The sequence below is a fragment of the Haliotis rufescens genome, unplaced genomic scaffold, assembly GCF_023055435.1.
Source record: "Haliotis rufescens isolate VD_foot unplaced genomic scaffold, xgHalRufe1.0.p SCAF_5, whole genome shotgun sequence".
In the NCBI taxonomy this organism is placed as follows: Eukaryota; Metazoa; Mollusca; class Gastropoda; order Lepetellida; family Haliotidae; genus Haliotis; species Haliotis rufescens.
The window spans coordinates 17665544-17729247 of NW_025964223.1; the positions used below are offsets into that span (position 1 = coordinate 17665544).

Consider the following 63704-nt stretch of genomic DNA (forward strand, 5'->3'; position numbering starts at 1 on the left):
TAGTGGTTAAAGCGTTCGCTCGTCACGCCGAAGACCCGGGTTCGATTCCCGACATGGGTACAATGTGTGAAGCCAATTTCTGGTGTCCCCCGCAGTGATATTGCTGGAATATTGCTAAAAGCGGCGTAAAACCATACTCACTCACTCACTCCTAGAACCTTAAGTCAATGTGGACCAAAAGTGGAGATAGAACAAGCTCGTGTGTTATATGCACCCCTAATTATGGGCAATTAAATTCTTGAAAAATATATCTGTCATATATAAACATTTCATGTATAAATAAAGAGACTAATATGGCTCATGCGTTTCATTAATATAACAACCCTGCTTCAGGGGAGTGTGTGCTGTACGTAAATGAACTAATTTGTATGAATGTTAAATGTGATTCTGAAAGGGACCACTAGCCCCATTGATCCACGTATGTGGTAGGTCACACAATTGATATGATTGTCCCATAGAAGTATTTTTCTCAAATAAATCGATGTAACTAGTGAACTTGGAAAGAAAACATCGTAACAATTCAATGGTGGGTTATTCATTCAGCTAACTGACTCGCGTACAGCCCCGCATATCTCTTTTTTCACATCACAAAGCCACCAGGAAGTATTTCTCTCCATGCTGAACGATTTGCGCAGCGACACACTGAGGTAACGGCGGTACCCTACGAGAAACTACCCATCCCGATACCCTCGCCAACCCAGGTCAGTAAAGCGCTTAGTAGATATTTTATATATGTCCTATAAGCGCTTCATGAAACACACTCCTCATCATATGTGTAACAGGACGATACTATGATGTCGTGTGCGTTTCAAATAAACGTTTTGCAGTGATAATATTTGATGTCGTCACAATAGAGACACAGCGCACCTGCCCTGCCTTAACTCACTATGGTGTTAGCCCTACATACATACGTGTTAGTGACGTCTATACCTTAACATAAAGTTGCGGGTTTGACCCCAATGACTGTGTTGTTAATTTGGCTGTTGTGATCATGGACACTGTGTTGTGGTATTGACTGTTGCCGTCCAAGAGACTGTGTAGTGGTATTGACTGTTGTAGTCCAAGAGACTGTGTTGTGGTCCAAGAGACTGTGTAGTGGTATTGACTGTTGTGGTCCAAGAGACTGTGTAGTGGTATTGACTGTTGTAGTCCAAGAGACTGTGTTGTGGTCCAAGAGACTGTGTAGTGGTATTGACTGTTGTGGTCCAAGAGACTGTGTAGTGGTATTGACTGTTGTAGTCCAAGAGACTGTGTTGTGGTCCAAGAGACTGTGTTGTGGTCCAAGAGACTCTGTTGTGGTCCAAGAGACTGTGTTGTGGTCCAAGAGACTGTGTAGTGGTATTGACTGTTGTGGTCCAAGAGACTGTGTTGTGGTATTGACTGTTGTAGTCCAAGAGACTGTGTTGTGGTCCAAGAGACTGTGTAGTGGTATTGATCGTTGTAACGTGATCATAGAGATTGTGTTGATACAATGACTGTCTTAATCCTAGAGAATGTGTTGTTATATTGACTGTTGTGATCATAGAGATTGTGTTGTTATATTGACTGTTGTGATCATAGAGATTGTGTTGTTATATTGACTGTTGTGATCATAGAGATTGTGTTGTTATATTGACTGTTGTGATCATAGAGATTGTGTTGTTATATTGACTGTTGTGATCATAGAGATTGTGTTGTTATATTGACTGTTGTGATCATAGAGATTGTGTTGTTATATTGACTGTTGTGATCATAGAGATTGTGTTGTTATATTGACTGTTGTGATCATAGAGATTGTGTTGTTATATTGACTGTTGTGATCATAGAGATTGTGTTGTTATATTGACTGTTGTGATCATAGAGATTGTGTTGTAAAATTGACTGTTGAGGTCCTAGAGATTATCTTGTTATATTGACTGTTGTGGTCTAAGAGGCTGTGTTGTGGTATTGTTGCTGCGGTCCTAGGGAGTGTGTTGTTATATTGACTGTTGTAACGTGATCCTGGAAATTGTGTTGTTATATTGACTGTTGTGGTCCTAGAGACTGTGTTGTTATATTGACTATTGTAACGTGATCCTGGAGATTGTGTTGTTATATTGACTGTTGTGGTCCTAGAGATTATCTTTTTATATTGACTGTTGTAACGTGATCCTAGTGATTGTGTTGTTATATCGACTGTTGTAACGTGATCCTGGAGATTGTGTTGTTATATTGACTGTTGTGGTCCTAGAGACTGTGGTGTTATATTGACTATTGTAACGTGATGTTAGAGATTGTGTTGTTAGATTGTTGTGGTCATAGCAACGGTGTAGATTTTTCTTATCATTTTGATCCAATATATTGTATGGTGATATTAAATATTTTGACTCAAGAGATTTTCCACGTTGTTATGGTTTATAGTGTTATGCTATGTTTTTTGTTTGTTTCAGCAGTACAAAAGAAGATATGTCGGTAAGTCTGCTGCGCTCTTCTACAAGTTGTAAGTACAACTCACAACACATATTTATGCTGCGGTATTAGTGGATTAACTACCACACGAAAACGTTATGAAGAGCAACACACAAGACGAACCTGGAATTCGAAATCACGATCATTGGTTTCTGGCGAGCCAAAGGAGGCAACTCCGACCGCGAATTCCAGTACCTTAGGCGACTTGGGCACCAGAGTTCAAACTGGAATGCGTGAAACGTGATAGAATGGCTAGATAGTAGGTTGAACAGGATGCTGATCAACGTCTCGGATGTGTGTTAGAAAACAGTAGATTGCTGGTGTAGAGTAAGAAACGTGACAATGTTCTGGTACGGTGTTGAGTCGTCCCACTTCACATGGTAGAAAGGAGCTCGGTTTCGGTTCCTCTCATACTCACGGTGACTTAACACTGCCCCAAAAAGTGGTCACTTGCTCCCTCAGCTGTTGTGGTACCATACTATTTACCATCACTTCAGAAAAAAACTCTCTTTAGCCCCTTTAGTCTTTATGTCACTGCTACATGGACAATCGGGTGATGCTGAAATTATACTTAGCTGTGTACATTGAACAAGACCATACATACTGCACACTTGTGCCATCTCCTTCAGAGTGACGGAGCTGGGGTCTCTGGAGATACTGGCAGTCACAGTCAGGAACAGGAGGAGGCATGTTTTCCGGGTAGGTATAGATATAGACACTGTACAAAAACGAGGAGATATCACTTGCGGGTAGGTGCTGATATAGACATTGGAACGACTTTCAAATGGAGGCTTCAAACCAGGCAGGTGGAGATGTAGACATGGTTCCGAAACGAGGAGACATTACTTGCGGGTAGGCGCAGATATAGACACTGGAACGACATTCAAATGGAGGCTTCAAACCAGGTAGGTGTAGATAAACAGGGTTCCGAAACGAGGAGACATTACTTGCGGGTAGGCGCAGATATAGATACTGGAACGACATTCAAATGGAGGCTTCAAACCAGGTAGGTGTAGATAAACAGGGTTCCGAAACGAGGAGACATTACTTGCGGGTAGGTGCAGATACAGACAGGGTACGAAAACGAGGAGGCATTATTTCCGGATGGGTGTAGATATAGACAGGATACCAAAATGAGGAGACATTACATGCGGGTAGGTGCAGATATAGAGATTGGAACGACATTCAAATGGAGGCTTCAAAACAGGTAGGTGTAGATAAACAGGGTTTCGAAACGAGGAGACATCACTTACGGGTAGGTGCAGATATAGACAAACCAGTGAAACAACGGTATTACTGTTTCCAGATCGTGATGATACATGATGCACATCGTATCCCAATTGCGTGGATCGATGCTCATGATGTCAATCACTGGATTGTCTTGTCCAGGCTCGATTATTTACAGACCGCCGTCATATAGCTGGAATATTGCTGACTACGGCGTTAAACAACAAACAAAAGAACATGGTGCACATGATGTAGACATCCGTGTAATATACATATATATGTTTAATTTAACCAGGTTATAAAAATGGATGTAATGAGAGGCAAATCTAATCTTATCTCAATGCTACCACCCAGAACAAATCCATGAATTATTTTGTGATAATTTTATTGCATATGAAGCTTGGTTCCGGAAGTCTGTTCCGGAAAACCGACAACGACAAAAGTTGACCCAGAAGTCACTGATGATGCTCGTCCGTTTTATTGGCGGAAACTGGGAGTTTGTGGCAATGGAACTCGACATAACTCCTGCCCAGATAGAGAAGTTTAAGAAGGCAAATCCGGGATCCCCTGACTCGCAAATGATGAATGTATTCCTGAAATGGCTGCAGGCGAGAGGATCCGAAGCTACTCTAGAAGCGTTTGTCCGAGTTCTGTGGAAGTGCAATAACCTCTGTACAGTGGACTGGGATGGTATAGAGAAGATCCTCATCAACGGAAACAATATGGACTAGACACGCTTTAGGAACCGTGAACAAATGAAACAGTCAATGTTTTGTTGTTCACAGGCGTAACTTGTATGCGAAAGAGGTATAATAAGATATGAAAACAGTTCTGTTTCAAGTGGTGTTTGATAATAAATTGTCGTCATTTTTATACGCCTGCTTCTTATGGTTGTTTTATTTTAAGTTTCATAGTACAATACATGAGTTCCTGGAAGGGTTTCCCAAACAAAATGAGAGAGGTGGTAGGTTATGTAGGGCCAATGGTGGAACTCAGATCATTTGTGTGTGTGTGTGTGTGTGTGTGTGTGTGTGTGTGTGTGTGTGTGTGTGTGTGTGTGTGTGTGTGAGAGAGAGAGAGAGAGAGAGAGAGAGAGAGAGAGAGAGAGAGAGAGAGAGAGAGAGAGAGAGAGAGAGAGAGAGAGAGAGAGAGAGAGAGAGAGACTTGGTTTAACTCCGCATTTTAGCCCGGGAAAATGGCCCGGGCTGTCAAAATCAACTTAAACCTCACATATGTATCATCAAATGGATTCACATCTATAGATTAGTATTATATCCACCTAAATACCACTTTATAGTGTCTCAGATCGCTGTAATTAAAGAAAACAAGGTGCTCAAAGTAAATCCCTTTTTCCTCTACATTCTCAACATAGTCTCTATCAACAGTGTTTGTCTTGTGTTGGGTCCGGCTTGGCCCGGGCTGTCAAAATCAACTTTAAACACACAGACGTATCTTCAAATGTGTTTACACCAATAGATTAGTGTTATATCTACCTATATACCACTTTATAATGTCACAGTTTATCGTATTTAAAGAAAACAAGGGGCTCAAAGTGAAGCATTTCTACTGTATTTTCTTAAGAAAATCTATGTCAGAAGTGTTCGGTCCGACTTGGCCCGGGCTTTCAAAATCAACTTTAACCTCACAGATATATCATCAAATGGATTCACATCTATAGATTAGTATTATATCCACCTAAATACCACTTTACAGTGTCTCAGATCGCTGTAATTAAAGAAAACAAGGTGCTCAAAGTAAAGCCCTTTTTCCTCTACATTCTCAACATAGTCTCTATCAGAAGTGTTTGGCTTGTGTTGGGTCCGACTTGGCCCGGGCTGTCAAAATCAACTTTAAACACACAGACGTATCTTCAAGTGTGTTTACATCTATAGATGAGTGTTATATCTTCCTATATACCACTTTATAATGTCACAGTTTATCGCATTTAAAGAAAACAAGGGGCTCAAAGTGAAACCCTTTCCCCTCTACATTCTCAACATAGTCTCTATCAGAAGTGTTTGGCTTGTGTTGGGTCCGACATGGCCCGGGCGGTCAAAATCAACTTTAAACACACAGACGTATCTTCAAATGTGTTTACATCTATAGATGAGTGTTATATCTTCCTATATACCACTTTATAATGTCACGGTACATCGTATTTAAAGAAAACAAGGGGCTCAAAGTGAAGCATTTCTACTGTATTTTCTTGTCAGAAATGTCAGAAATGTTGGGTCCGACTTGGCCCGGGCTGTCAAAATCAACTTTAAACACACAGATCTATCTTCAAATGTGTTTACATCCATAGATTAGTGTTATATCTACCTATGTACCACTTTATAAAGGCACAGTTTATCGCATTTAAAGAAAACCATGAGTTCAAAGTGAAGCCCTTTTTCCTCTACATTCTCAACATGACTACTATTATGTCTACCTATATAACACTTAATAATGTTGCACGATAACTTAAAGAAAACTGGTCTGTTAAAGTCGAGCACTTTCACTGTATCTTCTCAAGAAAATTTCACCAAATGTGTTGGAGTGAAGTATACTCTTTAAAGTGAAGCCCCTTTTTCATGCTATGTGTCTGGTCGGAAAATCCCTTGCTTTTACCTAATCCGTCGTGGGTTTTTTCAAGGATCATACTCACAGGGTATGGAGAAGGTAAGGTGAGACTTTGCATTTCAGGATAAACCTCTCCCTCGACCCTGCTTAATGCTTCTATTATCTATGAGTGTGTTTAGGAAAACAGGATTATCTGAGAGGGTTGTAATCTGCCATACCGCATGCATGCTGCATCTCCGAGCAGCTCGTTCTGTGAAAACACACTTCTCCTGAACCTGACTTGGACCACTCAGTATTATTGTCGTGATGGTTAATAGACGCCATAAATTAAAGTTCTCTATATATCTAGCAACCTTTTTTTATATAAGCAACCCCTAAAGCCCACACACACCACTTTCGCACCTTTCGGAAACACATGAAATGGCCGGGCCGGGCCCGTGTGCGAAATACGCATCAGTCGGAAAGCGCACGTTAAATCTCCAAAGTAAGTAAGTAAGTAAGTAAGTAAGTAAGTAAGTAAGCAAATATGAATATATACAATTTAATATATATGTTTCTGTTATGTCATGGTATGTTGATTCTGAATCTAAAATATTGCTTGATATTGTTTGCCAAACAGTTGTATGCACTGTCCACCGTGATACTTCTACGTAAGTATATAAAAAAGGATGTTTGTTTAGACATGCGTTCATTGTAAACAACGCCGTGTTTTCATTTGCTGGTTAGCTTTTACAGGTCAAAAGCAAAGTTAATCGCATTACTTTCGTGACGCATTTTAGGCCTGTCATACAGTTCCTGAAACAAATATATCCAATACAGCCGATGCAAGTCAATCATATTTGGCAAGACTAGACTACTGCAGTTATATATTTTATCAATATAATCAAACAATTGTTTTTATTTTTGTAAAATATGTTCATTTCAAAAATAGATGTTAGTCTAGCAAGCGGTGTAAACTCGCATTAATTTGGTTACACGTTTCATGATTTACAGTATTCGTGAAGAATATGTAACAATTAGCCACACTTAGAGCCTTTGGTAGGAGTAGAGGGAATGATAAGCATAGACTTGCTAAGTATTTTATGATATTCATGATAGCTCAAAAGAAACTTTGATTTATGTTTGTAGTACACCCCAAAAATAGGGATAACACAAGTGATATATTAAGATGACATACAACTTATACATACTTACGTGTATAAACTACTATCAAACAGTGAGGATAACAGGTGTTTGCATAGAGGTGAGCGTAACCTGCACCACTGGTGGAACAAACACACGCAAAGGCAAGTTAGTTGTTAAACCCGATTAGCACAAGTCAAAACAGAGACTTTCATCGGACATAACTCCATTTGCTACTTCTGTGGTAGTCACCAATCAACCCATTTATACTTCCAAAAATAGCTTTAACCCTTTTAAAGCTTTTGAGAAATTCAACAGTATGGGTTTGGTCTGACAAAGCAAGAAGCACAAATGGGGCATGTTTCGGCCAATGATTAGAGTATTCTTGCAAGTCTAAGGGTCCAACAGGAGTTATTTCTGCGACATGCTATTTCAAAACCCAAAATTCAGAGGGATATATATGAAAAGAAAAATTGAAATAATACAAATATATATTCCTTCCAGGTGAAGGCTATCACTTGAAATCAAATTAACAAAGCAGATTTTAGTCAATGACACATCTTTTGGAATAGAAGTTCATCTCTGTCACCATGTTATGGTATTTCTGGAAAGGAAAGTTAACTTACAAAGTTGTAATATACGTGAAAGGCTTAATGTTGCTGATTAAGCGCAAAGATATAAACTCTAACTGAATGCTCAGTAACATTCATGTAATATTAGTAATATTCAAATAAGTGTACTTGTTCTAGGTGTGTGTGACGTGGATACATATATCTAAGCGTATAGAAGAAACGTCAACAAACTTGTAACTATGTATAAAATAATAAATAAGCCATGTCCTTCATATGTAACTGATCTTATACCACCAGCTGTGTCACAGAAGGTCAGTTATAACCTCAGAAACTGCCATGATTTTGTAGTTCCATTTGCACGGACATCTACGTTTAAAAGGTCTTATATTATAGATACATTAGGCCAATGGAATAATCTATCAACAGGAATCAGGGATAGTCCGTCAATATCTTATTTTAAAGCTGTCGCATCTGAGCAGCCTACATCACCACCTATGCACTATAATTGCGGTGAGAGATCTACAAACATATTGCACACTAGATTGAGACACATTTGTAGCACACTAAATTCCAACCTGTTTCCTGTTAATTATCTGATACTATTTCCTATAAACGCGGAGCTCCTTGTGAAAATTCATTCCATTTCTTCTTCCAATGTACCTTATATGATGACATTAGGGAGACATTACTGACAGCTATCGATAATCTTGGAGGACAAAAAACTCTAAATAGTATTCTTTTTTGTGATCCAAACTTAGATGTTTTCCTGAATACAAAAATATTCTTGTCTGTACACAAATTTATAGAAACGACTAACAGATTCAGTAGCTAGCATATTATTGTTTCCAAACTGTTAATCATTAATATTGTTAAATCTATATACAACACTAACATGTATAATGTTAGCATATGTATGAGATGCACGCTGTCTTCACTTTCCAGCACATTGTACATATCCTTCATATGAGCACTGTATATAAATTTATATTGCGCACTATGTTTCCACAATGTGATGCTTCAACTGTAAATTGTTAATTTTCATTATGCAATATTATGTATAACTGTATATAGGGAGAAGGTGGTAATAAGTGCTGCACTTGTGCCCAATCCCTTTGTCTTTTTTGACAATACAATATGTTTAATAATAATAATAATAATAATAATAATAATAATAATAAACCAATGTATTATGATCAGGGTCCATTGGTATCCCTTCAGCAAGTGCGAATCAGGTCCTAACACATTTTTTGTTTTGTCATGTATCACGCGCTATACAATCGAACCTCGCTTATCCGGACAATTGCTTTTTCTAAAATTTTGTCAGGATAAACGAGTTTCTGGATATCTGAATACCTTGTTATCTGACCAGAAGTCCTTTCCCTACCTCAATTCTACCGAGGCATATGTGAAATGAATGGCAAAAATATGATTTATGAAGGATCGACCAATTACTAATAAAATACATAGTGCTGTACAGACCTACGCAGCATGCTGTGACAGCGCACTGCATTATTGAAACGGCTGAAGAAATGCAAATGTAGCCTAGTTTAGACTATGCACTTATTTTGTATACAGATACGACGGCGAGGTTGGGGCAACCTGACACACATGAGCATTAATAGCCATGTTTACCTGTACTAGTTGAGAGCCAAGGTTGAAGTCATTCATGTGTGAAAAATGTTGTCGAGGCATCTGTAAACGGCTAAAGAAATGCAAATGTAGCCTAATTTAGACTATGCACTTGCTTTGTGTACAGATGTGACGGCGAGGTAAGGGCAACCTAACACACATGAGCATTAATAGCCATGTTTACCTGTACTTGTACTTGACTGCCAAAAATGCTGTCGAGGCATCTGTACATCTTCTTTGTCGAATTGCATTATTAAAGTACATCAAGATGAGACATCATATACATTCATATATATTTGCTGAGCACGAAACCTTGAAGTGTAGCCAGGACATTTCCAAGAAACTATGGGCGGCCATGTAGCTTCAATATCTTATAAATTATATCACTGAACATAGGTCATAGATGTATTCAGTAAACAAAGATCTGAAGCGCTGTATTTCCTTCATCGAACACACTATGCGTTCATCACAGTTTGTGGCAGATTACGGATACGAACGAACTAGCACTTGTTTGGCAGGTGGGTTTTGCTAAGATTTGTTATCTTGTTCTCTCTCTACCCTCTACTTCCTTAATCACAATTTAAATCCTAAATAGACTTTCGGGCCTAACACTGTGGCAATTTTAGACCCTCTGTTTCTGTATTTACTTGAGCTCATTTCCCCTAAGGTTTACACATCTCATAAGACTAAGTCATCAATGATGTCAAAGCTGTCTGACATGTTTCTTATGAACAGTTTATGAAGCTAAACAATGTCCAAGTGACTTAAGCACAAAAATACGCGAACACTTCTGACATAGAATTTCTTAAGAAAATACAGTAAAAATGCTTCACTTTGAGCGCTTTGTTTTCTTTAAATACGATGTACCGTGTCATAATAAAGTGGTATTTAGGTAGATATAATACTAATCTAAACATATGAATCCATTTGATGATACATCCGTGAGGTTTAACTTGATTTTGACAGTCCGGGCCAAGTCGGACCCAACACAAGACAAACACTTCTGATAGAGACTATGTTGAGGATGTAGATGGAAAAGGGCTTCACTTTGAGCCCCTTGTTTTCATTAAGTACAGCGATCTGAGACACTAAAAAGTGGTATTTAGGCGGATATAATACTAATCTATAGATGTGAATCCATTTGAAGATACGTCTGTGTGTTTAAAGTTGATTTTGACAGCCCGGGCCAAGTCGGACCCAACACAAGACAAACACTTCTGATAGAGACTATGTTGAGAATGTAAAGGGAAAAGGGCTTCACTTTGATCCCCTTGTTTTCTTTAAGTACAACGATCTGAGACACTATAAAGTGGTATTTAGGTAGATATAATACTAATCTAAAGATGTGAATCCATTTGATGATACATCTGTGAGGTTTAAAGTTGATTTTGACAGCCCGGGCCAAGTCGGACCGAACACTTCTGACATAGAATTTCTTAAGAAAATACAGTGAAAATGCTCCTTGAGCCCCTTGTTTTCTTTAAATACGATGTACCGTGACATAATGAAGTGGTATTTATGTAGATATAATACTAATCTAAAGATGTGAATCCATTTGATGATATATCTGTGAGGTTGAGGTTGATTTTGACAGGCCTGGCCAAATCGGACCGAACACTTCTGACATAGATCTTCTTAAGAAAATACAGTGAAAATGCTTCACTTTGAGCCCCTTGTTTTCTTTAAGCACAGCGTTCTGAGACACTATAAAGTGGTATTTAGGTAGATATAACACTAGTCTATAGGTGTAAACACATTTAAAGATAGATCGGTGAGGTTTAAGTTGATTTTGACAGCCCGGGCCAAGTCGGACCGAACACTTCTGACCGAGATTTTCTTAAGAAAATACAGTAAAAATGCTTCACTTTGAGCACCTTGTTTTCTTTAAATACGATGTACCGTGACATAAAAACGTAGTATTTAGGTAGATATTATACTAGTTTATAGATGTGAATCCATTTGATGATACATATGTGAGTTTAAAGTTGATTTTGACAGCCCGGGCCAAGTCGGACCGAACACTGTGTGACTGTTGAGAGTATAGGGAGAAGAGGTCTACTTTAACCAACTTGTCTGCTTTAAACACGACGATCAGTGACATTATAAAGTGGTATTTACTTATATATAGAACGTTCCTATAAATATAAACACTATGCTCACAGATGGAAATTTGTATCACGATAGCTAGAAGTATTTGATACTTTTCAAATCTTACTTCATTTAACGATTGCTCTTTTACATGTTACCAAGATCAGCGACGCTTACACACTGCTCCACTTTCTGGTTTTCAAGCGATTTACTCCGAATTACTTATTTATGGTGCACTTTTTTGTTTGGTGATTGTTCATTAATGTCATGTGTGTATGTTGCATCAATTATATGTAGGTATGATCGCCGATAATGAAGTAAATAGCCAGTGACACTTTCGCCCGTCTTGGCCCGGCCCGGCCCGACTTTTAGGCAATGCCGAAATGAACTGCGCATTAACTAAATCGTTGCTGAGTATAACCAAACAAGGATACTTTTGACATTTGATTCTCTGTTCGGGAGAGTTCGGGACATTCAGTTGGTGCGTATCTGCATATTATACATTCGGTTGAATTGTGAGCTAGTTTGGTTTAACGTCGCTGCGAACAGTGATTCAGTAATATAACAACGTGTCAGATTGATGTGGGAGGAAAGCAGCGATATGGTGCTGAAAAACCAAGAAACATAATCAGGACGAATATGGGACTGAACCCACGGTCATAGTTTTCCAACACAGCTATTTATTACAACACTGTACAGCGAATTGTGACGCCATTGATGACTGGTCACTCTGTACAAAGCTGACCCGTATGGCTGAATGGTGACATAGTATCGCCGAGTATCTACCACTAGACTAGGAGGCGGTTGTTATTGCATGACCTAGGTACTGTGTAACTGTGTGCCACAGAGTCCGGTGTTTCACACACTAGTAGGTATGTCTTTATCTCCACTTCAACTTCAGACCTTCGTTTCTATACTCCTCGCTTACCTTACTTCCTCAATATGATAGGATGTAAGTGTAACACCATATATACCATGATATAAAGTGCATCACGTCGTGGTATATGTAATTTGGGCAAACTGCCGGCGAAGACGATGCATCTGCATGGCTCGGTGCAGAATGAGCCGGTGACGAGGTGTGATACAGACTACAGTTACTGGCGTAGTGGTGGGTTCATGGTTAGTTTAGGACATATACGTGAAGAGCGGATGTTGTTTGTGGTCACTGGATGGGCGAGTGAGTATGGCGGGGGACACCAGAAATGGGCTTCACCAATTGGATCCACCTTAGGGATCCACATTGGGAATCGAACCCGAGCCTTCGGCGTGACGAGCGAACGCTTTACCCATTGGGCCACCATCGCCCCTGATGATACTGACGTATCATATGAAGAGGGGTTGATGTAACGAATGGCATAAAGTCAAGCGACTATCGGGTTTTCCATGAAAAGTAATGGGATGTGAAAACAGGAATTGAACAGTTACACACTTACTGAAGTAGTCTTCAAGTGGACCTTCGATAATTGCAATGCATGCGTTGGTTTGTTCTGATACTAATGTTTTATCTGTTTGTCAATTACATTCTGCCGGAAACAAAATACGTATGTCTTTTCTTAGAAATGTACCTTACACTAGAAATTATTGAAAAATGTATCTGTGGGAAGAATAGTTTTCTTAACGGTTTTCATTATAATGAGGTATGGATTTCGATGCAACATGTTTTATTTTCCCGAGACTTAATATTTTTTTTGGTCTCACAACAGTAACGAACATGAGTGTTTTGTTCTTACTGATTGTTGGGGCACAAAAATCAACTTTGTCACCTCTTTGTTTTTAGGAACTGGACAGCATGCTGCGCAAAGAGCTACTGTGCATCAACTGTGCAACATAATGGAAAACATTCAAAAGGTAGAACATGGCAGAGCTTTGATTGACTAGACCCTTATGGATACCATTGACAGTAAGTGCAGTGTCAATGTCCGCACGACTCGGGGGCACATAAGCTCACCCAGGTTTATCCAGGAAACAGGTAGACTTTCACAATGCTATAAACCATAAACGATAATTCCCTGAATAGTGCTGAGAGCATCACACCAGGCGACATAGAGCGCCGGGAGCTGCTAAGTGAGATGCAGACTATGAGACATGATCAGGAGTAGTTTAGGGAGGAACTCAACCTGTACCTCGTCAAGGTGAAGGTAGCCAAGATGAGGATGTTCACGGTGGAGCTGATCAAGGTGAATGTGGCCAAGAAGTGACTGGCCTGCAGGACTCTTCAACGCTGACTAGACTTTCAACTATCATACTGTAGCACACTACACGCTCAATATCTGACCAACTACATGCGAAATCAACATATGACAATCCAATAGCATTAACCGATAGCACTGATCGAGGTCCTTCGTTCTGATAGCGTAACAAGAATGTAAGCTCACAAGGCGATAACATGTACATTATTTTTAATATAAGTATCAAGAATAACGTGTTTGGAAACGACTGGTAAAGTGATTGTCTTGATCAAAATGCCACTGGATAATGTTTTGGTAATGAGAATACTTGTTCTGTCACTGCCAATTGCAAACTGCTATACATGCACACATTTTGGGGTTCAACAACTTATACAGGCTCATCCATCACCGGCCCACCAACCAATGGCCCACCACGGGCCACTGTTGTGTTCTATTGAGTGTATCAAGGGGTGATCTTAATGTCGCTCATTTGCTGTAGAACTGGTGGCGGTATGTCAGATGCGCTCGGAAGTCTCACATATCTAACTATTTCTACCCTTCTACCCACATATTCGCTACTTTATAAACTGGGATACGTGGATAGTGACTTGTGATGTTATTGCTCAAATAAGACCGCCTCCGTGGTAGAGCGTCCGCCCGGAGAGCGGAAGGTCCGGGGTTCGATCCCCGGCCGCGTCATAACAAACGACTTTTTAAAATGGTACTTGTTGTTACCCTGTCTGGCGCTCGGCATTAAGGGGCCAAAACAAGGACTGGTCGGCTCGGAGTCAGTATACTGTGTCTGAGTGGGGTATTCGTGTTAAACTGCGATAGGGTATCACAGTGGGCTAGCACTATAAATCGGCATCAGTCCAGACAAGCAGACCTCACCTCACCCTTTTCCTTTTCCATTCATGTAGTTTGCATCACTATTTTCCTTTTTACGCCCATCGGTTTCAGCAGATATTCTTGACTCATTATTTTCTGGCGTTACGGTTTTGAAATTGTGACAAAGACTCCTAAAAAAACTCCCTATTTAAATAAGATAAAACAAGGTATCTATGTTCGACCTTTATGTTCAGTACACATATACTGTATTCGACAGCAATAAGACAGTCGATCATCATCAACTAAAATGTATAAATACAGTAAACTACGTTTATAACGAACACGCTTATAACGAACTGTCGCATATATGGAACTGTTTCTTGGTGCCGTCCATTTTCTGTATAGATGTAGTACATATGCTTAGAACGAACTACAGTTATAACGAATTAAAATTAGTGGTCCCTTTGAGCTCGTTATAACCGTAGTTTACTGTATAAAGATTAGTTAACACATTTATGGAAAGTTATAGTGCCTAATGCTTAACGTTTTAATCATGATGATATATAAATTCAAACTCGACAATGAAATATTATCTATCATACATGTATGCATTACACGCATTTACAGAATGAATGAAATGGAAACCAAGGTTTATTTCTGTAGGCAATACAATTGATATAAGTAATTAAAAATAACCGAAGCAATCAATTTATGACTATATAAGATTTTACTAGAAAATAACTAAATTTAGAACATCAAATTTGCACCAAAACTATTGTTTTGAGAAATGATCCCGCGAAAGACACTTCTGACCCTGAATGACATGGCCTTCCATCCGCTTATAGCAAGCACTATTATAATAAACAAGCAATTCTCTACTGAAAATATGTTGATCCTGAGGCAAATTCGATTCATTAGTTATATATATTTTTAAAAAGAAAGAATGCTTTCTTTTTTTTACCTCGTAAATTTACGTCAGTGTTGAAAATATCAGAACTCTGCCTCCAAAAGCAAAAAATCATAAAAATAAGAACGTGTTTTCCCAAATATAACAGTTGTTACATTAAAATTTTATTTAAAAAACACAACTATGCTTCCTTTTTCACCTTTACGGCAGTGTTGTAGACATGTTAATGTCAGAACTTTGTCTCCAGGCTTTCAGAGCTAGCTTCCTCGAAAGGAGCCAGCTATTACGACTGCGCATGTGCAATCAAGGAATCTCCTTGCTATAAATAACGCAAAAGAGACATTGGCTGTGACGTAAAACGCGTCATTATCGCTGCTCATTTGCATATTTCATGCATGGACAAAAATGCGTAGTGGTATCACACACAGGTAGTTGTATAATATATATATGTATATACTAGTTTCACTCAGTTCTGTCTCTGATGCTTCTCCCTAACCTTACTTGATGAACATTCAAATGTCAATATCTACTCATACGACCTCATTTCAGTACAACCCGCGTGAACTCTCCTATGTATCACGTTGCGGTAAATGGCGACCACTGGCCCACAATGGCGGTAAATACATGCAACCGCATACCTCGGCACGCAGTTAACTGGTGACTAGGTGTGATACAGATTGCTGTTGCCGATGTTTGGGATACATAGGTGTGTTTAGGATATACACGTTGGGTTGCTATCACTGATCGTATCATATGTAGAACGCTTGATGTGACGCGTGCCATATAGAGACCGGTGACTTCCGGGTTTGTTGTTTGCTATCTCCCCCGCAAGGTGGCTGGATAATGTCAACTGAAGAAAACGGGGATATTTGCACACCCTGGCACAACGTTTAGAGTGAGTGAGTGAGTATGGTTTTACGCCGCTTTTAGCAATATTCCAGCAATATCACGGCTTCAAACATTGTAGTCATGTCGGGATTCGAACCCTTGTTCTCGGCGTGACGAGCGGTTATACCACTAGGCTACCCGACCGCCCCCACCACGTCTAGAACTCAGACAATAGTCTGTACGTTTATCGTTGTTAATAAGTGTTTGGTAGAAACAATTGTGCTGATAAATATAACTACACACAAAGCCATGAGACACATATGATGTTTTTTGGAGAATGAAGCCAAAAGAAATAAACCAATAACATAGCAATCAGGTAGCACAGGCCTGTTGTGTAGAGAAACTCAGCCACTCTCAGCTAAAATGTTTCATTGTTCTCTGGTTTTCATTTCTAGTGCCTGGACATGGATCAGCAGGACCCTCCAATTCCTGGTATGTTGACTGGGCTTTCATGGTTCACAGCACAATCTCAGTATCTTGCAAACTACATGTCATTTTAACCATAGACAATGTAGATTAAGATGTCACAATATCAATATCAATACCGGACAATTTAGGCCAACACTTGTTATAGAAACATGAGAGATGCTTAATGGAGACACTTCATATAAGAGTATACGAACTCACATAGCAAAATGTAATGTACTTCTGTTTCATGTACACTTTGTCCTACGTGTTTGGGACATAAGTTTCCCACTCTTGCTATTTCATTGTACTCACCTGAACTTCTTCTGTGCAGATGTTATTAAAAACAGTACGAGAGAAGAAAACACATTACTCTTTTTCACATTTATTAAAGGATGAAGTCTGTCCTTAGACGGGAAAGTGTTTCTGAGGCATCCATTTCCCATCCAACTATATAGTTCAAACTTAAGAAAAATATATGGGAGAATGATTTACACATAGTTCTTTTTACTGTGTTCTTTTTTGCATATGAAGAATGGTTCCGAGCAATGGCTCATGACCAACAACAACGGATCGTGACTGACAAGTTCATTGGGAGGATTGCAAAACATATCGGGGCAGATTGGGAACTGATAGCAGCAGAAATGGACATCTCTAGGCCCAAGCGAGAAGCTATTGTAGCCAAACACCCAAGATCCATCCAGCTACAAGTTGCTGGAGCATTCACCACATGGAAACAGAAGAACTCACGTCAAGCTACAATTGCAACATTAATTCAAATCTTGTGGCAGTGCAATGAGCGGTGCACCATCGACTGGGACGATATCGAGGAGGTGGTGATGGGGGATTGGTGATGGTGATTGGTGATGGGGGATTGATGACTGTCTCTATGACAATGAAGACTGTAAGGACATAAAACATTTTATGGATAACAAGTTAAGGATACCACAGGGCTACTTCTTGTCTCTTTACATTCAACTGATGTAGGTGCAAAATATAGTCGTTATGAAGAAGTTGTCATAAATGTTATAAAGAGGTTGTCGTAAAAGTGTTTTCTTACTTCTTCTTGTAACCAACCAAAAGACTATGAAGCCAATGTTTAATAATAATTTGTGCACTATATGTGCAATTGATCTGTAAATGACGAGCGTATATATCGAGCTATCCGTTGTTGGGGTATGAATGGTACCTTCATATTAAACAATTTTATATCTGTGTTTAGGATTTCTTTTCTTGCATTTGTCTACTTTTGCTCACCAATATTACATATTCCGACGGCAATGGTTTTCTATCTATGTCGTGTTAATTGTTGTCAGTAATAGTTTGTCTACTGATAATTTGAAGCAAGTGTCAATCTGTGTAGAACTTAAACATCCTATTCTCGAATACTGAACTGGAAGCTATCACAGTTTGTGATTTTGATGTACTCACAAGACCAGCCATGTATATATGTACACGACATGTCAGTTTAATGTGTGATTAAACTATAACACAACTGGAGAAGTCTAATGGGAAAACTAAACATTTGGTTCTGGTTAACGGGCAAGACAAACGAGACGAACACTTTTGTAGGGTTGTCTCCCTTTAGTTGTCACGGCGCATGACACTCTGCTTGATCGCCGTGTAGCAGGGCATGTATTACTGCCACCCTCTCTCTAACCCTATTATTATCATATCGCTGTGTGTCGCTGCACACGCACTGAACGGGAACCCTCGTTTCATGACACGTGACTGCCGTGTTATGATTCAGGGAATAATTCAGGCGGAGTTACTACACGAGCTCTTAACTAGGGCGGACCAAGCTCCAGCATTAATCTGACACTCGTATAAACTTATATGCTGTTCAAAGCCACGTTAAATCTAACACGCTCTCTCACTCAGCCTATGAAAGGTATGGGGTAATTTCTTTGCGAATATGTGATTACGGGGGTATATATACACTTTGGTAGACTCATACTGGCACACACGTGTGCGCGCTGGAATGCACGCACTCACATACACAGATACACACGTGGGCACGCGTACTGCCCTTTCTCTATTCTGTCTGCTTGTCACCGAGTTATTTCGTCAGTTGCGTTGATCGATGCACATGATATCAACCACTGGATTGTTCGGTCCAGACACGATTATTTACAGACCGCCGTCATATAGCTGGAATATTGCTGATTGTGGCGTTAAATAACAAACATTACAATGGTATCAGACACATTTAATCATTAAGGAAGCAGGAGCATTGATCATGTGACGTTTGCAACGTGCTGAACGTTTACGTGTCATAGGCATGGTACAGTTGGACACACGTCAGACGTTTGTTGCCGGAATGTTGCAATTTTTCAATCTGTCGTCAGCAGATTGTGGACCCAAAACCAACAAACACATAACGTCGATGATCGACGCCGCTTTGGACGCCTAAGGGCAACCACTACAGCTAAGGCCAGATTGGTCTGAACAAGGACATTAAGAAACCGTTTGCAAACTGTCACCCAGTACAGGAACCGGCTGCAACCGGCAACTGGTGTAAAAGTTCATGCCCAGACTGTGAGAAATCCCACAACTTAGTGCACGTCGGTTGAATCTGATGCGTCATTGGTTTAGGGAACGTCAGCACTGGGATAATCTACGTCGGGCTAATGTGATGTTTTCTGACGAATCGAGGTTCACTCGGGTTGCTCAAGTAGGTTAAACTGAACTTCAGTACTAACATGCAATACTATTGCATGATATACAAATATGTCCCTTTCAGGAAAGTGATATCGAAAATCACCGAGAATCCTACTACTAAAATACGGAATTTGCCCATTCTTCTTATTGAGTAATAGTTATTTAAATGGAAGCCCTGGGCTTAAACGTAAAACATGCAAGGATCTAAAAAATACACATGGCACCGAATTTGACATCAACAGTTTAATACAGCAGCCGGAAAAAAACGCTACACAGCTAGATCTGTTGGATGGGAATGACCTACCATGCCGTTATTATTCACATTCTTTACACAGTGTCTCTAGTCTTAAATTACCACACCGCGTTTTCTTTGCATACCCGAGTGTGGCTTGTAAATTTGAAAGCCTTCAACAACACTCATTGCGAGTTTGTGGCTGGTTAGATGAGCCACGCATTTGTATGGTTTTACAAGGTTTCATGCATACACTGTATCTGTCGTGTTTTTTGAGCATTTTAAGCCCATAATACAAAGCATCGAAGGCTTAAATGAATGATTTCACGTAATGGGATTTAACAAGTTGTTAACACTAACTGGGTCTGAAGTCGCTTTCCAGGGTTAAGATCTAGAGAAGTGTGCTGATATCAAGTCACATATAGGAACTGGCAGGGGCAAATCAAGATCGGGATCATAGGATCTTTTCACAATTTGGGGACAAGTAACTTAATTATCAGAAGTAATGAAGAAGCAAGGTGTATAGTCATAAGAGATAAACAAGCTGCAAACATGTAAACGTTTAATTTAAGCAAATTGACAACTCCCGACTTATATCTACAGCAAGTACAAAACAGATGCATGTAAACGTTACATATCGAGGATCTACTGTAACACAATAATTCAATCAAATACAAACAGGACACTCTAAAGACATTTATTTTATTTGGAATGAATTGTCAATAACACTTTGATGTAACTTCCGCTTTGTACAAGGCAAGTAGTTGATAATATAAATGTTATAACTAAATACATTAGTTAAGATACACGCAAATGTTCTGACAGACATAATGACGCTTGTGTTGGTCAGTTTTAACTTTAAGATCTCTTCATGATTCATAACAATCTCATTCATTGCACACTCTCAGTTACACACATGAGCGCCCGGCACATGTGACACTTGCGCAGTGCAGATGCGCAGCCTATGCACGAGACAAGATGGGCACAGGGTAGAAATAGAACACATCACAAGACTTACATTACATGAAGCTAAAAAGCAACTCGTGATTGTTGTTGAGGGTATGTTTTGAATTTAATTACTTCATAAATTTGTTGTAAAGTCAAACTACACTTAAGTACTTTGGACTGTATTTTCAATTGTATTTATTGCTGATATACGACTCTTGGTGCCAAATATGTGAATATTGATAAACACTTATGTATGACCTCTATGTGTTGCAAGCTTTTGTTATGAGAAAGGTATCATGGATATGACTCAAAATAAATAATCAATATTCACCAGGGCTCGATTTAGCAACATAAAACATACACCAGTGGGACCTATCATTGAAAAGTGCAAACTAATATTTATTTCTACAAGGACTAAATGCTTGTAAGAAATAATATGTGTGTCTTGACTAGCCTTTCATTGTCCACACAACATCGACCTTTGAACAAACTTATTACATCTCAGCTTGATTTACCATACTACATCACTAACCCCTATGTTATGTGTAATTTGTCATCACTCTTGGGATTGATGTCATCACACTGTGGGTATCTCAAGATTAAATAAACTGTACTGTTACTTCATCTGTCACTGAAATGACCTCGGTATCACGTTATGATATTTAGGTTATCCAACTAATGATAATCATTATGCATTATATGGTTGACATTGATGACATTGCCACATAAGTATTGTAACAGTAAGTAATAACTGTAATAAAGATCAATGGCACAGTCATCAGAGGTCTGAGATTGTATTAATTTAGATATATTTAAGTGAGTGAGTGAGTATGGTTTCACGCCGCTTTTAGCAATATTCCGTACACAGTAAAATGGGCTTCAAACATTGTACCCATGTGGGGAATCGAACCCACGTTTTCGGCTTTACGATCTAACGCTTTAACGACTAGGATATCCTATCGCCCAGATATATTTAAGGGAACAGGATGCAACCTGGTTTTGTCTGGGGCATCCCGAAAAGGTGCATCTTCTAAAATAAGTAATGCTGTTTTATAATAAATATGATCTGTTATCTCTGTCATTCGATAAACAATCAATTCGTTTTGACCTAAAAGGAATGTATGTGTATAAAACTCTAATCCTGACCATCAGAGTGTTGTATCAATCATTTATCATTCAATCTGCTTCTGTGATATCATAAAAAACAGTTATGAACATCAACCACGGGGCTTTGCAAGAGCACTTACTGAATACTGCTTGTTCTGACATGGTGACCTTCCGTCCACTGATCGTGAGACTCTCAACACACTTGCCACTAGCAGACTGTGAATGAATATTACACCAAGTACTATCGCGTCTATATTCACTGTTTCATCAAGGTATTTAATTAGAGATAGTTGTAATGAATATTTTCTTTAAGCTTTGAAGAGCTATGAATTTAATAAGAGTTATAAAATAAACGTAACAATTTTGGACTATCTTGGAAGATAGAAGCTCGGAAAATTGTCAAAGAGATCACCAAAGTTAAGTCATTAAAGCGTCAACAATGTTTTTTTCTGGTTTTCTCTCTTACGAAAAGGCTCCGAGATCTTTTATGACAAAATAAGCAAGAGTGACATACGTATTAAAGTATTAGAACACTTGAATGTTATATTTTATCCTCCTATCCATTGGAAAGATGTTTCATACTAGAGAAAATGGACCAAGGACTGTAAGCTGTTAGATTTTCAATATAGATTCATTTTCAGAGCAATCTAAAGAAAGAATCACATATGGTGAACTCAGTTGATGATATTTCTACATTCTGTAAATGTTACATCGAAAAGTTATCACATATATATTGTTAATGTGAACACGTCAAGGAGTTTTGGTCACAGGTTGAAAAAATGATCACTAGTAATCTAAATATCGAACTAGAATTCACAAAATACATTGTCATTTTTTGGACTTTGTACATACAACCATTTGTCAAATACATGCAAACAACAACATAATCCATTGTTATCGCAAGAAATTGAAGCAACTGACTACAACCCTCTGTTCATAATCATGATAATATCATCGTTTAAGTCTAATTCCTTTCTGCTTCACACGTTGTATACACACGCCTTACGCGTTAAGTCTAATCATGTCTTCTACCTTGGATGTAAATGTAATTATATGAAAGGCAATACAATGTATTCCTCCAAAATAGAATATGTCCAACAGTTTTTTGTTTGCCTACCGAATCGAGATTAATCAACATTTCGTATTCCCTACGGGGAAATCAGTTAGCTGGTACATGAAGCTGTTAGCTTGTATTTAATGCATATCATCGAACCGTTAATAACAAAAAGGTATCGTCCAGATACCCCTAACACCATTACATTGTGAATAATAATATGAGTACCAAGATAATATTTACCTCTTACATATTCGACTCTTTTTGTTATCTTTGATAGATACACACACACACACACACACACACACACACACACACACACACACACACACACACACACACACACACACACACACACACACACACACACACACACACACACACACACACACACACACACACACACACACACACACACACACACACAATGGACTTGGACTGTCCACAATATAATGATAATCGCAATTCAATTTGTTCTTCTAATACATGACAAAAGATCAATTTCTATAACTAATGATCAGAAAACAATATTTATGCTTGCTACATTTGTGTTTAGTACGCTCAACATCCAGGGAAATATAATACAATAAGTTATTACAAGCGCATATATTGTCATTGTAATTGTCCTTGATGTACCTATATTGATATTCATAAATAAGTGGGATTTTGTAATATGTCCAAACCAATATTTAAATATTTCACAGTGACTTGTTAGGAAGCAAATGTGAAACTGCTTTTGTAAAATGTTCAGATGGAGTCATCAATAGTCCATGGTACTGTTATTGTGATACAATTTCTACAATTTATTAATGACAATACCTTTTCTCACATTGTTTAACAATTCCACCTCTTCGGAAAACAATCTTTTTAGTTTTCGATAGTTTGACATTTAACATCCATGATGAACAATAATCATCTGGAATATTCAGGTACTCTTGTAGCACTCTTATTACATAAAGAATAACTTCATCAGCAAATATTTTAAAAAATCATATAAATCAGGGAATAACTGTACTCCTCTCCGACGTGTATCAAACATTTGAGCAGCCAACTCAGATTTGATGAGAGACATTCAATGGAATATGCTACATATGACACGTCAATTTTGTCAACACAATGCTCGATGCAAAAGCATGTTATGACCATTAAACGTAATTTTCACCCCCCCCTCACTCACCTGCATTCTTTTAAAATGAAAATTGTGTCAGTGGTTTGTTGTACCAGTAGTGCAGGATATGCTTACCCTTTTCGCGAACACCTTGTGTCAACCAACTATTTTGCCTTTTATGCCCTACGAAATCTGTTTCGCCAGATATTCGAAACTGGGTATAATCTGGCATTGACGTTTTGAAATAGTAATGACTCTAAAATAAATCCTTTATCTATCCAATCTTAAATAAGACAAGGTGCTAAATGTTCAGTATATATATATATCCTGTACATTGAGTCCACTAAATGCTAGTGATGGTTTCTCACGACTGCTAAGCCAACCGTCCATCAACATCTGAAAATTCTAGTATATAATAATGAAGACTTGCTGACACTTTTGTGAAATGGTTTAGTGCGTTATGGTTGATAATGATGTTTTAATCATGCAAAATACAAATTAAAAATCAATAATGAAATTCCATCGCACATACATGTATGATTTAAACACATTCTACAGAAGGCTCTACATGGAATGGAAAAATAATGTTTTATTTTTGTAGGTTTTGCATTGAGTATTAGGAATTAAAATTTTACTGAAATATATGTATCAATAACGCAAACAATCAATATCAATATCAAATGCTTTGGCTTGATCCGAAATACATGCAGAGAATTACTTGCCGTCACTTTTTAAAAAAAAATGTATCTGAAAAAATAACTATTACCAAACACAGAACAATTTTGCGCCGAAAGTATTTTTTGAGAGATGTTCCATCAAAAGACCCTTTTAACACTTAAAACATTGTAAGCCCCACTATAGATAACACGCAATTCTCGATTAAAAAAAGTTGATCCTGAGGCAAATTCAATGTATTAATTTCATATTTGTTAAACATATGTTTTCATGTTTCACCTTGAAAATCCACAGCAGTGAATAAATCCAAACAAAAGGAACCCTCTCGAAACTGTCTGTGACGTAAAACGCGTCATAATCGCTGCTCATTTGCATAATACATGCTGTGCAAAGGGTGAAAAGAAAGTTGTTGGTTGTACCTCACACAGGTAAGCATATATATTAATAAACTAGTTTCAAGCAAACTTCACAACTCCCATGCTTCTCTCTAACCATACTTTATCAACTTTCGAATATTTACACACACGACATCGTTTCTGTATAATCCACGTGAACTCTCAAGTGTACCACCAAGCGGTGAATGGCAACCACTGGCCCACAATGGTGGCAAATACGGTGCAACCACATCGGATGGGAGAGAGGTAACTGGTGACGAGGTGTGATACAGATTGTTGTTGCTGGTGTTGGGGATACATGAGTGTGTTTAGGACAAACACGTTGGGTTATTATCACTGAGGTATCACATGTAGGACGTCTTATGTTATGGTAGCCATATCTAAGTAGATCACTTCCGGGTTCGTTTGACGCCCATCTTCACGGAGAGCTGGACAATGTCGACCACAATGAGCGGGGATATATATACAACATGAAATCACGCGCTAAACACTTTCAGCATTCTTTTATGGTTACGTTTATCCTTGTTATCTAGTGTTTGATAATGAATAAAGCTTGTGTGTAAATACAACCAGACACATAATCACGAGATATATTTATGGTTGATGAAACCATAAGAAATAAAACTTTCTGAAACTCGAATGTACCCCATATCTACGTTGTTTTATGTTTCACTGCTACATCTGATTATCATTTCAGGTTTCATTCAAGCAAGCATTTGTGGTAAACATGTCAGTAAGTTATACCACCATATATTTCTAGAACCTAAAAGTGGATCTTCTTTAAAGCTGTCATTGAAATATCCTGAAAAGGGTAATAGTTATGCCTTTTTTCCCGAATAAATTATTATCAGAATTCATGAACGTGAGAAATAGGATATTTTAAGTATTCCTTAAGTTTCAATTTGTTTTGTCTCACTAAACGAACGTGGAGTCATTATTGTTGAGAGTATTAGATTGATTGAATAATGGATACACTCTGTTGCCAGGGACCAGAGAACATATCGGACGTAGAGCTCCTGTGGTACAAGGGGTTTAGGATTCTAAACAAGGCAGTGGCCCTTGAACTACGTCAGCTGTTTCAGCGCCTGTGGAACCAGAAGCATCCAACCAACCCATGGCAGGATGACCAGACCTCAGGGGAAATTTTTTATAATGATTACAAACCCAAAAGAGATATCAGACGATATGAGGATATTATAAAAAATGGTAAGTTAGGTGGATGGGACATGACAGTTCTGTGCCGAGCATTTATTGACTACTCCCTTATGGATACCATTGACAGTAAGTACAGTACCAATGTCCACATCTTGAGAGACTTGCGGAACACATATGCTCATAGCCCAAATTCATCCAGACAACAAGGAGACTATCAGAAAGATATAGCTCAAATTAGGAAGGTTTTCACGGAACTTGGTCTGAGCGAAGAAACCTTGAATGAAGCAGAGAGCATCACCCCAGACGATATAGAGCGTCGAGAGCTGCTGAGTGTAATAGAGACCCTGATACAGGAACAGGCAGAGTTTAGGGAGGAAGTCCGGAAAAGACTTCCCGAACATGGTGAAGACCAACCAGATCAACAGGACCCTTCAATTCCTGGTATGTTGACTGGGCTTTCAATGTCCACAGACTATTACAATCATTGATAAACAAGATCAGTATATGGCAAACTACGTATATTCCAACCATGGGCAATGTAGATCAACATCTGTCAATACCTGCCAATTGCAATATCTGACAGTCTACTCCAATACTGGTGAAACTACTACAATATATCGGTCCATTTTCACAGGTGCTAAATCAAAACGCTTGATTTAGAAGCAAATTAACCCACACATCAAAATGTAATGTTCTTTTGTTTCACATTAACTTTGTCCTACGAGTCGGATATATCAGTTACCTCATGTTATTCACATTATAATACATATTATTTTGTTATTGAGAAACAGTATTAGAGAAGTAAGCCTACAACTAGTTTTCACATTTAAAAAGAAAAAGCTGAAGTCGTTTGATAGACCATGACGTTTTATCATTAAACAAATTTATTTTGCATTTGAAGAACGGTTCCCGATGGGGCTATTTAATTGTACTGAATTCTTCTGTACATATGTTATAAAAATAGTATAAGAGGATATCAAAAATGGTATAAGAGAAGAATACTTGTTTTCACTTTTATAGAAGGCTGAAGTCAGTCGATAGGCGGGAATGTGTTTCTGTGGGAAAGCCATCTACTTCACGTCCAATTATAGTTCAAGAAGAAATGTAGGGGAGAATGGTTTACACATTTTACTGTTGTTTTCTCTTTTGCATATGAAGAATGGTTCCGTGCAATGCCTCGTGACCAACAACAACGGGCCGTACCTGACGTGATCATTGGGAGGATTGCAGAACACATCGGGGATGAGTGGGAGCTGATAGCAGTAGAAATGGACATCTCTAGACCCAAGCGACAAGCTATTGTAGCCAAATACCCAAGATCCATCCAGCTACAGATTATAGAAGCATTCAACAAATGGAAACAGAAGCTACCCTCAAGTCAAACTACAATTGCATCATTGATTAAAATCTTGTGGCAGTGCAATGGGCGGTGCGACATCGACTGGAAATGTGTCGAGAAGGTGGTGATGGGGAATTGGTCTCTTGAACAGTGAAGCCTGTGAGGACACACTACTGTTATGAATAACTATCTTCTTTCCATTGATGTTACTGGAATACTTTTTGCCCCTTCACCATTCAACTGATAGTGCAAACTGTAGAGCAGTATGAATGCTGCCTTCATCTCACACAATTCTATTTCTGCGTGTGACCTATTTTTTAGCATTTGTTCCTTTCCTTTTAACAACATTACTACTACGACGGAACATGTGAAGACCCTGAGTAGAATAGGTATTCGGCAACCAATGCTTGCCGTAAAAGGCGGCTATGCTTGTCGTAAGAGGCGACTAACGGGATCGGGTGGTCAGGCCCGCTGACTTGGTTGATGCATGTCATCGTATCCCAATTGCGTGCATGGATGCTCATGATGTCAATCAATGGATTGTCTGGTCCAGACTCCATTATTTACAGACCGCCGTCATATAGCTGGAATATTGCAGAGTGCGGCGTTAAACAACAAACAAACAAACTACAACGACCGTTATTTTTTCAAAAATCTGTTTCGTACTTATTGTCACCAGTAATACTGAGTTTGTTTATAATTCCAAACAAGTCTCAATATTTATATAACTGTGGTTAAATATCTTATACTGGGATACTGAATTTTCAAGCTAGTCTTATTTTTATGATTTTAATGAAGTCACAAATTAAAAAAAATAACACACCTCAAGAAATCAATGGGAAAATATACATTTGGTTGTGTTTAACCAGCAAGCAAGATTAGCGAGACGAACAATATGTAGGGTTATCTCCCTTTAGTTGTTGTGTTGGCCCTGTGCTTGATCGCGTTCAGCATGAACACATTTGCCGTCCTCTCTCTCTCTTTCTCTCTCTCATGTCACGTGAACGCCGTGTTGTTATTATTCAGAGGACAATCTGCAAGCGGAGCCACTTACACGAGCCCTCACTTTACTAGGGCAGAGGGATAGTCTAGTGGTTAATGGGTTTGATTCCTCACATAGGTACAACGTGTGAAGCCTTTTTATGGGGACCCGTGCCGTGATATTGCTAAAAGCAGTGTAAAACCCACACACTCACTTACCTCGCTAACATGGGAGGCACAAATGGTTCAGTGGTGTAAAGCGTCGATATACGCTGTTCGTCTCTGTCGTGGGTTTGAATCCAGGATTCGTGACTATTATGACCCTTGGTCCGTCAGCACCATATCCATAAGGAACAATTCTTAATAATTTTATCACCAGTTATCCAGAAACAATTGCCAATATCTGTTATAATATATACAATTGAAATATATTCCTTGTATGTACAACATAACCATTGTTTGCTCAATTCCCATATTATTTCCATATCATTATATTACATTTGTTTAAAATGAAATTGTTAAAATGTACCTTTGTATATGTACCTGTGTGTTTTGTACTTACCGTGCGTAAATTTGTAGTTTGTAGAACATTGCAACTGTTTCCTGATGGAATGATGCTCAATAAATATCTTATCTTTTCTTATACCTGTTCGTTGTCTTCACCAAAGGGGTTAACGTATATGGCGTGTGTCGATTGTGTCTCAGCTCTTGCATTAACGTGACCCAAGGTGATACAGCCTCATACTGTTCAAAACGCACTCACTCACTCAACTTGTGAAAGGTATGGAGCAATGTCTTTACAGGTACAAGGGGTGTTCATTAAAGATTTCCCCGACCCACCTCCTATGGACCTAGTCGAATGAAACTTGGCATAGGTATTAGTCTTTCTCCACATAGGAACCACCAAGAGTTACACACTTCTCCCATCTTTTTATGCAACTATGGAGACCTCGCTTGTAAAAGCCCTCATTTTGCGTCTCAAACCAGGAAGTTACTGCAGAAATCAGTGTTTCATCATCTGTGAAACGTTTTCCCTTCAAAAATGACTTCATGGTTGGAAAGAGGTGGAAGTCAGATGGCGCAAGGTCAGGAGAGTAAGGAGGATGTGGAAGGATTTCATAGCCACAGGACCGCGCTTCTGTCTGGGCAACATGAGAGTTGTGTACTGGAGCATTGTCTTGCAGGAGACGGACACCCTTGGTCAGCATGCCTCGCCTCTTAAGATTGATAGCGTCCCGCAATTTCCGCAGCAGTGAAGCATAATAAGCTCCTGTAATTGTGGTACCCTTTGCCAAGAAATCCATCATCACTACTCCGTGCTGGTCCCAAAACACCGCGAGCATGACCTTGCCTGAAACGTGCCTTCTTTTGGAGTGGTGACTCCACATGCTTCCATTGCATCGACTGAACTATAGTCTCAGGATCATAGTGATGGGCCCATGTTCCCCGTCCCCCCCCTTACTCACTTGCATTTAAAAAAAATGAAACTTGTGTCAGTGGTTTGTTGTACCAGTAGTGCAGGACATATCGTGTCATTACTGATTTTCAGTTATACGTGCATAACTATTTTGCCTTTTATGTCCAATGGAATCTGTTTCGGCAGATATTCGAGACTGAATATAATCTGGCATTGACGTTTTGAAATAGTAATGACTCTAAAATAAATCCTTTATCTATCCAATCTAAAATAAGAAAAGGTGCTCAATGTTCAGTATATATATATCCTGTACATGGAGTTCAATAAATGCTAGTGATGGTTTCTCACGACTGCTAAGCCAACCGTCCATCAACATCTGAAAATACTAGTACATGTATATAATAATGAAGACTTGCTGACACTTTTGTGAAATGGTTTAGTGCGTTATGATTAATAATGATGTTTTAATCATGTAAAATATAAATTCAAAATCAATAATAAAATTCCATCGCACATACATGTATGATTTAAACACATTCTACAGAAGGCTCTACATGGAATGGAAAATAATGTTTTATTTTTGTAGGTTTTGCATTGAGTATTAGGAATTAAAATTTAACTGAAATATATGTATCAAATACGCAAACAATCAATATCATCATATCAAATACATTGGCTTGATCTGAAATACATGTAGAGAATTACTTGCCGTCACTTTTTTTTACAAAATGTATCTCAAAACAAACTATTACCAAACACAGAACAATTTTGCGCCGAAAGTATTTTTCGAGAGATGTTTCATTAAAAGACCCTTTTAACACTGAAAAACATTGTAAGCCCCACTATAGATAACACGCAATTCTCGATTAAAAAAAGTTGATCCTGAGGCAAGTTCAATGTATTTATTCATATTTTTAAAACATATGTTTTCATTTTTCACCTTGAAAATCCACAGCAGTGAATAAATCCAAGCGACAGGAACCCCCTCGAAACTGTCTGTGACGTAAAACGCGTCATAATCGCTGCTCATTTGCATAATACATGCTGTGCAAAGGGTGAAAAGAAAGTTGTTGGTAATACCTCACACAGGTAAGCATATATATTAATAAACTAGTTTCAAGCAAACTTCACAACTCCCATGCTTCTCTCTAACCATACTTTATCAACTTTCGAATATTTACACACACGACATCGTTTCTGTATAATCCACGTGAACTCTCAAGTGTACCACCAAGCGGTGAATGGCAACCACTGGCCCACAATGGTGGCAAATACGGTGCAACCACATCGGATGGGAGAGAGGTAACTGGTGACGAGGTGTGATACAGATTGTTGTTGCTGGTGTTGGGGATACATGAGTGTGTTTAGGACAAACACGTTGGGTTATTATCACTGAGGTATCACATGTAGGACGTCTTATGTTATGGAAGCCATATCTAAGTAGATCACTTCCGGGTTCGTTTGACGCCCATCTTCACGGAGAGCTGGACAATGTCGACTACAATGAGCGGGGATATATATACAACATGAAATCACGCGCTAAACACTTTCAGCATTCTTTTATGGTTACGTTTATCCTTGTTATCTAGTGTTTGATAATGAATAAAGCTTGTGTGTAAATACAACCAGACACATAATCACGAGATATATTTATGGTTGATGAAACCATAAGAAATAAAACTCTCTGAAACTCGAATGTACCCCATATCTACGTTGTTTTATGTTTCACTGCTACATCTGATTATCATTTCAGGTTTCATTCAAGCAAGCATTTGTGGTAAACATGTCAGTAAGTTATACCACCATATATTTCTAGAACCTAAAAGTGGATCTTCTTTAAAGCTGTCATTGAAATATCCTGAAAAGGGTAATAGTTATGCCTTTTTTCCGAATAAATTATTATCAGAATTCATGAACGTGAGAAATAGGATATTTTAAGTATTCCTTAAGTTTCAATTTGTTTTGTCTCACTAAACGAACGTGGAGTCATTATTGTTGAGAGTATTAGATTGATTGAATAATGGATACACTCTGTTGCCAGGGACCAGAGAACATATCGGACGTAGAGCTCCTGTGGTACAAGGGGTTTAGGATTCTAAACAAGGCCGTGGCCCTTGAACTACGTCAGCTGTTTCGGCGCCTGTGGAACCAGAAGCATCCAACCAACCCATGGCAGGATGACCAGACCTCAGGGGAAATCTTTTATAATGATTACAAACCCAAAAGATTAAACGGACGATATGACGATATTATAAAAAATGGTAAGTTAGGTGATTGGGACATGACAGTTCTGTGCCGAGCATTTATTGACTACTCCCTTATGAATACCATGGACAGGAAGTACAGTACCAATGTCCACATCTTGAGAGACTTGCGGAACACATATGCTCATAGCCCAAATTCATCCAGACAACAAGGAGACTATCAGAAAGATATAGCTCAAATTAGGAAGGTTTTCACGGAACTTGGTCTGAGCGAAGAAACCTTGAATGAAGCAGAGAGCATCACCCCAGACGATATAGAGCGTCGAGAGCTGCTGAGTGTAATAGAGACCCTGATACAGGAACAGGCAGAATTTAGGGAGGAAGTCCGGAAAAGACTTCCCGAACATGGTGAAGACCAACCAGATCAACAGGACCCTTCAATTCCTGGTATGTTGACTGGGCTTTCAATGTCCACAGACTATGACAATCATTGATAAACAAGATCAGTATAAGGCAAACTACGTATATTCCAACCATGGGCAATGTAGATCAACATCTGTCAATACCTACCAATTGCAATATCTGACAGTCTACTCCAATACTGGTGAAACTACTACAATATATCGGTCCATTTTCACAGGTGCTAAATGAAAACACTTGATTTAGAAGCAAATTAACCCACACATCAAAATGTAATGTTCTTTTGTTTCACATTAACTTTGTCCTACGAGTCGGATATATCAGTTACCTCATGTTATTCACATTATAATACATATTATTTTGTTATTGAGAAACAGTATTAGAGAAGTAAGCCTACAACTAGTTTTCACATTTAAAAAGAAAAAGCTGAAGTCGTTTGATAGACCATGACGTTTTATCATTAAACAAATTTATTTTGCATATGAAGAACGGTTCCCGATGGGGCTATTTAATTGTACTGAATTCTTCTGTACATATGTTATAAAAATAGTATAAGAGGATATCAAAAATGGTATAAGAGAAGAATACTTGTTTTCACTTTTATAGAAGGCTGAAGTCAGTCGATAGGCGGGAATGTGTTTCTGTGGGAAAGCCATCTACTTCACGTCCAATTATAGTTCAAGAAGAAATGTAGGGGAGAATGGTTTACACATTTTACTGTTGTTTTCTCTTTTGCATATGAAGAATGGTTCCGTGCAATGCCTCATGAGCAACAACAACGGGTCATATCTAACAAGTTCATTGGGAGGATTGCAGAACACATCGGGGCAGAGTGGCAACTGATAGCAGCAGAAATGGACATCTCTAGACCCAAGCGACAAGCTATTGTAGCCAAAACCCCAAACTCCAACGTGGAACAGGTTATGGGAGCATTCGAGATATGGAAACAGAATAACTCACATAAAGCTACAATTGCATCATTGATTCAAATCTTGTGGCAGTGCAAGGGGCGGTGCGACAACGACTGGGAAAGTGTCGAGGAGGTGGTGATGGGGGATTGGTGACTATCTCTTGAACCGTGAACCCTGTGAGGACACACTCCTGTTATGAATAACTATCTTCTTTCCACTGATGTTACTGGAATACTTTTTGCCCCCTTCACCATTCAACTGATAGTGCAAACTGTAGAGAAGTATGAATGCTGCCTTCATCTCCCACAATTCTATTTCTGTGTGTGACCTATTTTTTAGCATTTGTTCATTTCTCCTCAACAACATTTCTTCTACGACGGAACACGTGAAGATCCTGAATAGAATAGATCTTAAGCAACTCATGCTTGCCGTAAAAGGCGGCTATGCTTGTCGTAAGAGGCGACTAACGGGATCGGGTGTTGAGGCCCGCTGACTTGGTTGATGCATATCATCGTATCCCAATTGCGTGGATCGATGCTCATGATGTCAATCAATGGATTGTCTGGTCCAGACTCCATTATTTACAGACCGCCGTCATATAGCTGGAATATTGCAGAGTGCGGCGTTAAACAACAAACAAACAAACTACTACGACGATTATTTTGTTTCGTACTTATTGTCACCAGTAATACTGAGTTTGTTTATAATTCCAGGCAAGTCTCAATATGTATATAACTGTGGTTAAATATCTTATCCTGGGATACTGAATTTTCAAGCTAGTCTTATTTTTATGATTTTAATGAAGTCACAAATTAAAAAAAATAACACACCTCAAGAAATCAATGGGAAAATATACATTTGGTTGTGTTTAACCAGCAAGCAAGATTAGCGAGACGAACAATATGTAGGGTTATCTCCCTTTAGTTGTTGTGTTGGCCCTGTGCTTGATCGCGTTCAGCATGAACACATTTGCCGTCCTCTCTCTCTCTCTCGCTGTGTAGCTCAACATTGACAACACACACTGTGAGGAATCTCGCGTCTCATGTCACGTGACCGCCGTGTTATTATTCAGAGGACAATCTCCAAGCGGAGCTACTTACACGAGCCCTCACTTTACTAGGGCAGAGGGATAGCCTAGTGGTTAAAGGGTTTGATTCCTCACATAGGTACAACGTGTGAAGCCTTTTTTGGGGGACCCGTGCCGTGATATTGCTAAAAGCAGTGTAAAACCCACAAATTCACTTACCTCGCTAACATGGGAGGCACAAATGGTTCAGTGGTGTAAAGCGTCGATATACGCTGTTCGCCTCTGTCGTGGGTTTGAATCCAGGATTCGTGACTATTATGACCCTTGGTCCGTCAGCACCATATCCATAAGGAACAATTCTTAATAATTTTATCACCAGTTATCCAGAAACAATTGCCACTATCTTTTATCATATATACAATTGAAATATATTCCTTGTATGTAAAACATAACCATTGTTTTGCTCAATTACCATATTATTTCCATATCATTATATTACATTTGTTTAAAATGAAATTGTCATAATGTGCCTTTGTATATGTATCTGTGTGTTTTGTACTTACTGTGCGTATATTTGTAGTTTGTAGAATATTGCAACTGTTTCTCGATGGAATGATGCTCAATAAATACCTTATCCTTTCTTGTACCTGTTCGTTGGCTTCAATCCCAAAGGACGTGTGTCGCTTGTCTCAGCTCTTGCATTAACCTGACACAAGGTGATACAACCTTACTGTTCAAACACACACACATACACACACACACATACACACATACACACACACACACACACACACACACACACACACACACACACACACACACACACACACACACACACACACACACACACACACACACACACACACACACACACACACACACATTTTCGTTTTTGTTTTTTGACATTTTCATTTTAGTTTTTGACATTTTCGTTTCACTTTTCTGCGATACAATATCTTCTTTACACATGATTCATCACATTTTTGTAAGACAAATCGTGTTAATTTGCAAAAGGTAACGACAAAAGTAAGTGAAATATCAAAATATGGAAAAACAGACTCCATGTCCCTTATGGGCCACCGTATGCACATGATGTAGACATCCGTGTAATATACATATATATGTTTAATCTAACATAATCTAACAATCTGCATAAAAATAGATGTAATGAGAGGGTAACAGCAAATCTAATCTTATCTCAATGCTACCACCCAGAACAAATCCATGAATTATTTTGTGATAATTTTATTGCATATGAAGCTTGGTTCCGGAGGTCTATTCCGGAAAACCGACAACGACAAAAGTTGAACCAGAAGTCACTGATGAATCTCGTCCCTTTTATTGGCGGAAACTGGGAGTTTTGGCAACGGAACTCGACATAACTTCTGCCCAGATAGAGAAGTTTAAGAAGGCAAATCCGGGATCCCCTGACTCGCAAATGATGAATGTATTCCTGAAATGGCTGCAGGCGAGAGGGTCCGAAGCTACTCTAGAAGCGTTTGTGTGAGTTCTGTGGAAGTGCAATAACCTCTGTACAGTGGACTGGGATGGTATAGAGAAGATCCTTTAGGAACCGTGAACAAAACTAACAGTCAATGGTTTGTTCTTCACAGGAGTTACTTGTATGCATAACAGGTATAATAAGATATGAAAACAGTTCTGTTCTGTGTGTGGGGTATTCATGTTAAACTGCGTGCATGCACGTCGCTATATGAGTACAATAATATTGGACGTGACGTTAAAACCCAAATTCACCTCATCCTTTTAGGGATCCATTCATATAATTTGCATGACTATTTCGCCTTTTACGCCCATTGGTTTCAGCAGATATTCTTGACTCATTATTTTCTGGCGTTACGGTTTTGAAATTGTGACAAAGACTCCTAAAAATACCCCTTACTCAATATAAGATTAAACAAGGTATCTATGTTCGATCTTTATGTTCAGTACACATATACTGTATTCGACAGCAATACGTCAATCGATCATCATCAACTAAAATGTACAAATACAGTAAACTACGTTTATAACGAACACGCTTATAACGAACTGTCGCATATAAGGAACTGTTTCTTGGTGCCGTCCATTTTCTGTATAGATGTTGTACATATGCTTAGAACGAACTACAGTTATAACGAATAAAAATTAGTGGTCCCTTTGAGTTCGTTATAACCGTAATTTACTATATAACGATTAGTTAAGACATTTATGGAAAGTTATAGTGCCTAATGCTTAAAGTTTTAATCATGATGATATATAAATTCAAACTCGACAATGAAACATTATCTATCATACATGTATGCATTACACGCATTTACAGAATGAATGAAAATTGAAACCAAGGTTCATTTCTGTAGGCAATACAATTGATATAAGTAACTAAAATAACTGAAGCAATCAATTTATTACTATAAAAACATTACTGGAAAATAACTAAAATTAGAACATCGAATTTGCACCAAAACTATTGTTTTGAGAAATGATCCATCGAAAGACACTTCTGACCCTGATAAACATGGTCTTTCATCCGCTTATAGTAAGCCCCATTATTATAAACAAGCAATTCTCTACTGAAAATATGTTGATCCTGAGGTAAATTCGACGCATTAGTTATAAATTTTTAAGAGAAAGAAAGTATGCTTTCTTTTTTTTACCTCGTAAATTTACGTCAGTGTTGTAAATATCAGAACTCTGCCTCCAAAAGCATTTATGTCGCTTTCAGAGCTAGCTTCCTCGAAAGGAGTCAGCTATTACGACTGCGCATGTGCAATCAAGGAATTTCCTTGCTATGAATAACGCAAAAGATACATTGGCTGTGACGTAAAACGCGTCATAATCGCTGCTCATTTGCATATTTCATGCATGGACAAAAATGCGTAGTGGTATCACACACAGGTAGTTGTATAATATATATATGTATATACTAGTTTCACTCAGTTCTGTCTCTGATGCTTCTCCCTAACCTTACTTGATGAACATTCAAATGTCAATATTTTACTAATTACGACCTCATTTCAGAACAACCCGTGTGAACTCTCCTATGTATCACGTTGCGGTAAATGGCGACCACTGGCCAACAATAGCCGGCAAATACAATGCAACCGCATACGTCGGCACGCAGTTAACTGGTGACGAGGTGTGATACAGATTGCTGTTGCCGATGTTGGGGATACATAGGTGTGTTTAGGATATACACGTTGGGTTGCTATCACTGATCGTATCACATGTAGAACGCTTGATGTGACGCGTGCCTTATATAGACAGTGACTTCCGGGTTTGTTGTTTGCTATCTCCCCGGAAAGTCCGCAAGGTGGCTGGATAATGTCAACTGTAGAAAACGGGGATATTTGCACACCTTGTACAATAGTCTGTACGTTTATCGTTGTTAATGAGTTTTTGATAGAAACGATTGTGCTGATAAATATAACTACACACAAAGTCTTGAGACACATATGATGTTTTGTGGAGAATGAAGCCAAAAGAAATAAACCAATAACATAGCAATCAGGTAGCACAGGCCTGTTGTGTAGAGAAACTCAGCCACTCTTAGCTAAAATGTTTCATTGCTCTCTGGTTTTCATTTCTAGTGCCTGGACATGGAACAGCAGGTCCCCCCAATTCCTGGTATGTTGACTGGGCTTTCATGCTTCACAGCACAATCTCAATATCTTGCAAACTAAATGTCATTTTAACCAAAGACAATGTAGATCAAGATGTCACAATATCTATCAATATTTGAAAATTTAGGCCTACACTTGTTATACTAGTTGTATAATATAATATCTCAGTCTAGTTTCATATGTGTATGAAACATGAGAGATGCTTAATGGAGACACTTCATATAAGGGTATATGAACTCACATAGCAAACTGTAATGTACTTTTGTTTCAAGTACACTTTGTCCTACGGGCTGAGGACATACGTTTCCCGCTCTTGCTATTTTATTGTACTCACCTGAACTTCTTCTGTGCAGATGTTATTAAAAACAGTACGAGAGAAGAAAACACATTACTCATTTTCACATTTATAAAAGGATGAAGTCTGTCCTTAGACGGGAAAGTGTTTCTGAGCCATTCATTTCCCATCCATCTATAGTTCAAGATTAAAAATATATGGGAGAATGATTTACACATAGTTATTTTTCTGTGTTCTTTTTAGCATATGAAGAATGGTTCCGGGCAATGACTCTTGACCAACAACAACGGATCGTGACTGACAAGTTCATTGGGAGGATTGCAAAACATGTCGGGGCAGATTGGGAACTGATAGCAGCAGTAATGGACATCTCTAGGCCCAAGCGAGAAGCTATTGTAGCCAAACACCCAAGATCCATCCAGCTACAAGTTGTTGGAGCATTCACCACATGGAAACAGAAGAACTCACGTCAAGCTACAATTGCAGCATTGATTCAAATCTTGTGTCAGTGCAATGAGCGGTGTACCATCGACTGGGACGATATCGAGGACGTGGTGATGGGGGATTAGTGATGGGGATTGGTGACTGTCTCTATAACAATGAAGACTGTAAGGACATATAACATTTATGGATAACAAGTTCTTCTTTCTAATAATACTACAGAGCTACTTCTTGTCACTTTACATTCAGCTGATGTAGGTGCAAAATATAGTCGTTATAAAGAAGTTGAAGAAGGTGGTAAGGGGGATTGGTAACCGTCTTTATGACAGTGAAGACTTTAAGGACATATGACATTTATGGATAACATGTTCTTCTTTCTAATGATACCACAGGGCTACTTCTTGTCCCTTTACATTCAACTGATGTAGGTGCAAAATATACTCGTTATAAAGAAGCTGTCATAAAAGTTATAAAGATGTTGTCATAAAAGTGTTTTCTTACTTCTTGTAACCAACCAAAAGACTATGAAGCCGATGTTATAATCATGTGTGCACTATATGTGCAATTGATCTGTAAATGACGAGCATATATATCGAGCTATCCGTTGTTGGGGTATGAATGGTACCTTCAAATTAAACAGTTTTATATCTGTGCATAGGATTTCTTTTCTTGCATTTGTCTACTTTTGCTCACCAATATTACATATTCCGACCGCTTTGGTTTTCTATCTATGTCGCGTTAATTGTTGTCAGTAATTATAGTTTGTCTACAGATAATTTGAAGCAAGTGTCAATCTGTGTAGAACTTAAACATCCTATTCTCGAATACTGAACTGGAAGTTATTCACAGCTGTGATTTTGATGTACTCACAAGACCAGCCATGTATATATGCACACGACATGTCAGTTTAATGTGTGATTAAACTATAACACAACTGGAGAAGTCGAATGGGAAAACTAAACTAAACCAAGCTCCAGCATTAATCTGACACTCGTATGAACTTAAGCCACGTTAAATCTAACACGCTCTCTCACTCAGCCTATGAAAGGTATGGGGTAATTTCTTTGCGAATATGTATATATACACTTTGGTAGACTCATACTGGCACACACGTGTGCGCGCTGGAATGTACGCACTCACATACACGCACACATACACAGATACACACGTGGGCACGCGTACTGCCCTTTCTCTATTCTGTCTGCTGCCACCGTCAGTTGCGTTGATCGATGCACATGATATCAACCACTGGATTGTTCGGTCCAGGCACGATTATTTACAGACCGCCGTCATATAGCTGGAATATTGCTGATTGTGGCGTTAAACAACAAACATTACAATGGTATCAGACTCTGTTGTGAGCAAACGCTTATTGTCTTCTTGGAACCAAACGTTCAAAGACAAATTTAATCATTAAGGAAGCAGGAGCATTGATCATGTGACGTTTGCAACGTGCTGAACGTTTACGTGTCATAGGCGTGGTACAGGAGGACACACGTCAGACGTTTGTTGCCGGAATGTTGCAATTTTTCAATCTGTCGTCAGCAGATTGTGGACCCAATACCAACAAACACATAACGTCGATGATAGACGCCGCTTTGGACGCCTAAGGGCAACCACTCGAGCCAAGGCCAGATTGGTCAGAACAATGACATTAAGAAACCGTTCGCAAACTGTCACCCAGTACAGGAACCGGCTGCAACCGGCAACTGGTGTAAGGGTTCATGCCCAGACTGTGAGAAATCACACAACTTAGTGCACGTCGGTTGAATCAGATGCGTCATTGGTTTAGGGAATGTCAGCACTGGGATAATCTACGTCGGGCTAATGTGATGTTTTCTGACGAATCGAGGTTCACCCTCGACTTCCTTGACTGCCCGATCGGGCTGCTCAAGTAGGTTAAACTGAACTTCATTGCTGACATGCAATACTATTGCATGATTTACAAATATGTCCCTTTCAGGATAGTGATATCGAAAATCACCGGGAATGCTACTACTAAAATACGGAATTTGCCCATTCTTCTTATTGAGTAATAGTTATTCAAATGAAAGCCCTGGGCTTAAACGTAAAAAATGCAAGGATCTAAAAAATACACATGGCATAGAATTTGACATTAACAGTTTAATACAACAGTCAGAAAAAAAACCGCTGCACAGCTAGATCTGTTGGATGGGAATGACCTACCATGCCATTATTATTCTTTACACAGTGTCTCTCGTCATAAATTAAGACAACGCGTTTTCTTTGCCTACCCGAGTGTGGCTTGTAGATTTGAAAGCCTTCAACAACACTCATTGTGAGTTTGTAGCTAGCTAAGATGAGCCACGCATTTATATGGCTTTACAAGGTTTCATACTTACACTGTATCTGTCGTGTTTTTAAGCATTTTAAGCCCATTATATAAAGCATCGAAGACTTAAATTGGTGAATTCACGTTATGGGATTGAACAAGTTGTTAACATTTATGTCAATGTCAGCACACATAGGAGTGAGTGAGTTGGGTTCAACGTCGCTTTTAACAGTTGATAAATCTCGATTCGGAGGCAAACAGAACTGAGCATGTAATGTTTGACATATTCAATTTTGGGAATAAATTGTATTGCATTTCAAATAATTACATTTACAACCAAGCTGGAAGACATGATAAGACTAATCATGTAGGGCGTTTGAAGTAGCCTTAATCAGACTTAAACGTGAGTGAGTGAGTGAGTGAGTTTGGTTTAACGCCGCTTTTAACAGTATTCAAGTTATATCACGGCGTGTCAGCTTAATGTGGGAGGAAAGCCCGAAGTGATGCAGGTCTCAGACGTTTACCACTTCGGTGAAACCCACGAGCACGGGTATGGTGCTGACAAACCTAGAAACATAATTGGGGTGAAGCGGGATTCGAACCCACAATCATAGGTTTCTGGCGTGCCCAAGGGACGCAACTCTGCACAGCGAATCGCGGCTCCTTAGACGACTGGGCCACCCGTGCCCCCGCACACATAGGAACTCGCCCGGCACATGTGACACTTGCGCAGTGCAGATGCGCAGCCTATGCACAAGACAAGATGGGCACAGGGTAGAAATAGGACACATCACAAGACTAACATTACATGAAGCTAAAAAGCAACTCGAGAATTAGGGTATGTTTTGAATTAATTTACTTCATAAATTTGCTGTATGATTTAGCAACATAAAACATACACCAGTGCGACCTATCATTGAAAAGTGCAAACTAATATTTATTTCTACATGGACTAAATGTATGCAAAAAATAATATGTGTGTCTTGACTAACCTTTAATTGTCCACACAACATCGACCTTTGAACAGACTTATTACCTCTCAGCTTGATTTACCATACTACATCACTAATCCCTGTGTTATGTGTAATTTGTCATGCTTTCTTGGGATTGACGTCACACTGTGGGTATCTCAAGATTATATAAACTGTACTGTAGCTTCATCTGTCACTATAATGACCTCGGTATCACGTTATGATATTAAGGTTATCCAACTAATGATAATCATTATGCATTATATGGTTGACATTGATGACATTGCCACATAAGTATTGTAACAGTAAGTAATAACTGTTACAAAGATCAATGACACAATTATCAGAGGTCTGAGATTTTATTTATTTAGATATATTTAAGTGAGTGAGTGAGTATGGTTTTACGCCGCTTTTAGCAATATTCCGGACACCGTAAAATGGGCTTCTCACATTGTACCCATGTGTGGAATCGAACCCACGTTTTCGGCTTTACGATCCAACGCTTTAACCACTAGGATACCCTATCGCCCAGATATATTTAAGGGAACAGGATGCAACCTGGTTTTGTCTGGGGCATCCCGAAAAGGTGCATCTTCTGAAATAAGTAATGCTGTATTATAATAAATATGATCTGTCATCTCTGTCATTCGATAAACAAACAATCATTTCGTTTTGACCTAATAGGAGTGTTTATAAAACTGTTATCCTGACCATCAGTGTGTTGTATAATCATTTATCATTCAATCTGCTTCCGTGATATCATAAAAAACCGTTATGAACATCAACAGCAGGGCTTTGCAAGAGCCCTTACTGAATACTGTTTGTTCTGACATGGTGACCTCCCGTCCACTGATCGTGGGACTCTCAACACACTTGCCACCAGCAGACTGTGAATGAATATTACACCCAGTACTATCGCGTCTATTTTCAGTGTTTCATCATGGTATATTGGATTAGAGATATGTGTAATGAAAAATGGTTTTCTAAGCATTGAAGATTATATAAAATAAACGGAACAAATTTGGACTATCTTGGACGATAGAAGCTTGGAAAATTGTCATGACAAAGAGATCACTAAATTTAAGTCGTTAAAGCGTCAACAATGTGTTTTTTCTGTTTTTTCTCATACGAAAAGGGATCTGGGATCTTTTATGACAAAAAAGCACGGGTGACATACGTATTAAAGTATCAGAATACGTGAATGGTTTATTTCATCCTTCTATTATTTGGAAAGATTACCAACAGAGTTGACGACAGACCAAGGTCAGGAAGACCAAGGTTGTCAACCCAAGCACAAGATCGATACATCCGGCTGCGACACCTCCGAGACCGCACTACCACAGCCACGTCTACAACCACACAGATCCCTGGGATACGCAGAATATCAGATCAAACGGTACGCAACAGACTGAGTGAGGCTTGACTTTTTGCACGAAGACCTGTTCGACGTCATGTATTGACCCCACGTCATCTGGCGGACCTTCTGCTTTGGTGCCAACAGAGGGTTAGATGGGCACGTGCAAGGTTGAGAAATGTACTGTTTACTGACGAGTCCCGTTTCCTACTCACACGTGCTGATGGGCGCGCACGTGTCTACAGACGTCGGGGTGAACGTCACGCCCCCAACTGTGTGCAGCAGGTTGTCCCATTTGGCGGCGGGAGTGTCATGGTATGGGCCGGAATTCATCACGGTGGTAGGACGCCTCTCGTGCATGTGGCAGGTGCATTGACAGGTGTGCGTTACAGAACCTTGATCCTACAGCCTTACGTTCTTCCTCACGTCAACGTTTATGGCGGACAGTTCCAGCAGGACAACGCTCGACCGCATATTGCACGTGTTTGTCAAGACTTCCTCCAGCACAACAACATCCAGACATTACCTTGGCCAGCCCGGTCACCAGATTTGTCCCCGATTGAGCATCCGTGGGACGAGTTGGATCGACGCGTTCGCAGAAGGAATCCACCGCCCCGAACACTTCCGGCGCTTCTTGATGCACTTCAACATGAATGGCAGCACATCCAACAGCGTGTTATTGACATCTACTTGGTTGCATCTATGGGTCGTCGGTGTCAGGCGGACATTGATGTACGTGGTGGGCACAACCGATACTGAAATTTTCTGTACCCCTGTGACATTAACTGTATCGTGTACGTGTGTATGTCTAGGTGACACGATTAATGTTTTGAACATTGTGTACATTGATACTCAAACAGTGTTTCAATTATGGTTTCTGTGTCCTATTTTGAAACAATTGCATTATATTACATTTTGAATGTCAGTGTAAAGTTTCTCTGATTTTGAAAAGTATATATACGCACTGACAGTACGTGCAAAACAAGCACGTACGGGTGTATGTATGTCTAAGAAACATATCACATATGATGATGACGAATGAAACCATAAGAAATAGCCCAATAACTTCATAAATCGGGTACATATAGCACAGACTTGACTTTGTGTATATGATAGGAACTCCCTATGACAGAAACGTAGGAGAAATGTGAGTGATAATGGTTTTACGCCGCCTTTAGCAAAATTCACGCAATATCACGGCGGGGGACATCAGAAATGGGCTTTACACATTGTACCCATGTCGGGAATCGAACCCGGGTCTCCGGCGTGACGAGTTAACGTTTTAACCATTAGGCTACCCCACCGCCCCTTGATGGAATGTACCCCATGTCATCATATTATTGTTATCATGTTGTTGTTGTTGATGATGATCATGACGACGATGATGATGATGGTGGTGATGATGATGATGATGATATTCCCAATTGTTAATAAGGATGACAATGGCGATGATGAACATAATGATAACTGGTTTCACTTATTTCTGATTATCATTTCAGGTTTCATTCAGGTTTTTGTGGTAACGATGTCATACCCTGTTGTTATACCCTGACCATATTTTATTTGTAGTAGGTAAAAATGAATCTTCTTTACAGCTGTCTATTTTTGTATTCAAATGATAAGTCAACTTTGATATACATGTATCTGAAATTCTTGTGCAGAGCGTTTATTTCCTACACCCTTATGAACAGCATTGACAGTAAGTTCAGTGACAATGTCACCATCTTGAGAGATTTGCTGAACGCATATGCTCACATGCCAAGAGCATCCAGGCAACGAGTAGACTACAAGAACGATATAGCTCAAATTAGGAGGGTTTTCACGCAACTGGGTCTGAACGAGAGCCGGGAGCATCACATTGAGCCCTACTGAAATTGAGACTCTCAAACAGGAGCTGAAGGAGAACCAGCTGACAAAGGATGAGTTTAGGGTGTACGTCCAGAGGCAGGAGAGTTATCAGCAGAAAGTCTTGAGAAGACTTCCTTTACCTGGTCAAGGTGTATCTACTCAGGTTTAGACTGATAAAGGCGGTTTTACACAAGGTTGGACTGATCTGGAAGCAACTGAAGGTGGAGGCCAGGCAGATCAGCAGGATGATTTGATTCCTGGTATGTAACCTGGCACAATCCCTGATAAAAATGTTCTGGCACACTACACATAGTTCAATCTTGCAGTGTAGCTCAAAAGTTATATACACCTATCAATATCTGACAATTTAGCCCATTACTGGTTAAACTAGCATGTGGATGAAACAAGAGAGGTGTTAACCTAAACGAGGAGGCACTCGCTTGTAGATGCAGATTTGGGCAAACCCCTGGTACAACGCTTTTACTGCATCCACACTTTGCTGAGCCATGGTGTACATTATATAGACATTCGTGTTACAGACGTGTGAGATGTTTAATTAATTAACGCTCAATTAAATAAGAGGATAACAACCAGTCTTATCTTGATTATCTGACAATTTAGGCCCACACTGATAATTTTAGTTATATAATATAATATCTCAGTCTAGTTTGATATGTGGATGAAAGATGAGTGAAGCTTAATGGAGACACTTCATATAAGAGTGTATGAACTCAAATAGCAAAATGTAATGTACTTTTGTTTCAAGTACACTTTGTCCTACGGGCTGGGGACATAGGTTACCCACACTTTAAAAAATAGTATAGGAGAAGCAAACCCGCAACTCGTTGTCACATTTATAGAAGACTATTAATATAGACTTGAAAGTGTTTCTGAGGGAAAGCCACTAATTTCACATTTAGCTATTGTTCAAGATTAGAAACATATATGGGAAAATGCTTCACACATAGTTAAATGTACTGTTATTTTTTGCATGTAAAGAATGGTTCCGGGCAATGCCTCATGACCAACAACGACAGGTCGTAACTGAGAAGCTCATTGGGAGGATTACAAAACATATCGGGGCAGAGTTGGAACTGAAATGGGCAGCAGAAATGGACATCTCCAAGCCCACGCGAGAAGCTATTGTTGCCAAACAACCATAATACATCCCGCTACAAGTTGATGAAGCATTCACCGCATGGAAACAGAAGAACTCACGTCAAGCTACAATTGCATCATTGATTCAAATCTTGTGGCAGTGCAATGAGCGGTGCACCATCGACTGGGAAGATGTCGAAAAGGTGGTGATGGGGGATTGGTGACTGTCTTTGTGACCATGAAGACTGTGAGGACATAAAACATTTGATGGATAACAACTTAATGATACCACATGGCTACTTCTTGTCTCTATACATTCAACTGATGTAGGTGCAAAATATAGTCGTTATAAAGAAGTTGTCATAAAAGTATTTTCTTACTTCTTCTTGTCACCAAACAAAAGACGATGTTATAATAGTTTGTGCAATTTTGTGCACACGCATCTACTTGTATAATGTAATGTACACATGTGCGCTGCTTATAACTTATTGTTCTATATTTCCATGGATGTTGAGCGTACTATACACAAATGTAGCAAGCATAATTATTGTTTTCTGATTATTAGATATCGATATGGATCTTTTGTCATGTAAACTGACGTCCAAAAGAAACTTTACCAGAGTTCGAAATCACTCTTGCTCAAAAACAACAAAACATACATGAATGAAGTAAAGTGTATTGAGAAGATCAATATATCAACATAATCAACACTGAAAATGACATTCATTCCGCGACCGAGAATGACGTCAGAGCCCCCCAACGTTGGGTGTGGTACAAAACTCGAGCTTTCAGAATCATGGACAATAGTCAGAGTACATAAACAATCGCTCACGTTCAATAACAAGTCATAAGTAGCGTGTGTGACCACCAAATGCCTCAATACACGCAAAAACCCTTCGACGCACAGAAAAAGTCAGTCGTCTGATGAGGTCACGTGGGATTTGACGCCATTCTTCTTGGAGGGCCAAGATCAGTTCTTGCTTGTTGGCTGGAGTGTGTGGTCGTTGTCGAGCACGACGATCCATCAAGTCCCAGAGGTGTTCTATGGGGGACATGTCGGGCGAGCGTGCAGGCCACGGCAGGGCGTTGACGTTGTTGGCTGTGAGGAAGTTAGTGACAATTCTGGCTGTATGGGCTCTAGCGTTGTCATGCTGATAAATGACACCACGTGGCTTCTGTTGGAGAAATGGTAGGACAATAGGACGAAGAATGTTATCCAATTAACGCTGAGCTGTCACGTTTCCGTCAACGATGACCAGCGGTGTCCTCTCCTGCCCACAGATCCCTCCCAACACCATGACACTCCCTCCACCATATGATACGACCTCCTACACGCAACACGCCGCCGGCGGTAAACACGTTGTCTTCCATCAGCCCTAAACATACAGAATCGTCTTTCGTCAGTTAAGACAACCCTCTGCCAGTCACGTCGTTGCCGACGTCGTACAGTCCGGGCCCATCTCAATCGCAAACGACGATGTTGCGCTGTCAATAGCTGTCCTCTGTATGGCCTAAAAGCCCTGATTCCATGAGCCCTGAGTCTCCTGGCCACTGTCTGTCGACTAACCCTGTTACCTAAGGTATTTGTCACCGATGACGTCACTGTCAGGAAGCGATTTCGGAGGTGCAAGGTACGCAAGTACCGGTCATCATGGGGCGTGGTCACCCTGGGTCTGCCTGTTCGTGGCCTGTCAGCGGTCCGCCCTGTCTGTCTGCAACGTTGCATCAAGTTGGTAACGGCAACACGGGGGCAACCGAAGGTTCGTGCAATATAGGCGTGGGTGGCTCCCATCTGTACCATACCCAAGGCTCGTTCACGTTGTTCGACTGTGAGTCGTGTCATTTCTTTAATGTTTTTAATCACTGTGGATGTCTGACTTGCCGATGAAATCGTTTTATACCCTTACCCGCACGTGCATTTGCAGTTGTCCGTGGTGCATTTTTTTCACTTTTCTGCATACACTATTGTTGTATTTAGGTTATGTGTTTTAGATAGACTTCATCGAAAAAAAATTATACTTTGTCTGAAATTTATATTTTAAGTTGGTAAAGTTTCTTTTCGACGTCAGTTTATATAGCAAAGATAACAAAAAGAGTCGAATAAGTGGACGTTACCTATTGGTTAAATGCTGATTTCCCCGTGCGGCATACGAAATGTTGATAAATCTCGATTCGGAGGCAAACAGAACTGAGCATGTAATGTTGGAAATATTCAATTTTGGGAATAAATTGTATTGCATTTCAAATAATTACATTTACAATCAAGCTGGAAGACATGATAAGACTAATCATGAAGTAGCCTAAATTAGACTTAAACGTGATAATGAACAGAGGGTTGTAGTTAGTTGCTTCCATTTCTTGCGATAACAATGGATTATGTTGTTCTTGTTTGCAATGTATTTGACAAATATCTGAATATGGTTAACTGCATGGTTGTATGTACAAAATTCAAACATGACAGTATATTTTGTGAATTCTAGTTTGATATTTAGATTACTATTGATAAATGTTTCAACCTGTAACAAAACTCCCAGGCGTGTTCACATTAACAATACATATGTGATAACTCTTCTCTACAGCATTTCCGGATTGCAGAAATATCACCAACTAAGTAATTCTTTCTTGAGATTGTTCCAAAAAACATTTATATTGAAAAGCGAACAGCTTACCGTCCTTTGTACATTTTCTCTCGTATGAAACATCTTTTCAATGAATAGTAGGATGAAATAAACCATTCACGTATTCTGATACTTTAATACGTATGCCACCCGTGCTTTTTTGTCATAAAAGATCCCAGATCACTTTTCGTATCAGAAAAAAACAATGTTGACGCTTTAACGATTTAAATTTAGTGATCTGTTTGTCATGACAATTTTCCAAGCTTCTATCTTCCAAGATAGTCCAAATTTGTTCCGTTTATTTTATATTATCTTCAATGCTTAGAAAACCATTTTCATTACACATATCTCTAATTCAATATACCATGATGAAACACTGAAAATAGACGCGATAGTACTGGGTGTAATAATCATTCACAGTCTTCTAGTGACAAGTGTGTTGAGAGTCCCACGATCAGTGGACGGAAGGTCACCATGTCAGAACAAGCAGTATTCAGTAAGTGCTCTTGCAAAGCCCTGTGGTTGATATTCATAACGGTTTTGTATGATATTACAGAAGCAGATTGAATGATAAATGATTGATGCAAAAATCTGATGGTCAGGATAAGAGTTTTATACACATCACTTTTAGGTCTGGTTATTTGTTTATCGAATGAAAGAGAGAACAGATCATATTTATATCTGGGCGATGGGGCAGCCTAGTGGTTAAAGCGTAGGATATCCGAAGACGTGGGTTCGATTCCCCACATGGGTACAATGTGGGAAGCCCATTTTACGAAATATTGCTAAAAGCGGCGTAAAACCATTCTCACTCACTCACTCACTTAAATATATCTGAATAAAGACAATCTCAGACCTCTTATGACTGTCATTAATCTTTATTACAGTTAGTACTTACTGTTACAATACTTATGTGGCAATGTCATCAATGTCAACCATATAATGCATAATGATCATCATAAGTTGGATAACCTACTTATCATAACGTGATACCGATAGTGCTTGTAGAAGTACATATATATTAGGTTGCGTATTTCAATGGTGTTGCACAGGTGTATGTTTTATATCGCTAAATCGAGCCCTGGTGAATATTTATTATTTATTTCCTGTCAGCAAATTTAGAAAAGTAATTTAGAAATTCAAAGCACATCCTCAACAACAATCACGAGTTTTTTTAGCTTCTTGTAATGTTAGTCTTGTGATGTGTTCTATTTCTACCCTGTGCCCATCTTGTCATGTGCATGGACTGCGCACCTGCACTGCGCAAATGTCACGTGTACCGGGCGCTCATACGTGGTACTGTGAGAGTGTACAATGAATGAGAATGTATTATGAATCATGAAGACGTCTCAAAGTTAAAACTGATTAACAAAAGCGTCATTGTGTCTGTCTGAACATTTGCGTGTATCTTTCAACTAATGCATTTAGTTATAACATTTAAATTAACTATTATATTCAACTACTGTTCCTGTACAAAGCCTTGCAGAGTTGCGTCCCTTGGGCATGGCAGAAACCTAGGATTGTGGTTTCGAATCCCGGTTCGCCCCGATTATGTTTCTAGGTTTGTCAGCACCATACCCGTGCTCGTGGGTTTCACGTCGGAGACCTGCATCACTTCCATCAGCCCTAAACATACAGAATCGTCTTTCGTCAGTTAAGACAACCCTCTGCCAGTCACGTCGTTGCCGACGTCGTACAGTCCGGGCCCATCTCAATCGCAAACGACGATGTTGCGCTGTCAATAGCTGTCCTCTGTATGGCCTAAAAGCCCTGATTCCATGAGCCCTGAGTCTCCTGGCCACTGTCTGTCGACTAACCCTGTTACCTAAGGTATTTGTCGCCGATGACGTCACTGTCAGGAAGCGATTTCGGCGGTGCAAGGTACGCAAGTACCGGTCATCATGGGGCGTGGTCACCCTGGGTCTGCCTGTTCGTGGCCTGTCAGCGGTCCGCCCTGTCTGTCTGCAACGTTGCATCAAGTTGGTAACGGCAACACGGGGGCAACCGAAGGTTCGTGCAATATAGGCGTGGGTGGCTCCCATCTGTACCATACCCAAGGCTCGTTCACGTTGTTCGACTGTGAGTCGTGTCATTTCTTTAATGTTTTTAATCACTGTGGATGTCTGACTTGCCGATGAAATCGTTTTATACCCTTACCCGCACGTGCATTTGCAGTTGTCCGTGGTGCATTTTTTTCACTTTTCTGCATACACTATTGTTGTATTTAGGTTATGTGTTTTAGATAGACTTCATCGAAAAAAAATTATACTTTGTCTGAAATTTATATTTTAAGTTGGTAAAGTTTCTTTTCGACGTCAGTTTATATAGCAAAGATAACAAAAAGAGTCGAATAAGTGGACGATACCTATTGGTTAAATGCTGATTTCCCCGTGCGGCATACGAAATGTAGATAAATCTCGATTCGGAGGCAAACAGAACTGAGCATGTAATGTTGGAAATATTCAATTTTGGGAATAAATTGTATTGCATTTCAAATAATTACATTTACAATCAAGCTGGAAGACATGATAAGACTAATCATGAAGTAGCCTAAATTAGACTTAAACGTGATAATGAACAGAGGGTTGTAGTTAGTTGCTTCCATTTCTTGCGATAACAATGGATTATGTTGTTCTTGTTTGCAATGTATTTGACAAATATCTGAATATGGTTAACTGCATGGTTGTATGTACAAAATTCAAACATGACAGTATATTTTGTGAATTCTAGTTTGATATTTAGATTACTATTGATAAATGTTTCAACCTGTAACAAAACTCCCAGGCGTGTTCACATTAACAATACATATGTGATAACTCTTCTCTACAGCATTTCCGGATTGCAGAAATATCACCAACTAAGTAATTCTTTCTTGAGATTGTTCCACAAAACATTTATATTGAAAAGCGAACAGCTTACCGTCCTTTGTACATTTTCTCTCGTATGAAACATCTTTTCAATGAATAGTAGGATGAAATAAACCATTCACGTATTCTGATACTTTAATACGTATGCCACCCGTGCTTTTTTGTCATAAAAGATCCCAGATCACTTTTCGTATCAGAAAAAAAACAATGTTGACGCTTTAACGATTTAAATTTAGTGATCTGTTTGTCATGACAATTTTCCAAGCTTCTATCTTCCAAGATAGTCCAAATTTGTTCCGTTTATTTTATATTATCTTCAATGCTTAGAAAACCATTTTCATTACACATATCTCTAATTCAATATACCATGATGAAACACTGAAAATAGACGCGATAGTACTGGGTGTAATAATCATTCACAGTCTTCTAGATACAAGTGTGTTGAGAGTCCCACGATCAGTGGACGGAAGGTCACCATGTCAGAACAAGCAGTATTCAGTAAGTGCTCTTGCAAAGCCCTGTGGTTGATATTCATAACGGTTTTGTATGATATTACAGAAGCAGATTGAATGATAAATGATTGATGCAAAAATCTGATGGTCAGGATAAGAGTTTTATACACATCACTTTTAGGTCTGGTTATTTGTTTATCGAATGAAAGAGAGAACAGATCATATTTATATCTGGGCGATGGGGCAGCCTAGTGGTTAAAGCGTAGGATATCCGAAGACGTGGGTTCGATTCCCCACATGGGTACAATGTGGGAAGCCCATTTTACGAAATATTGCTAAAAGCGGCGTAAAACCATTCTCACTCACTCACTCACTTAAATATATCTGAATAAAGACAATCTCAGACCTCTTATGACTGTCATTAATCTTTATTACAGTTAGTACTTATTGTTACAATACTTATGTGGCAATGTCATCAATGTCAACCATATAATGCATAATGATCATCATAAGTTGGATAACCTACTTATCATAACGTGATACCGATAGTGCTTGTAGAAGTACATATATATTAGGTTGCGTATTTCAATGGTGTTGCACAGGTGTATGTTTTATATCGCTAAATCGAGCCCTGGTGAATATTTATTATTTATTTCCTGTCAGCAAATTTAGAAAAGTAATTTAGAAATTCAAAGCACATCCTCAACAACAATCACGAGTTTTTTTAGCTTCTTGTAATGTTAGTCTTGTGATGTGTTCTATTTCTACCCTGTGCCCATCTTGTCATGTGCATGGACTGCGCACCTGCACTGCGCAAATGTCACGTGTACCGGGCGCTCATACGTGGTACTGTGAGAGTGTACAATGAATGAGAATGTATTATGAATCATGAAGACGTCTCAAAGTTAAAACTGATTAACAAAAGCGTCATTGTGTCTGTCTGAACATTTGCGTGTATCTTTCAACTAATGCATTTAGTTATAACATTTAAATTAACTATTATATTCAACTACTGTTCCTGTACAAAGCCTTGCAGAGTTGCGTCCCTTGGGCATGGCAGAAACCTAGGATTGTGGTTTCGAATCCCGGTTCGCCCCGATTATGTTTCTAGGTTTGTCAGCACCATACCCGTGCTCGTGGGTTTCACGTCGGAGACCTGCATCACTTCCATCAGCCCTAAACATACAGAATCGTCTTTCGTCAGTTAAGACAACCCTCTGCCAGTCACGTCGTTGCCGACGTCGTACAGTCCGGGCCCATCTCAATCGCAAACGACGATGTTGCGCTGTCAATAGCTGTCCTCTGTATGGCCTAAAAGCCCTGATTCCATGAGCCCTGAGTCTCCTGGCCACTGTCTGTCGACTAACCCTGTTACCTAAGGTATTTGTCGCCGATGACGTCACTGTCAGGAAGCGATTTCGGCGGTGCAAGGTACGCAAGTACCGGTCATCATGGGGCGTGGTCACCCTGGGTCTGCCTGTTCGTGGCCTGTCAGCGGTCCGCCCTGTCTGTCTGCAACGTTGCATCAAGTTGGTAACTGCAACACGGGGGCAACCGAAGGTTCGTGCAATATAGGCGTGGGTGGCTCCCATCTGTACCATACCCAAGGCTCGTTCACGTTGTTCGACTGTGAGTCGTGTCATTTCTTTAATGTTTTTAATCACTGTGGATGTCTGACTTGCCGATGAAATCGTTTTATACCCTTACCCGCACGTGCATTTGCAGTTGTCCGTGGTGCATTTTTTTCACTTTTCTGCATACACTATTGTTGTATTTAGGTTATGTGTTTTAGATAGACTTCATCGAAAAAAAATTATACTTTGTCTGAAATTTATATTTTAAGTTGGTAAAGTTTCTTTTCGACGTCAGTTTATATAGCAAAGATAACAAAAAGAGTCGAATAAGTGGACGATACCTATTGGTTAAATGCTGATTTCCCCGTGCGGCATACGAAATGTTGATAAATCTCGATTCGGAGGCAAACAGAACTGAGCATGTAATGTTGGAAATATTCAATTTTGGGAATAAATTGTATTGCATTTCAAATAATTACATTTACAATCAAGCTGGAAGACATGATAAGACTAATCATGAAGTAGCCTAAATTAGACTTAAACGTGATAATGAACAGAGGGTTGTAGTTAGTTGCTTCCATTTCTTGCGATAACAATGGATTATGTTGTTCTTGTTTGCAATGTATTTGACAAATATCTGAATATGGTTAACTGCATGGTTGTATGTACAAAATTCAAACATGACAGTATATTTTGTGAATTCTAGTTTGATATTTAGATTACTATTGATAAATGTTTCAACCTGTAACAAAACTCCCAGGCGTGTTCACATTAACAATACATATGCGATAACTCTTCTCTACAGCATTTCCGGATTGCAGAAATATCACCAACTAAGTAATTCTTTCTTGAGATTGTTCCACAAAACATTTATATTGAAAAGCGAACAGCTTACCGTCCTTTGTACATTTTCTCTCGTATGAAACATCTTTTCAATGAATAGTAGGATGAAATAAACCATTCACGTATTCTGATACTTTAATACGTATGCCACCCGTGCTTTTTTGTCATAAAAGATCCCAGATCACTTTTCGTATCAGAAAAAAACAATGTTGACGCTTTAACGATTTAAATTTAGTGATCTGTTTGTCATGACAATTTTCCAAGCTTCTATCTTCCAAGATAGTCCAAATTTGTTCCGTTTATTTTATATTATCTTCAATGCTTAGAAAACCATTTTCATTACACATATCTCTAATTCAATATACCATGATGAAACACTGAAAATAGACGCGATAGTACTGGGTGTAATAATCATTCACAGTCTTCTAGTGACAAGTGTGTTGAGAGTCCCACGATCAGTGGACGGAAGGTCACCATGTCAGAACAAGCAGTATTCAGTAAGTGCTCTTGCAAAGCCCTGTGGTTGATATTCATAACGGTTTTGTATGATATTACAGAAGCAGATTGAATGATAAATGATTGATGCAAAAATCTGATGGTCAGGATAAGAGTTTTATACACATCACTTTTAGGTCTGGTTATTTGTTTATCGAATGAAAGAGAGAACAGATCATATTTATATCTGGGCGATGGGGCAGCCTAGTGGTTAAAGCGTAGGATATCCGAAGACGTGGGTTCGATTCCCCACATGGGTACAATGTGGGAAGCCCATTTTACGAAATATTGCTAAAAGCGGCGTAAAACCATTCTCACTCACTCACTCACTTAAATATATCTGAATAAAGACAATCTCAGACCTCTTATGACTGTCATTAATCTTTATTACAGTTAGTACTTACTGTTACAATACTTATGTGGCAATGTCATCAATGTCAACCATATAATGCATAATGATCATCATAAGTTGGATAACCTACTTATCATAACGTGATACCGATAGTGCTTGTAGAAGTACATATATATTAGGTTGCGTATTTCAATGGTGTTGCACAGGTGTATGTTTTATATCGCTAAATCGAGCCCTGGTGAATATTTATTATTTATTTCCTGTCAGCAAATTTAGAAAAGTAATTTAGAAATTCAAAGCACATCCTCAACAACAATCACGAGTTTTTTTAGCTTCTTGTAATGTTAGTCTTGTGATGTGTTCTATTTCTACCCTGTGCCCATCTTGTCATGTGCATGGACTGCGCACCTGCACTGCGCAAATGTCACGTGTACCGGGCGCTCATACGTGGTACTGTGAGAGTGTACAATGAATGAGAATGTATTATGAATCATGAAGACGTCTCAAAGTTAAAACTGATTAACAAAAGCGTCATTGTGTCTGTCTGAACATTTGCGTGTATCTTTCAACTAATGCATTTAGTTATAACATTTAAATTAACTATTATATTCAACTACTGTTCCTGTACAAAGCCTTGCAGAGTTGCGTCCCTTGGGCATGGCAGAAACCTAGGATTGTGGTTTCGAATCCCGGTTCGCCCCGATTATGTTTCTAGGTTTGTCAGCACCATACCCGTGCTCGTGGGTTTCACGTCGGAGACCTGCATCACTTCCATCAGCCCTAAACATACAGAATCGTCTTTCGTCAGTTAAGACAACCCTCTGCCAGTCACGTCGTTGCCGACGTCGTACAGTCCGGGCCCATCTCAATCGCAAACGACGATGTTGCGCTGTCAATAGCTGTCCTCTGTATGGCCTAAAAGCCCTGATTCCATGAGCCCTGAGTCTCCTGGCCACTGTCTGTCGACTAACCCTGTTACCTAAGGTATTTGTCGCCGATGACGTCACTGTCAGGAAGCGATTTCGGCGGTGCAAGGTACGCAAGTACCGGTCATCATGGGGCGTGGTCACCCTGGGTCTGCCTGTTCGTGGCCTGTCAGCGGTCCGCCCTGTCTGTCTGCAACGTTGCATCAAGTTGGTAACGGCAACACGGGGGCAACCGAAGGTTCGTGCAATATAGGCGTGGGTGGCTCCCATCTGTACCATACCCAAGGCTCGTTCACGTTGTTCGACTGTGAGTCGTGTCATTTCTTTAATGTTTTTAATCACTGTGGATGTCTGACTTGCCGATGAAATCGTTTTATACCCTTACCCGCACGTGCATTTGCAGTTGTCCGTGGTGCATTTTTTTCACTTTTCTGCATACACTATTGTTGTATTTAGGTTATGTGTTTTAGATAGACTTCATCGAAAAAAAATTATACTTTGTCTGAAATTTATATTTTAAGTTGGTAAAGTTTCTTTTCGACGTCAGTTTATATAGCAAAGATAACAAAAAGAGTCGAATAAGTGGACGATACCTATTGGTTAAATGCTGATTTCCCCGTGCGGCATACGAAATGTTGATAAATCTCGATTCGGAGGCAAACAGAACTGAGCATGTAATGTTGGAAATATTCAATTTTGGGAATAAATTGTATTGCATTTCAAATAATTACATTTACAATCAAGCTGGAAGACATGATAAGACTAATCATGAAGTAGCCTAAATTAGACTTAAACGTGATAATGAACAGAGGGTTGTAGTTAGTTGCTTCCATTTCTTGCGATAACAATGGATTATGTTGTTCTTGTTTGCAATGTATTTGACAGATATCTGAATATGGTTAACTGCATGGTTGTATGTACAAAATTCAAACATGACAGTATATTTTGTGAATTCTAGTTTGATATTTAGATTACTATTGATAAATGTTTCAACCTGTAACAAAACTCCCAGGCGTGTTCACATTAACAATACATATGTGATAACTCTTCTCTACAGCATTTCCGGATTGCAGAAATATCACCAACTAAGTAATTCTTTCTTGAGATTGTTCCACAAAACATTTATATTGAAAAGCGAACAGCTTACCGTCCTTTGTACATTTTCTCTCGTATGAAACATCTTTTCAATGAATAGTAGGATGAAATAAACCATTCACGTATTCTGATACTTTAATACGTATGCCACCCGTGCTTTTTTGTCATAAAAGATCCCAGATCACTTTTCGTATCAGAAAAAAACAATGTTGACGCTTTAACGATTTAAATTTAGTGATCTGTTTGTCATGACAATTTTCCAAGCTTCTATCTTCCAAGATAGTCCAAATTTGTTCCGTTTATTTTATATAATTTTCAATGCTTAGAAAACCATTTTCATTACACATATCTCTAATTCAATATACCATGATGAAACACTGAAAATAGACGCGATAGTACTGGGTGTAATAATCATTCACAGTCTTCTAGTGACAAGTGTGTTGAGAGTCCCACGATCAGTGGACGGAAGGTCACCATGTCAGAACAAGCAGTATTCAGTAAGTGCTCTTGCAAAGCCCTGTGGTTGATATTCATAACGGTTTTGTATGATATTACAGAAGCAGATTGAATGATAAATGATTGATGCAAAAATCTGATGGTCAGGATAAGAGTTTTATACACATCACTTTTAGGTCTGGTTATTTGTTTATCGAATGAAAGAGAGAACAGATCATATTTATATCTGGGCGATGGGGCAGCCTAGTGGTTAAAGCGTAGGATATCCGAAGACGTGGGTTCGATTCCCCACATGGGTACAATGTGGGAAGCCCATTTTACGAAATATTGCTAAAAGCGGCGTAAAACCATTCTCACTCACTCACTCACTTAAATATATCTGAATAAAGACAATCTCAGACCTCTTATGACTGTCATTAATCTTTATTACAGTTAGTACTTACTGTTACAATACTTATGTGGCAATGTCATCAATGTCAACCATATAATGCATAATGATCATCATAAGTTGGATAACCTACTTATCATAACGTGATACCGATAGTGCTTGTAGAAGTACATATATATTAGGTTGCGTATTTCAATGGTGTTGCACAGGTGGATATTTTATATCGCTAAATCGAGCCCTGGTGAATATTTATTATTTATTTCCTGTCAGCAAATTTAGAAAAGTAATTTAGAAATTCAAAGCACATCCTCAACAACAATCACGAGTTTTTTTAGCTTCTTGTAATGTTAGTCTTGTGATGTGTTCTATTTCTACCCTGTGCCCATCTTGTCATGTGCATGGACTGCGCACCTGCACTGCGAAAATGTCACGTGTACCGGGCGCTCATACGTGGTACTGTGAGAGTGTACAATGAATGAGAATGTATTATGAATCATGAAGACGTCTCAAAGTTAAAACTGATTAACAAAAGCGTCATTGTGTCTGTCTGAACATTTGCGTGTATCTTTCAACTAATGCATTTAGTTATAACATTTAAATTAACTATTATATTCAACTACTGTTCCTGTACAAAGCCTTGCAGAGTTGCGTCCCTTGGGCATGGCAGAAACCTAGGATTGTGGTTTCGAATCCCGGTTCGCCCCGATTATGTTTCTAGGTTTGTCAGCACCATACCCGTGCTCGTGGGTTTCACGTCGGAGACCTGCATCACTTCCATCAGCCCTAAACATACAGAATCGTCTTTCGTCAGTTAAGACAACCCTCTGCCAGTCACGTCGTTGCCGACGTCGTACAGTCCGGGCCCATCTCAATCGCAAACGACGATGTTGCGCTGTCAATAGCTGTCCTCTGTATGGCCTAAAAGCCCTGATTCCATGAGCCCTGAGTCTCCTGGCCACTGTCTGTCGACTAACCCTGTTACCTAAGGTATTTGTCGCCGATGACGTCACTGTCAGGAAGCGATTTCGGCGGTGCAAGGTACGCAAGTACCGGTCATCATGGGGCGTGGTCACCCTGGGTCTGCCTGTTCGTGGCCTGTCAGCGGTCCGCCCTGTCTGTCTGCAACGTTGCATCAAGTTGGTAACGGCAACACGGGGGCAACCGAAGGTTCGTGCAATATAGGCGTGGGTGGCTCCCATCTGTACCATACCCAAGGCTCGTTCACGTTGTTCGACTGTGAGTCGTGTCATTCCTTTAATGTTTTTAATCACTGTGGATGTCTGACTTGCCGATGAAATCGTTTTATACCCTTACCCGCACGTGCATTTGCAGTTGTCCGTGGTGCATTTTTTTCACTTTTCTGCATACACTATTGTTGTATTTAGGTTATGTGTTTTAGATAGACTTCATCGAAAAAAAATTATACTTTGTCTGAAATTTATATTTTAAGTTGGTAAAGTTTCTTTTCGACGTCAGTTTATATGGCAAAGATAACAAAAAGAGTCGAATAAGTGGACGATACCTATTGGTTAAATGCTGATTTCCCCGTGCGGCATACGAAATGTTGATAAATCTCGATTCGGAGGCAAACAGAACTGAGCATGTAATGTTGGAAATATTCAATTTTGGGAATAAATTGTATTGCATTTCAAATAATTACATTTACAATCAAGCTGGAAGACATGATAAGACTAATCATGAAGTAGCCTAAATTAGACTTAAACGTGATAATGAACAGAGGGTTGTAGTTAGTTGCTTCCATTTCTTGCGATAACAATGGATTATGTTGTTCTTGTTTGCAATGTATTTGACAAATATCTGAATATGGTTAACTGCATGGTTGTATGTACAAAATTCAAACATGACAGTATATTTTGTGAATTCTAGTTTGATATTTAGATTACTATTGATAAATGTTTCAACCTGTAACAAAACTCCCAGGCGTGTTCACATTAACAATACATATGTGATAACTCTTCTCTACAGCATTTCCGGATTGCAGAAATATCACCAACTAAGTAATTCTTTCTTGAGATTGTTCCAAAAAACATTTATATTGAAAAGCGAACAGCTTACCGTCCTTTGTACATTTTCTCTCGTATGAAACATCTTTTCAATGAATAGTAGGATGAAATAAACCATTCACGTATTCTGATACTTTAATACGTATGTCACCCGTGCTTTTTTGTCATAAAAGATCCCAGATCCCTTTTCGTATCAGAAAAAAACAATGTTGACGCTTTAACGATTTAAATTTAGTGATCTGTTTGTCATGACAATTTTCCAAGCTTCTATCTTCCAAGATAGTCCAAATTTGTTCCGTTTATTTTATATAATCTTCAATGCTTAGAAAACCATTTTCATTACACATATCTCTAATTCAATATACCATGATGAGACACTGAAAATAGACGCGATAGTACTGGGTGTAATAATCATTCACAGTCTTCTAGTGACAAGTGTGTTGAGAGTCCCACGATCAGTGGACGGAAGGTCACCATGTCAGAACAAGCAGTATTCAGTAAGTGCTCTTGCAAAGCCCTGTGGTTGATATTCATAACGGTTTTGTATGATATTACAGAAGCAGATTGAATGATAAATGATTGATGCAAAAATCTGATGGTCAGGATAAGAGTTTTATACACATCACTTTTAGGTCTGGTTATTTGTTTATCGAATGAAAGAGAGAACAGATCATATTTATATCTGGGCGATGGGGCAGCCTAGTGGTTAAAGCGTAGGATATCCGAAGACATGGGTTCGATTCCCCACATGGGTACAATGTGGGAAGCCCATTTTACGAAATATTGCTAAAAGCGGCGTAAAACCATTCTCACTCACTCACTCACTTAAATATATCTGAATAAAGACAATCTCAGACCTCTTATGACTGTCATTAATCTTTATTACAGTTAGTACTTACTGTTACAATACTTATGTGGCAATGTCATCAATGTCAACCATATAATGCATAATGATCATCATAAGTTGGATAACCTACTTATCATAACGTGATACCGATAGTGCTTGTAGAAGTACATATATATTAGGTTGCGTATTTCAATGGTGTTGCACAGGTGTATGTTTTATATCGCTAAATCGAGCCCTGGTGAATATTTATTATTTATTTCCTGTCAGCAAATTTAGAAAAGTAATTTAGAAATTCAAAGCACATCCTCAACAACAATCACGAGTTTTTTTAGCTTCTTGTAATGTTAGTCTTGTGATGTGTTCTATTTCTACCCTGTGCCCATCTTGTCATGTGCATGGACTGCGCACCTGCACTGCGCAAATGTCACGTGTACCGGGCGCTCATACGTGGTACTGTGAGAGTGTACAATGAATGAGAATGTATTATGAATCATGAAGACGTCTCAAAGTTAAAACTGATTAACAAAAGCGTCATTGTGTCTGTCTGAACATTTGCGTGTATCTTTCAACTAATGCATTTAGTTATAACATTTAAATTAACTATTATATTCAACTACTGTTCCTGTACAAAGCCTTGCAGAGTTGCGTCCCTTGGGCATGGCAGAAACCTAGGATTGTGGTTTCGAATCCCGGTTCGCCCCGATTATGTTTCTAGGTTTGTCAGCACCATACCCGTGCTCGTGGGTTTCACGTCGGAGACCTGCATCACTTCCGGCTCTGTGTGCTGACATTGATATTCAACACAATTCTCTTAACCCTGGAAAACGCCTTTAGACCCAGTAGGTGTTAACAACTTGTTAAACCCAATAACGTGAATTCACTCATTTAGGCCGTCGATGCTTTATATTATGGGGTTTAAATGCTTAAAAACACGAAAGATACAGAGTATGTATGAAACCTTGCAAAACCATATAAATGCGTGACTCATCTGAGCCAGCCCCACACTCGCAAATAGTGTTGTTGAAGGCTTTCAAATTTTGCAAGCCACACTCGGGTAGGCGCAGAAAACGCGCTGTGATCATTTATGACGAGAGACACGGTGTAAAGAATGTGTTAAATAATGGCATGGTAGGTCCTTCCCATCCAACAGATCTAGCTGTGCAGCGGGTTTTTTTCTGACTGTTGTAATAAACTGTTAATGTCAAATTCCATGCCATGTGAATTTTTAAGATCCTTGCATTTTTTACGTTTAAGCCCGGGGCTTCCATTTGAATAACTATTACTCAATAAGAAGAATGGGCAAATTTTATTTGTATTTTAGTAGTAGGATTCTCGGTGATTTTCGATATCACTATCCTGAAATGGACATATGTCAAACCTGTTTGTATATCATGCAATAGTATTGCATCTTAGTAATGAAGTTCAGTTTAACCTACTTGAGCAGCCCGGACGGGCAATCAAGGTAGTCGAGGTTAAACCTAGATTCTTCAGAAAACATGACATTAGCCCGACGTAGATTATGCCAGTGCTGACGTTCCCTAAACCAATGACGCCTCTGATTCAAAAGACGTGCCGTAAGTTGTGGGATGACTCTTGGACGTCGTGCAAGCCAATGCCATCTGTGCAGACGACTTCGCATCGTCTGGCATGCACTCTCACACCAGTTGCATGTTGCAAGTGGTCCCTTTTTGGGGTGACAGTTTACAAACGGTTTCTTAATGTCATCGTTCTGACCAATCTGGCCTTGGCTCGAGTGGTTGCCCTTAGGCGTCAAAAACGGCGTCGATCATCGACGTTATGTGTTTGTTGGTTTTGGGTCCACAATCTGCTGACGACAGATTTAGAAAGTGCAACATTTGGGCAACAAACGTCTGACGTGTGTCCACCTTCAACAAACATTTAGCACGTAAACGTTCAGCACGTTGCAAACGTCACATGATCAATGCTGTTACTTCCTTAATGATTGAAAGTGTCTTTGAGCGTTTGGTTCCAAGAAGACAAAATGCGTCTGCTGACAACAGAGTCTGAGAGACAATGGTAAATCTGGCATACCACCCCTTGCACGTGCTACATGACTGTCACAATTGTGTTTTGGGGTTCTTGATATCTTCGAAAATGTTCTTGTCACATAAATCACAAACATTCATTGCCAGACATTGGTGTAATTCCTGTAGTTTCGCCTCAAAACAAATATCTCCTAGTTTTTGGCATAGTATTATATTATATAAAGATGGGGTTTTCCACCACGAGCACTTATGATGTTGACATCTGGGGAAATAACGCCGTGGCAAGTAGACAGAAAAGAGAATAGATAGTACGCGTCCACACATGTGTATCTGTGTGTGTGTGTTTGTGAGTGCGTGTATTCCAGTCGCATGCGTGTGTGCCAA

At 39.2% G+C, this 63704-nt stretch overlaps 4 protein-coding genes across 10 annotated transcripts; all 4 read left to right on the forward strand.

Moving 5' to 3' along the window:
* The first annotated feature begins 581 nt into the window (after positions 1-581).
* On the forward strand, positions 582-4529 carry LOC124145206 (death domain-containing protein CRADD-like). Of its 3 annotated transcripts, none has more exons than XM_048384418.1 (4): positions 582-712; positions 2408-2430; positions 3057-3126; positions 4054-4529. In XM_048384418.1, the coding sequence occupies exons 2-4, from the start codon at positions 2425-2427 to the stop codon at positions 4383-4385; spliced, it is 408 nt and encodes a 135-aa protein (XP_048240375.1). In that variant the 5' UTR covers positions 582-712; positions 2408-2424; the 3' UTR covers positions 4386-4529. The 3 variants fall into 3 exon arrangements, with proteins under 3 accessions (XP_048240375.1, XP_046370853.2, XP_046370855.2); XM_046514897.2 differs by having other exon boundaries at positions 582-701; positions 2409-2430; XM_046514899.2 differs by having other exon boundaries at positions 582-701; positions 2412-2430.
* A 5114-nt stretch (positions 4530-9643) lies between these two features.
* On the forward strand, positions 9644-46394 carry LOC124145209 (death domain-containing protein CRADD-like). 3 transcript variants are annotated; one of them, XM_046514903.2, is made up of 4 exons: positions 9644-10057; positions 13405-13475; positions 16814-16850; positions 17358-18040. In XM_046514903.2, exons 1-4 carry the CDS (start codon positions 9943-9945, stop codon positions 17675-17677), a joined length of 543 nt encoding a protein of 180 aa, XP_046370859.2. In that variant the 5' UTR covers positions 9644-9942; the 3' UTR covers positions 17678-18040. The 3 variants fall into 3 exon arrangements, 1 of the variants encoding a protein (XP_046370859.2); XR_007218274.1 differs by lacking the exons at positions 9644-10057; positions 13405-13475 and adding exons at positions 15882-15958; positions 16080-16236; XR_007218275.1 differs by lacking the exons at positions 9644-10057; positions 13405-13475; positions 17358-18040 and adding exons at positions 15864-15958; positions 46279-46394.
* Positions 24950-27979, forward strand: LOC124145204. Its single transcript, XM_048383644.1, has 4 exons — positions 24950-25036; positions 25701-25736; positions 25990-26599; positions 27317-27979. The coding sequence occupies exons 2-4, from the start codon at positions 25731-25733 to the stop codon at positions 27649-27651; spliced, it is 951 nt and encodes a 316-aa protein (XP_048239601.1). The 5' UTR covers positions 24950-25036; positions 25701-25730; the 3' UTR covers positions 27652-27979.
* LOC124145211 lies at positions 30904-39466 on the forward strand. Of its 3 annotated transcripts, none has more exons than XM_048383646.1 (4): positions 30904-30984; positions 31649-31684; positions 31937-32546; positions 33264-33915. In XM_048383646.1, exons 2-4 carry the CDS (start codon positions 31679-31681, stop codon positions 33581-33583), a joined length of 936 nt encoding a protein of 311 aa, XP_048239603.1. In that variant the 5' UTR covers positions 30904-30984; positions 31649-31678; the 3' UTR covers positions 33584-33915. The 3 variants fall into 3 exon arrangements, with proteins under 3 accessions (XP_048239603.1, XP_048239602.1, XP_048239604.1); XM_048383645.1 differs by lacking the exon at positions 33264-33915 and adding an exon at positions 38616-39466 and having other exon boundaries at positions 30909-30984; XM_048383647.1 differs by lacking the exon at positions 33264-33915 and adding an exon at positions 38625-39466 and having other exon boundaries at positions 30909-30984.
* Positions 46395-63704: the final 17310 nt, after the last annotated feature.

What these genes read in the sequence shown, in the direction of transcription:
- LOC124145206 (XM_048384418.1), top strand. An exon ending in GGAGGAGGCATGTTTTCCGG is followed by an intron (nt 3,127 to 4,053) that starts GTAGGTATAGAT and finishes TTGCATATGAAG; the next exon opens with CTTGGTTCCGGAAGTCTGTT.
- LOC124145209 (XM_046514903.2), top strand. Translation starts at nt 9,943, where the DNA reads ATGTATTCAGTAAACAAAGATCTGAAGCGCTGTATTTCCTTCATCGAA. An exon ending in AACTAGCACTTGTTTGGCAG is followed by an intron (nt 10,058 to 13,404) that starts GTGGGTTTTGCT and finishes CTTTGTTTTTAG; the next exon opens with GAACTGGACAGCATGCTGCG. An exon ending in GCAGGACCCTCCAATTCCTG is followed by an intron (nt 16,851 to 17,357) that starts GTATGTTGACTG and finishes TTGCATATGAAG; the next exon opens with AATGGTTCCGAGCAATGGCT.
- LOC124145204 (XM_048383644.1), top strand. An exon ending in ACAGGACCCTTCAATTCCTG is followed by an intron (nt 26,600 to 27,316) that starts GTATGTTGACTG and finishes TTGCATATGAAG; the next exon opens with AATGGTTCCGTGCAATGCCT.
- LOC124145211 (XM_048383645.1), top strand. An exon ending in ACAGGACCCTTCAATTCCTG is followed by an intron (nt 32,547 to 38,615) that starts GTATGTTGACTG and finishes TGTTCTTTTTAG; the next exon opens with CATATGAAGAATGGTTCCGG.